This window comes from Arachis hypogaea, chromosome 4, assembly GCF_003086295.3.
Source record: "Arachis hypogaea cultivar Tifrunner chromosome 4, arahy.Tifrunner.gnm2.J5K5, whole genome shotgun sequence".
In the NCBI taxonomy this organism is placed as follows: Eukaryota; Viridiplantae; Streptophyta; class Magnoliopsida; order Fabales; family Fabaceae; genus Arachis; species Arachis hypogaea.
Window position 1 is genome coordinate 78,525,781 of NC_092039.1, and position 72,089 is coordinate 78,597,869.

Sequence of the window (72,089 nt, forward strand, 5' to 3'; positions counted from 1 at the left end):
TCTTCTTATGGATAAGCAAGATCTTAAGTTTGACGTTGTGATGTATGAGCATCTTTAGTTATTTTCCCTTTGAATTTCAATCCATAAGCTAATGATTCTTGTCATTGAAAGTAATTCTTTTATAGTTTAGTGCATATTACTTTGAGTTGTGTGAATTCTTATATTGCAGGAGATTTTAAAAGTAATCAAGCAAAAACAAGAAGAAAGAGAAGCAAGTATTAGAAACAAGTAGGACAAGGATAGAAGGCACTAAATAAAAGAGTTTATAGACAAAGCAGAAGACTTTCTGTTCATCACAGAGAGGTCCCAAGATGGCCAAGCTTCCCTACATCTAACGCAGGCCTTCATGTGTCTCACACAACCTCCAAACTCACCTCCAGGGGCTGCCTTCCATCCTTGCGTCTAACGCAAGCCTCCCTACATCTAACACAGGACTTTGCACATCTAATGCAGCCTCCCAATTCACCTCTAGAGGCTGCTTAACCTTTCCTGCTTCTAACACAAGCCTTGGTGCATCTAATGCACCATCACAGAGCCCAAGAATCCTCAAATTGAGCCATGCATTAGACATGGCCTCTATGCATCTAACGCACCAACAATGGCCATTCCCAGGGCTTGCAAATCATTCATTAATCTTCCTCAATCTCTCACTAATCTCCAATCCTTTAAAGCACTTGTGTTGATAATCAAAGACTGAGCACGAAAACCATGATTTGAAGTATTGATTGACAATTGTGAAGAATTATCTATAGCTTGACCTGAGATGGAAAATTATTGGATAAACATTAAGTAGATTAGATTTGATTCTATTTCATTGTTGATTTGTTATGAATTCTAAAATTAGGTTTAGGGTTGGCATATATAAAGGGTAAGAGATACTTACGTGAGAGATTTCTCCAGTCGTTTTTCAATTCATAGTTTTTGTTTCCTTTGCATCATGAGAAACTAATCTCCTTTGTTAATATCAGGAGCTCTGTTCATCTTTTTATGGATTATTAATCTAAGTGTTTTACTTTCTTTGAGGTTTATACTTTGATCTATTTTATGATTGGGTTTTCGTTCTTCATTCCTAAAGATTTAGAATTGTTGGAAAACATTCTAACTTTGTTTTGAATTCTAAATATTGTTTTGGAAAAAGTAATATTGGAATTAGCTTAAAAACTCTTTCTCATGCCTTTTTGATTTAACTAGGAATAATGTTTCAAAAAGTGTGCGACACTTACGATTTTCAATTGCTCTAATTTGAATAAGTGTCATAAAATTCGAATTAGAAAACTTTGAAAACCATTCTTTCTTGTAAGTTTCAATTATTTAGGACTAGTTTGGTTAAGTGACATAAAATTCAATCTAAGGACTATTCTTGAATCTTATTTGAAACTAAATTAGATTTTTGCTTCATCTTTTTTCTTAAATAGTTGACTAAGGAATTAGCGATTAATTAGGTTAAAGAGAAATTGAATAATCAACGAATTGGAATTTGATTATTTATGATTTGTCGTGATTGATCTCTGTATACCTCAATTAAATGAACACAAGGATTGTTTTTCTAAAGAGTGAATATCTCTGAAACCTGAACATTCTCACCATCATTGTTTTCATATTCACTGTTTGCTATTTTTATTGCTCTCTATTTACATTTTTGCTTTAATTCCTCATTCATTCCTCTGTTTCTTGAATTGTCTAATTAGAATAATAAATTAATCATAGTTGCTTAGTCCTTTAATCCTCGTGGGAATGATAACTCACTCATCATGATATTACTTGATACGATTTGGTATATTGCCGAGTTGTGGTTTTGAAAAATTCCACATCAGGCACTGATGAGCGGATAATTTATACGCTTTTTGACATTATTTTTAGGTAGTTTTTAGTAGGATCTAGCAACTTTTAGGGATGTTTTCATTAGTTTTTATGCTAAATTCACATTTTTGGACTTTAATATGAGTTTGTGTGTTTTTCTGTGATTTCAGATATTTCCTGGCTAAAATTGAGGGACCTGAGCAGAACTCTGATAGAAGGCTGACAAAGGACTGCTGATGCTGTTGGATTCTGATCTCCCTGCATTTGAAATGGAATTTCTGGAGCTACAGAACTCCAAATGGCGCGCTCTTAACGACGTTGGAAAGTAGACATCCAGAGCTTTCCAGAAATATATAATAGTCCATACTTTATTCGAGATTAGACGATGCAAACTGGCGTTCAATGCCAGTTCCATGCTGCATTTTGGAGTCAAACGCCAGAAACACGTCACAAACCAGAGTTAAACGCCAAAAATATGTTACAACTTGGCGTTTAACTCCAAAAGAAGCCTTTGCATGTGTAAAGCTCAAGCTCAGCCCAAGCACACACCAAGTCGGCCCCGGAAGTGGATTTATGCATCAATTACTTATTTCTGTAAACCCTAGTAGCTAGTTGATGTGTGGAAAACGATCCAACACAAAACTCACCGGCAAGTGTACCGGGTCGCATCAAGTAATAATAACTCACATGAGTGAGGTTGATCCCACAGGGATTGAAGGATTGAGCAATTTTAGTTCAGTGGGTGATTTAGTCAAGCGAATCAAGTTTTGGTTGAGTGATTTGTGTTTAACAGAAAGTAAATGACAGTGAATGTAAAGGGGAGAGGGAAAATTGCAGTAAATTGAAGAACAGAATGGTAAATGTGCAGAATCTTAAAGAGCAAGAAAGTAAATTACTGAAACTTAAAGTGCAAGAAACTTAAATTGCAGTAACTTAAATGGCAAGAAAGATAAATTGCAAGAAAGTAAAAGGGAATTGAGGAGTGGGATTGCAAGATCTAGACAAAGAAGAAGTAAATTGCAGTAGTTGCTTGAGCAAAATTTAAATCAGAACAATAAGCATTCAAACAGAAAGAGAATAAAATGCATCAATGGTTCACAGAAGAACCAAGAGTGAATTATGATCTCAGGATCCCGAGGGCTTAGGTAGCAGAGCCTAAAACCCAATTTCCTTCCCAGATCTGAAATTACTAAGCAATTGACAGAAAATTAAAGAAGAAGCAGTTGAAGAACAGAATTTGAATTCAATTATGCAGAAAGAAAAGTGTCAAGAGCTTGAATGGGAATTGGGACAGAATTTCCCCAATTTCACACACCCAACACTCAGAAAACAGAAGAGTAGAATTGCCTAAGAGAAGTGAGGAAGGAGATCAATCGATTCTCCTTTGATCCTCTTGGTACTTGGGCAAATCTCTCAAGGAAGCTCAAAGGCAAAATTCTAAAGCTCAAGCAGAAATTCAAATGCTTAAAGTAAAGGTAGCTAAAAGTCCTAATTACATCAAACTAAGTCCTATTTATACACTTTCTATTCTTGGATAATGGGATTTGGATGGGCTTTTGGATTGGTGAAGAAATGAATTCAAAATAATTTTTAATTTGAATTTTGGCCCAAAATCCACTCCCAGGAGGCTGCCCTGCCCTTGTGGAGGGCAGGGCAGAAAATTGATGCTTGGTGCTTGGAGTTGGTGCGGCCATGTGCGATTCTGGTGCGAGTTGGTGCGCGTCTGGCATGAGATTGGTGCGCCAGAGGCTGCCCTGCCCGCGCCAAGGGCAGGGCGGGAAGGTTGGTGCGCCAGAACGTGAAGCTTGCGTGCGCTTGGTGCTGCCAGATGAGGAGTGCGCGCGTACGCGCGATGCACGTTGGTGCGTGGGACACTGCCCTGCCCGCGCCAAGGGCAGGGCAGGAACGGGTTGATGCGCCAGGGAGCGTTGAGCGCTCGGATGGTGCTGCCAGGGGGCGTTTGGTGCGTGCAGTTGGTGCTTCTTGATGCGCACACTCACCATTCTGCCCTGCCCTTGCACATCACCATTCTGCCCTGCCCGCGCCAAGGGCAGGGCAATGATCCTTCCTTCATGGCCCGTGTTCGAAACTGGGCGGAGGCATGCACGCTAATTATTTTCTTGGTTTCTTGGCACGCTAGTGTGTCTCAAGGCTTGGCTTCCTCATGGTTCTTGGTTCGAACCTTGTGGCATGCATGGGAGCTATTTTTCCTTGGATTTCTTTCCTTGAGGTGCCCGATCCTGCTCTCCACAAGGGCAGGGCAGAGTTTGCTTCTCTTGGCTCCAAGGCACCATTTTGTGCTCTGCCCTTAGAGTGGGCAGGGCAGGGTTGCCTATGCTTGCTTGGTTACTTGATGCTGCCCTCCTGGAGAGCAGTCTGCCCTTGTGGAGGGCAAGGTTGCTTCTCCATTGTAATGCGGCACGCTTCCCCTTTCCTTTGCCACGCTTTCCTTTTCTTGCGTCACACTTCTTAGGCCACGCTTTTCATTTTCTTTCCTTTTCTTCACCTAAAATAAACCAAACAACCACTCAAAGTATCACTAAATTCAAGAGGCTTATAAATCAATTAAAATGCAATTAAAATTAGCTTAAACCTCATAATTTAACATTAATTTCATAGTGGTTGCTTGATTTAGAGAAGATGTGCATTTTCACTCCAAATCACTTACTTAGGATGCAAGAAAGTGCATAAATGCTAACAAAACAAGTGAAATTAGCTTGAAAAATGGGTATATGATGACTTGTCATCACAACACCAAACTTAAACCTTGCTTGTCCCCAAGCAAGCATCAAAACTAAGAGAAAATGGAATGAATAAGAAAGGTGTATATATCCTTATTATGCAGATAGCAGAACTTGGTCTATGGAGCATTTATGTAGACAATGACACTCATTTATTGTTGCTGCTGCATAATACACATTTTGCATCAAAAGTTTGCTAGACTTGCTGTTATAAGACTCACTTCTTACTCACTCCCTTGATAACTTTTCTTAGCTTACAAAGCTTAAACAAGCTTATTACTCTTTTATAGGTTGGGTGTCAAATGCTGCAGCATAGCCTTTGGCTTTATTTTCTTTTCTTTTGCTCAACATCCTTCCACCACAGACACTTAGCTTGCTTAATGCTCCTTAGGATCATTGATGCCCAGCATCTCTTTGGATCACTAAGTGCTTTGTATCTGAGTTGCTCTTTAATGTGGATTTTCAATTGGCCATCCCAAATCAGTTGATCTAAGTGACCGGGTTTCAAAATACCCCTTAGAATTTACTCATCCAAGCAGATCTCAGTACAAGAACACCACAGGCATTTGTCCTAAGGTTCAAACCATTGGTGTCCAACCTTTATTCTTTGTTTTTCTTGCCATTTTGGCTTTTTCTTTCCCTTTTTCTTTCTGTTTTTGTTACCAAGGGTATTTCATTATTAATAGGGATCTCTGTAACAGCAAGCTAACTTACAATTGAATGAGCATGATATTATGCAACACTTATTTCATGAGTTATGCATTTAATCAAACATATGTGCCACCACTAACTTCCCTTCATACTCATGCAACATTGGATATTTTACTTTTCAATTCAAACCAAACTCTTTTATTTAAGCAATTGGGAAACAAAGCAATATTTAAAGTCAAGTGATGGATACAAGCATTATGCAGACTTGACATTTTTCTAGCTATTTATTAACTTAACTAAAATGAAAAGCAAAGAACAGAAAATGCATAGAGTAAATAAATGATGGAGGCATATCATGTTTCAGACATGCATCTTCTTATTAGAGACATGAAAGAGGAAGTATGAAAGAACTTTGCCACCTTCTAATGGTCATGGCTGCTGCTTGATTCTCCCTTCTTCTTCTTTCTCTTCCCTGTCTTGGAGTAATCTTGGATCTCTTCTCCAGGACATCTTCTAGCCCAAACAGAATCTATGAGTCCTTTGAGCCCAAAAGTTTCCAATGTGTTGAAGGTTGACTCAGTGTATTGACGAGATTTTGCTTGTTGCTGGGCTAAGAATTCAGGGCATTGCTCAAATGGCTTGATCTCAGGATTGAGTGTTGGCAAATTGTGGGTCAAGTACTCCAACCTTGCTTGCATATTTTCATCATACTCCATTCTTTGTACATGTCTAACTTCTCCCAAGGTATGATGAACATTCTTCCATTGATAAAGGTTGTGACTGTATTCCAATGCTTTAGCTTGACTGAAATACAGCTTGTCATATGATTCCTTGAATTCTTTGTATTGCTCTTTTTGCCCTTCAAGGATCTGTGCTTGAAATTCTTGCTGCTGAGTCATCATTTGTTGTTGCCATCTCTCTTGTCTTTCCTCCATTTGATGCTGCCAAGCTTCTCGTGCTTCTTTTTCTTTCAAGAACTGCTCCATGAATTCAGGATGGGGCTCTAGATATTTCACTTGGCCCTCTTGATTCTGGCCTAGTTCGGCCTGCATAAGTTGGTTTTGACCTTGTTGAGCCTGCATGAGCTGCTGAGATAATTCATCAATTGATCTTTGCAATTGGCTCATATCAATGGCTTCATAAGCTTGATTTCGTCCTTCCTCTCTTTGTGCTCTTCTTTGTCTAGGAGCTACTACCCCCTCTTGATCTTCTTCTTCATTAATTCCCTCCATGCTCTTCTTGGTAATCCATTTTCCTACCTTCACCTTTGTCGTGTCCTCATCTTCAAAAACGACATGAGCTCTGTTACATAGCCTTAGGATGGTGCTTGGGTGTCCAAGGCCTTTTGACTTGCTTGTGCTATCTGCCATATCTTGAATGCTGTCAGCTATGAGTTGTGCAACATTGATCTCACCCCCATGCAATATGCAGTGTGTCAAGAGAGCTCTTTTGATTGTGACCCAAGAGGCATTTCCAGTAGGGAGAATAGACCTCCTCACTATTTCAAACCATCCTTTAGCCACTGGGGTAAGATTTACCCTCCTTATATGACTTGGAATCCCCTTTGAATCTCTCTCCCAATCTGTATTTTCCATGCATATCCCTTGCAGGATCTCATCAGGATTGTTTTCCCGTTGCAATCTAGCCTCATAGCTAAGCTCTGGATAGGTGATGGTTCTCAACTTGAGAGCTCTTGTGATAGCAGCAGGGCTAAAACTCACTTCAACCCCTCTGACATAGCTTGTGTAAGGAGCACTATTTTTATTTTCTTTGGCAGCATTTGCATAGAACTCCTTGATCATTACTGCACTGATGTCAGTCAAAGGAGCACACAAGAGTTCCCACCTTCTTTCTCTAGTAATTTGCTTCATGATAGGGTAGTCTCCTTCCCTCAAATCAAAGCCTTTCTCATAGATGACATTCTTTGCCACCATGAACCTATGATATCTCCCTTCATGAAATTGGGATCGAAATTTAGTTGCATCAAAGGTTGGGGGTTCGGTTATCATAGGCTCTTTTCCTGGCCTTCTTTGTGAGCTTGAGGAGGCCATTAGAATTAGAGTGAAAAGAAGGAAGAAGTGAGAGTAGAAGAAGAAATATGTGTTGTGTTTGGGGTGAACTTTGGTTCGGTTTAGATATGTGAGGAAAGGAAATTAATTGGTTTTGGAAGTGGAAAAGAATATGGTTTTACTGTGAAAATGGCTTGAATAAAGGAGAGTGTATGCCGTGTTGGTGCAACGGCTATTTATAGGCCATGTTTCCAAACTTTTCAACAAAACCACAATGAATGAGTGAGGAAAGGACCGTGAGTTTTCATGAAGGGCTGAGATTGGTTTGCTCATTCAAAGAATGCATGAAATGAACGGCTTGCATGCATGGTTGAGGCTTGACGAGGATCCTCCTCCCATTGGTTGCATGCACTTCGGTGTCCAATGTTGCATGCATGCAGATTTTGTTCCCCATGAGCACGTTCTCCTAGGCACATGTGACCTCCCTCACATGACTCCTCCTAGCCGTGGCCCTTCCTTGAGCTTTATCTTAATTCTTTTCTCCTGCAAGGATCAAGATAGCTAGCCTTAGATCATTAATATGGCCGTTGGCACTTAATTTGCATTAAAAGAAATATTAATTGTTTATTATTATGAAAAATATTTTTGTGGTTAATTGTGTCCCTTAATTAAAGATGTCAGAGGTTGGTGAACACCAAACTTATCTTTTATTTAGGGGATGGCTTAAACCTTTCTCACAATTGATGCATTTTTAAAACAGATTGATGTATGATCCCTTGTCTATATGGTTTTGAGTTCATGATTGGAAAATGATCCTCTGATTGTGCATACACCAAACTTAGTGTTCGGTCACATGCTTCATCAAAAGACTTATGCATATGCTCTAAAAGATAATACTCTTCTTTGAATAATGAACTTGGGTGTGCCTTAAGGCACACCAAACTTAGAAGTTTGCCATGTGCTTCAAAATGACATATGCATTTACCAGGCATGAAAATTCAAAACCACATTTAGAGGAATCATAGCTTATTACATAGAAGAGAAAACAGAAATCTTAAACCATGGGTTGCCTCCCATGAAGCGCTCTTTTATTGTCATTAGCTTGACATTAACCTCCCTTTAAGGTGGTTGATGTTGGTGATGTCTCAGCTTGTCACCTCTCACTGTCAACTTTCTCTGAGTGCTTTGATGCTCAATTTCCATATGCTCAAGAGAGAGAATTTGGTTGACAGTGTAATAATCTTCTGCTCCCTGCTGTTGGTATATTAATTGCACCTTATCACCCTTAGAGAATCCTTCAGTTGGGATTTTCTTGTTCTTCCACCCTTTGTGAGCCTTTTTCTTGTTCTTCACCTTTTTCTTGCTTGTTGACCTTCCTTTCTTGGCAATCACTTGAGTTGTGATGCTTTCCTTCTTGCTGATCACCCCTGCTTCCTTGTGAATCCCTTTTTCTTCTTGTATTTGTTTGTCTATCTGTTCCACTTCCTTTTCAGTGGATTGCTCTGAAAGCAGGTCATCACTCATTCTGCTTGTTTCTTCATTCCTTTGTGATGCTGGGAAGACTTTCAGGATGATGCTCTCCTCATGCATCCTGAGGGTTAACTCTCCTTGCTCTATGTCCACAATGGCTCTAGCAGTGGCCAAAAATGGTCGACCAAGTATTATAGAGTCATTTCCATTCTCTGAAGAATCTAGGATCACAAAGTCTGCTGGATAGATGAACTTGCCAACCTTAACTAAAAGGTTCTCAATCAGCCCCTTAGGATAGATTATTGATTGATCCACCAATTCCAAAGTCATCTCTGTTGGTTTCACCTCCTCTATGCCAAGCTTTTTCACTAGAGAATATGGGATTAGATTTATGCTTGCTCCTAGATCGCACATCCCTTTGTTAATGAGCAGGTTCCCAATAGTGCATGGTAAGAAGAAACCTCCAGGGTCCTCAAGCTTGGGAGGGAGTCCCTTTTTTATGAGTGCACTACATTCCTCATTGAGCATCACTGTTTCCTTCTCATTCCAATCCCTTTTCTTGTTGATGAGCTCTTTTAGGAACTTAGCATACAGGGGCATTTGCTCCAAAGCCTCTGCCAAAGGTATGTTAATCTCTAGCTTCTTGAAAGTCTCAAGAAATTTGTGGAAGTGCTGGTCCTTTGTTTCCTTGTGAAATCTTTGTGGATAAGGTAGTGGTGGTGTTGAGCTCTTCACCACTTGATGTTGTTTTGGAGTTGGTTCCTCCATGATGTGCTTGCCTTTCTTTAAATTCTGTGACTTGTTGTCTTCCTCTGTGAGCTTTTCTGAAGCACTCTTGCTTATCTTGTCTTTGTTGATGGTTTCATCCTTCTTTGTTGGCTCAGTGTCATTCTCCATAAGCTTCTTTGTTACTCCTTGGTTATCATCTGTCAACACCCTTCCGCTTCTTAGTTGCACAACCTTGCATTCTTCCTTTGGGTTGGGAATGGTATCACTAGGTAGTGAACTTGATGGCTTCTCAACAGAGATCTTCTTAGAGATTTGTCCAATCTGCCTCTCTAGGTTCTTCATGGAGGCTTCTTGATTTTTGTTTGTCAATTCTTGGCTTTTCATTAGTTTCTCCATGAGTAATTCTAGATTGGTGATTCTCTGTGAATCTTGTGTGATGGGTTGGTTTTGGGTTGTTGATGGATGAAGATAGGTGTTTTGGTTAGCAGGGTGGTTATTGGTTGGATATTGGTTAGAATTTGGGTAGTTGTTTTGTGGTTTTCTGTAGGAGTTTTGGTTAGTGTTTGGCTGAGGGTTATGGTTTGTGTTTTTCCAATTGTTTTGGCCTGTGTTTCTTTGCCATAGTTGTTGGTTTTGGTTATGGTTGTCTCCCCATCTAAGGTTGGGATGGTTCTTCCAAGATGGATTGTAGGTATCCCCATAGACTTCATTTGTTCCAGGATTTTGGTTGTGCATGTATTGGACTTGCTCTTGCTGTTGCTCTTCTTGAGTTTCTTCACTTTGCACCCAAGTGGTTGGAGGTTGGCTTGTGGTCACTGCTGCCACTTGCAAACCATCAATTCTCTTAGCCATTTGTTCAAATTGTTGTTGAATCTGCTGCTGCATCATCTTGTTTTGAGCTAAGATTGAATCAACTCCTTCCAACTCCATGACTCCTCTTCTCTGTGATGGTTGGCGTTGTCTTTGATGAGCAAAGAAATATTGGTTGTTGGCCACCATCTCAATAAGGTTTTGAGCTTCCTCTGTGGTCTTCATGAGTTGTAAAGAACCTCCGGCAGAGTGATCAAGAGCTTCTTGAGCTTTAAGAGTGAGTCCCTCATAGAAGTTTTGCAACTTATCCCACTCAGTGAACATCTCTGGTGGACACTTCCTCAATAGAGCCTTATATCTCTCCCATGCTTCATATATGTTCTCGGCCTCCATTTGAGTGAATGTTTGAACCTCTGTTTTCAACCTTAGGACTCTTTGAGGGGGGTAGAATTTGGCAAGAAACTTGCTCACTAAGTCATCCCAAGTATTGATGCTTTCTTTTGGAAAAGTCTCTAGCCATTGAGTTGCTTTATCCCTGAGAGAGAATGTGAAGAGTAGCAACTTATAGCTGTCAGGAGGTACACCATTTGTCTTCACTGTGTCACATATTCTCAAGAACGTGGACAAATGTTGGTTTGGATCTTCCAAAGGCCCTCCTCCAAAAGAACAATTGTTTTGCACTAGAGTGATGAGCTGTGGCTTGAGTTCAAAGTTGTTTGCATTGACATTGGGAGGAAGAATGCTACTCCCACAATGCTTGGCATTTGCAAATGTGTATGAAGCCAAGACTCTTCTCTGTTGGTTATTGTTAGCTCCTCCTCCTGGTTGACTAGTATCTCCTTCCATATCTTGGAATTCTTCCTCAGATTCTTCTTCTTCCCCAACAATGAACTTCCCTCTTTCAGCTCTTCTTATTCTCCGAAGAGTCCTTGGATCAATTTCAGAGATGATAGGAGAGGATCTCCCTGTACCTGACATACAAACACACAACAATAAACACACAAACCCAGAAAACCAATGAGACTTCAATCTATTGCTAGAATGAGGTTTCGGTTAGTTTAAGCAAAAATTCAAACAGTTAGTGTGTTAGCAAGAGTTAAAATAACAGAAAAGAAAAATGCTTAATCTAGATCTCCACTTCACTTAATCATTGTCAATCTATTTCAATCCCCGGCAACGGCGCCAAAAACTTGATGTGTGGAAAACGATCCAACACAAAACTCACCGGCAAGTGTACCGGGTCGCATCAAGTAATAATAACTCACATGAGTGAGGTCGATCCCACAGGGATTGAAGGATTGAGCAATTTTAGTTCAGTGGGTGATTTAGTCAAGCGAATCAAGTTTTGGTCGAGTGATTTGTGTTTAACAGAAAGTAAATGACAGTGAATGTAAAGGGGAGAGGGAAAATTGCAGTAAATTGAAGAACAGAATGGTAAATGTGCAGAATCTTAAAGAGCAAGAAAGTAAATTACTGAAACTTAAAGTGCAAGAAACTTAAATTGCAGTAACTTAAATGGCAAGAAAGATAAATTGCAAGAAAGTAAAAGGGAATTGAGGAGTGGGATTGCAAGATCTAGACAAAGAAGAAGTAAATTGCAGTAGTTGCTTGAGCAAAATTTAAATCAGAACAATAAGCATTCAAACAGAAAGAGAATAAAATGCATCAATGGTTCACAGAAGAACCAAGAGTGAATTATGATCTCAGGATCCCGAGGGCTTAGGTAGCAGAGCCTAAAACCCAATTTCCTTCCCAGATCTGAAATTACTAAGCAATTGACAGAAAATTAAAGAAAAAGCAGTTGAAGAACAGAATTTGAATTCAATTATGCAGAAAGAAAAGTGTCAAGAGCTTGAATGGGAATTGGGACAGAATTTCCCCAATTTCACACACCCAACACTCAGAAAACAGAAGAGTAGAATTGCCTAAGAGAAGTGAGGAAGGAGATCAATCGATTCTCCTTTGATCCTCTTGGTACTTGGGCAAATCTCTCAAGGAAGCTCAAAGGCAAAATTCTAAAGCTCAAGCAGAAATTCAAATGCTTAAAGTAAAGGTAGCTAAAAGTCCTAATTACATCAAACTAAGTCCTATTTATACACTTTCTATTCTTGGATAATGGGATTTGGATGGGCTTTTGGATTGGTGAAGAAATGAATTCAAAATAATTTTTAATTTGAATTTTGGCCCAAAATCCACTCCCAGGAGGCTGCCCTGCCCTTGTGGAGGGCAGGGCAGAAAATTGATGCTTGGTGCTTGGAGTTGGTGCGGCCATGTGCGATTCTGGTGCGAGTTGGTGCGCGTCTGGCATGAGATTGGTGCGCCAGAGGCTGCCCTGCCCGCGCCAAGGGCAGGGCGGGAAGGTTGGTGCGCCAGAACGTGAAGCTTGCGTGCGCTTGGTGCTGCCAGATGAGGAGTGCGCGCGTACGCGCGATGCACGTTGGTGCGTGGGACACTGCCCTGCCCGCGCCAAGGGCAGGGCAGGAACGGCTTGATGCGCCAGGGAGCGTTGAGCGCTCGGATGGTGCTGCCAGGGGGCGTTTGGTGCGTGCGGTTGGTGCTTCTTGATGCGCACACTCACCATTCTGCCCTGCCCGCGCCAAGGGCAGGGCAATGATCCTTCCTTCATGGCCCGTGTTCGAAACTGGGCGGAGGCATGCACGCTAATTATTTTCTTGGTTTCTTGGCACGCTAGTGTGTCTCAAGGCTTGGCTTCCTCATGGTTCTTGGTTCGAACCTTGTGGCATGCATGGGAGCTATTTTTCCTTGGATTTCTTTCCTTGAGGTGCCCGATCCTGCTCTCCACAAGGGCAGGGCAGAGTTTGCTTCTCTTGGCTCCAAGGCACCATTTTGTGCTCTGCCCTTAGAGTGGGCAGGGCAGGGTTGCCTATGCTTGCTTGGTTACTTGATGCTGCCCTCCTGGAGAGCAGTCTGCCCTTGTGGAGGGCAAGGTTGCTTCTCCATTGTAATGCGGCACGCTTCCCCTTTCCTTTGCCACGCTTTCCTTTTCTTGCGTCACACTTCTTAGGCCACGCTTTTCATTTTCTTTCCTTTTCTTCACCTAAAATAAACCAAACAACCACTCAAAGTATCACTAAATTCAAGAGGCTTATAAATCAATTAAAATGCAATTAAAATTAGCTTAAACCTCATAATTTAACATTAATTTCATAGTGGTTGCTTGATTTAGAGAAGATGTGCATTTTCACTCCAAATCACTTACTTAGGATGCAAGAAAGTGCATAAATGCTAACAAAACAAGTGAAATTAGCTTGAAAAATGGGTATATGATGACTTGTCATCACTAGTCTAGTATAAATAGGACATTTTACTATTGTATTAGACATCTTGGTTCCATCTTGGATCCATCTTGGTTTCGTCTTTTATCTTAGCATCCATCTTTGGAAGTTTAGTTCTTAGACTTTGGGGGCAGCCCATTCGGCTACGCCTGGACCTTGATTACTTATGTATTTTCAACGGTGGAGTTTCTGCACACCATAGATTAAGGGTGTGGAGTTCTGTTGTACCTAGAGTTTTAATGCAAAGTACTACTATTTTCTATTCAATTCAGCTTATTCTTATTCTAAGATATTCATTGCACTTCAACCTGATGAATATGATGATCCGTGACACTCATCATCATTCTCACCTATGAACGCGTGATTGACAACCACTTCCGTTCTACCATAGACCGAGCGCATATCTCTTGGATTCCTTCATCAGAATCTTTGTGGTATAAGCTAGAATTGTTAGCGGTATTCTTGAGAATCCGGAAAGTCTAAACCTTGTCTGTGGTATTCCGAGTAGGATTCAGGGGTTGAATGACTGTGATGAGCTTCAAACTCGTGATTGTTGGGCGTGATGACAAACGCAAAAGAATCAATTGATTCTATTCCGACATGATCGAGAACCGACAGATGATTAGCCGTGCTATGACAGAGCATTTGGACCATTTTCACTGAGAGGATGGGATGTAGCCATTGACAACAGTGATGCCCTACATACAGGTTGCCATGGAAAAGAGTATGAAGAATTGGATGAAAGCAGTAGGAAAGCAAAGATTCAATAGGAACTAGCATCTCCATGTACTTATCTAAAATTCCCACCATTGAATGACATATGTATCTCTATTTTATTTTATGCTTTATTTATTATTATTTTCGAAAACTCCATAACCATTTATTATCCGCCTAACTGAGATTTACAAGATGACCATAGCTTGCTTCATACCAACAATCTCCGTGGGATCGACCCTTACTCACGTAAGGTTTATTACTTAGACGACCCAGTGCACTTGCTGGTTAGTTGTGCAAAGTTGTGACAAAGTGTGATTCATGTTTGAGAGTGCTACCAAGTTTTTGGTGCCATTGTTGATGATCACAATTTCGTGCACCAAGTTTTTGGCGCCGGTGCCGGAGATTGTTCGAGTTTGGACAACTGACGGTTCATCTTGTTGCTCAGATTAGGTAATTTTCTTTTCAAGAAGTTTTCAAAAATCTTTCAAAAAAAAATTTCTTCTTTTTCGTTTTTCTAAAAATAATTTTCAAAAAATCCAAAAATACAAAAAAAATTTAATAAAATCATAAAAATCAAAAATAATTTTTTGTTTCTTGTTTGAGTCTAGTGTCAATTTCTAAGTTTGGTGTCAATTGCATGTTTTTAAAATCTATGCATTTTTCAAAAATTCATGCATGTGTTCTTGATGATCTTCAAGTTGTTCTTGATAAGTGTTCTTGTTTGATCTTGATATTTTCTTGTTTGGAGTTTTTTGTTGTTTCTCATATGCATTTTTGCATTCATAGTGTCTAAGCATTGAAAATTTCTAAGCTTGGTGTCTTGCATGTTTTTCTTTCCTTGAAAATTTTTTAAAAATAAGTCTTGATGTTCATCTTGATCTTCAAAGTGTTCTTGGTGTTCATCTTGACATTCATATTGTTCTTGCATGCATTAAGTGTTTTGATCCAAAATTTTCATGTTTTGGGTCATATTTGTGTTTTTCTCTCTCCTCATTAAAAAATTCAAAAATAAAAAATATCATTTCCTTATTTTACTCAAAAAAATTCGAAATCTTTGAGTTGACTTAGTCAAAAAATTTTAAAATTAGTTGTTTCTTGTTAGTCAAGTCAAGATTTCAATTTTAAAAATCTCATCTTCTCAAAAATCTTTTTCAAAAATCAAATCTTTTTCATTTTTCTTCTTATTTTTCGAAAATTTTAAAATTGATTTTCAAAATCTTTTTCTTATCTTTATTTCAAAAATTGAAAACTTTACTAACAATTAATGTGATTGATTCAAAAAATTTGAAGTTTGTTACTTTCTTGTTAAGAAAGGTTCAATCTTTAAATTCTAGAGTTATATCTTTTAGTTTCTTGTTAGTCAAGTAATCAATTTTAATTTTAAAAATTTAAATCTTTTTCAAAATGTCTTTTTCAATCATATCTTTTCAAAAATATCTTTTTAAATCATATCTTTTTCAAAATTCATTTCAAAAATCTTTTCTAACTTCTTATCTTTTCAAAATTGATTTTCAAATCTTTTTCAACTAACTAATTAACTTTTTGTTTGTTTCTTATCTTTTTCAAAATCACCTAACTACTTTTTTATCTCTAATTTTCGAAAATACCCCCTTCTTTTTCAAAATTCTTTTTAATTAACTAACTGTTTCAAAATTTTAATTTTAATTTTATTTCTTATCTTAATTTTCGAAAATCACTAACCCTTTTTCAAAATTTATTTTCGAAATTCACTCCCTCTCATTTCCTTCTATTTATTTATTCATCTACTAACACTTCTCCTCTACTCAAGAATTCGAACCTATCCTCCCCCTTGTGTTTGGATTCTTACCTTTTCCTTCTTCTATTCCTTCCTTCTTCTACTAACATAAAGGAATCTCTATACTGTGACATAGAGGATCCCTCTTCCTTTTCTGTTCTCTTCTTTCTCATATGAGCAGGAACAAGGAAAAAGGCATTCTTGTTGAAGTTGATCCTAAACCTGAAAGGACTCTGAAGAGAAAACTAAGAGAAACTAAATTACAACAAGCCAGAGACAACCTTACTGAAATTTTTGAACAAGAAAAGGACATGGCAGGCGAACCCAACAACAATAATGCAAGGAGGATGCTTGGTGATTATACTACACCTACTTCCAAGTTTGATGGAAGAAGAATCTCAATCCCTGCCATTGGAGCAAACAATTTTGAGCTAAAACCTCAACTAGTTGCTCTAATGCAACAGAACTGCAAATTCTATGGACTTCCATCAGAAGATCCCTATCAGTTTTTAACTGAATTTTTGAAGATCTGTGAGACTGTTAAGACTAATGGAGTAGATCCTGAAGTCTACAGGTTCATGCTTTTCCCTTTTGCTGTAAGAGACAGGGCTAGAACATAGTTAGACTCTCAACCTAAAGATAGCTTGGACTCTTGGGATAAGCTGGTCACGGCCTTCTTGGCTAAGTTCTTTCCTCCTCAAAAGCTGAGCAAGCTTAGAGTGGATGTTCACACCTTCAAACAAAAAGATGGTGAATCCCTCTATGAAGCTTGGGAAAGATACAAGCAGATGACTGGTAGCGCGAAATTGTGATCAATACTTTTCACAAATCAAATAATCCCCGGTAATGAATCCAAAAACTTGGTGTTCAATACCATGGCATAAACATAACTTCGCACAACTAACCAGCAAGTGTACTGGGTCGTCCAAGTAATAAACCTTACGCGAGTAAGGGTCGATCCCACAGAGATTGTTGGTATGAAGCAAGCTATGGTCACCTTGTGAATCTTAGTCAGGCAAACTCAAATGGGTATGGTGATAAACGCATATAACATAAAGATAAAGATAGAGATACTTATGTAATTCATTAGTAGGAATTTCAGATAAGCGTATGAAGATGCCTTCCCTTCCGTCTCTCTGCTTTCCTACTGTCTTCATCCAATCCTTCTTACTCCTTTCCATGGCAAGCTCAAGCAAGGGTTTCACCGTTGTCAGTGGCTACCTCCCATCCTCTCAGTGGAAATGTTCAACGCACCCTGTCACGGCACGACTATCCATCTGTCGGTTCTCGATCAGGCCGGAATAGAATCCAGTGATTCTTTTGCGTCTGTCACTAACTCCCCGCCCTCAGGAGTTTGAAGCACGTCACAGTCATTCAATCATTGAATCCTACTCAGAATACCACAGACAAGGTTAGACCTTCCGGATTCTCTTGAATGCCGCCATCAGTTCTAGCCTATACCACAAAGATTCCGGTTAAAGAATCCAAGAGATATTCACCCAGTCGAAGGTAGAACGGAGGTGGTTGTCAGTCACACGTTCATAGGTGAGAATGATGATGAGTGTCACGGATCAAGTTGAAGAACAAGTTGAAGAACAAGTGATATCTTAGAACAAGAACAAGCGGAATTGAATAGAAGAACAATAGTAATTGCATTAATACTCGAGGTACAGCAGAGCTCCACACCTTAATCTATGGTGTGTAGAAACTCGACCGTTGAAAATACATAAGAACAAGGTCTAGGCATGGCCGAATGGCCAGCCTCCCAATGATCAAAAGATCTCAAGATCAAAAGATTCCAAAGATCCGAAGATTTCAAAGATCAGAAGATTTAAATACAATAGTAAAAGGTCCTACTTATAGAAAACTAGTAGCCACTTCCGGGCCCACTTGGTGTGTGCTTGGGCTGAGCATTGAAGCATTTTCGTGTAGAGACTCTTCTTGGAGTTAAACGCCAGCTTTTGTGCCAGTTTGGGCGTTTAACTCCCATTTTGGTGCCAGTTCCGGCGTTTAACGCTGGGATTTCTGAGGGTGACTTTGTACGCCGGTTTGGGCCATAAAATCTTGGGCAAAGTATGGACTATCATATATTGCTGGAAAGCCCAGGATGTCTACTTTCCAACGCAGTTGAGAGCGCGCCAATGGGGCTTCTACAGCTCCAGAAAATCAGCTTCGACTGCAGGGATGTCAGAATCCAACAGCATCTGCAATCCTTTTTAGTCTCTGAATCAGATTTTTGCTCAGGTCCCTCAATTTCAGCCAGAAAATACCTGAAATCACAGAAAAACACAAACTCATAGTAAAGTCCAGAAAAGTGAATTTTAACTAAAAACTAATAAAAATATACTAAAAACTAACTAGATCATACTAAAAACATACTAAAAACAATGCCAAAAAGCGTACAAATTATCCGCTCATCACAACACCAAATTTAAATTGTTGCTTGTACTCAAGGAACTGAAAATCAAATAAGATAAAAAGAAGAGAATATGCAATGAATTCCAAAAACATCTATGAAGATCAGTATCAATTAGATGAGCGAGGCTTTTAGCTTTTTGCCTCTGAACAGTTTTGGCATCTCACTCTATCCTTTGAAATTCAGAATGGTTAGCTTCTTTAGGAACTCAGAATCCAGATAGTGTTATTGATTCTCCAAGTTAAGTATGATGATTCTTGAACATAGCTACTTATTGAGTCTTGGCCGTGGCCCAAAGCACTCTGTCTTCCAGTATTACCACCGGATACATACATGCCACAGACACATAATTGGGTGAACCTTTTCAGATTGTGACTCAGCTTTGCTGGAGTCCCCAATTAGAGGTGTCCAGGGTTCTTAAGCACACTCTTTTTGCCTTGGATCACAACTTTATTTTCTTTCTTTTTCTTTCTTTTCTTTTCTTCCCTCTTTTTTTTTCGTTTTTCTCTCTTTTTTTTATATTCACTGCTTTTTCTTGCTTCAAGAATCATTTTTATGATTTTTCAGATCCTCAGTAACATGTCTCCTTTTTCATCATTCTTTCAAGAGCCAACATTCATGAACCACAAATGCAAAAGACATATGCACTGTTTAAGCATACATTCAGAAAACAAAAGTATTGCCACCACATCAAAATAATCAAACTGTTATAAAATTCAAAATTCATGCAATTCTTTTCTTTTTCAATTAAGAACATTTTTCATTCAAGAAAGGTGATGGATTCATAGGACATTCATAACTTTAAGGCATAGACACTAAGACACTAATGATCACAAGACACAAACATAGATAAACATAAGCACTAAAATTTGAAAAACAGGAAAATAAAGAACAAGGAAATTAAAGAACGGGTCCACCTTAGTGATGGCGGCTCTTTCTTCCTCTTGAAGATCCTATGGAGTGCTTGAGCTCCTCAATGTCTCTTCCTTGTCTTTGTTGCTCCTCTCTCATGATTCTTTGATCTTCTCTAATTTCATGGAGGATGATGGAGTGTTCTTGATGCTCCACCCTTAGTTGTCCGATGTTGGAACTCAATTCTCCTAGGGAGGTGTTTAGTTGCTCCCAATAGTTTTGTGGAGGAAAGTGCATCCCTTGAGGTATCTCAGGGATCTCATGATGAGTGGGGTCTCTTGTGTGCTCCATCCTCTTCTTAGTGATTGGCTTGTCCTCATCAATAGGGATGTCTCCCTCTATGTCAACTCCAACCGAATAACAGAGGTGACAAATGAGATGAGGAAAGGCTAACCTTGCCAAGGTAGAAGACTTGTCCGCCACCTTATAAAGTTCTTGAGATATAACCTCATGAACTTCTATTTCTTCTCCAATCATGATGCTATGAATCATGATAGCCCGGTCTATAGTAACTTCGGACCGGTTGCTAGTGGGAATGATTGAGTGTTGAATAAACTCTAACCATCCTCTAGCCACGGGTTTGAGGTCATGCCTTCTCAATTGAACCGGCTTCCCTCTTGAATCTCTCTTCCATTGGGTGCCCTCTTCACATATGACTGTGAGGACTTGGTCCAACCTTTGATCAAAGTTGACCCTTCTAGTGTAAGGATGTTCATCTCCTTGCATCATGGGCAAGTTGAATGCCAACCTTACCCTTTCCGGACTAAAATCCAAGTATTTCCCCCGAACCATAGTAAGATAATTCTTTGGATCCGGGTTCACACTTTGATCATGGTTCTTGGTGATCCATGCATTGGCATAGAACTCTTGAACCATTAAGATTCCGACTTGTTGAATGGGGTTGGTAAGAACTTCCCAACCTCTTCTTCGGATCTCATGTCGGATCTCCGGATATTCACTCTTTTTGAGTGAAAAAGGGACCTCGGGGATCACCTTCTTCAAGGCCACAACTTCATAGAAGTGGTCTTGATACACCCTTGAGATGAATCTTTCCATCTCCCATGACTCGGAGGTGGAAGCTTTTGCCTTCCCTTTCCTCTTTCTAGAGGTTTCTCCGGCCTTGGATGCCATAAATGGTTATGGAAAAACAAAAAGCAATGCTTTTACCACACCAAACTTAAAAGGTTTGCTCGTCCTCGAGCAAAAGAAGAAAGATGAGAGTAGAAGAAGAAGAAATGAGGAAGAAGGGAATGGCTTTGTGTTTCGGCAAAAGGGAGAGAAAGAGTGTTTAGGTTGTGTGAAAATGAAGGAGTGAAGATGGGTTTATATAGGAGTGGGGGTGGTGATGGTTCGGCTCTGTGAGGGTGGGTTTGGGAGGGAAAGTGTTTTGAATTTGAAGGGTGAGGTAGGTGGGGTTTTATGAAGGATGGATGTGAGTGGTGAAGAGAAAGATGGGATTTGATAGGTGAAGGGTTTTTGGGGAAGAGGTGTTGAGGTGATTGGTGAATGGGTGAAGAAGAGAGAGAGTGTGGTAGGGTAGGTGGGGATCCTGTGGGGTCCACAGATCCTGAGGTGTCAAGGAAAAGTCATCCCTGCACCAAATGGCATGCAAAAATGTGTTTTTAGCCATTTCTGGCGTTAAACGCCGGGCTGGTGCCCATTTCTGGCGTTTAACGCCAGCGTCTTGCCCTTTTCTGGCGTTTAACGCCAGTCTGGGGCCCCTTTCTGGCGTTAAACGCCCAGAATGGTGCCAGACTGGGCGTTAAACGCCCATCTGCTAGCCTTACTGGCGTTTAAACGCCAGTAGGTTCTTCCTCCAGGGTGTGTTGTTTTTCTTTCTGCTTTTCATTCTGTTTTTGCTTTTTTCATTGATTTTGTGACTTCTCATGATCATCAACCTACAAAAAATATAAAATAACAAAAGAAAATAGTCAAAACATAACATTGGGTTGCCTCCCAACAAGCGCTTCTTTAATGTCAGTAGCTTGACAGAGGACTCTCATGGAGCCTCAGAAATGCTCAGAGCCATGTTGGAACCTCCCAACACCAAACTTAGAGTTTGAATGTGGGGGTTCAACACCAAACTTAGAGTTTAGTTGTGTCCTCCCAACACCAAACTTAGAGTTTGACTGTGGGGGATCTCTTTGGCTCTGTTTTGAGAGAAGCTCTTCATGCTTCCTCTCCATGATGATAGAGGGATATCCTTGAGCCTTAAACACAAGGGATTCTTCATTCACTTGAATGATCAACTCTCCTCTATCAACATTAATCACAGCCTTTGCTGTGGCTAGGAAGGGTCTGCCAAGGATGATGGATTCATCCATGCACTTCCCAGTCTCTAGGACTATGAAATTAGTAGGGATGTAATGGTCTTCAACTTTTACCAGAACATCCTCTACAAGTCCATAGGGGTGTTTTCTTGAATTGTCTGCCATCTCTAGTGAGATATTTGCAGCTTGCACCTCAAAGATCCCTAACTTCTCCATCACAGAGAGAGGCATGAGGTTTACACTTGACCCTAAGTCACACAAGGCCTTCTTGAAGGTCATGGTGCCTATGGTACAAGGTATTGAAAACTTCCCAAGATCCTGTCTCTTTTGAGGCAGTTTCTGCCTAGACAAGTTATCCAGTTCTTTGGTGAGCAAAGGGGCTTCATCCTCCCAAGTCTTATTTCCAAATAACTTGTCATTTAACTCCATGATTGCTCCAAGGTATTTAGCAACTTGCTCTTTAGTGACATACTCATCCTCTTCAGAGGAAGAATACTCATCAGAGCTCATGAATGGCAGAAGTAAGTCCAATGGAATCTCTATGGTCTCATTTTGAGCCTCAGATTCCCATGGTTCCTCATTGGGGAACTCATTGGAGGCCAGTGGACGTCCATTGAGGTCTTCCTCAGTGGCGTTCACTGCCTCTTCCTCCTCTCCAAATTCGGCCATGTTGATGGCTTTGCACTCTCCTTTTGGATTTTCTTCTGTATTGCTTGGAAGAGTACTAGGAGGGAGTTCAGTAATTTCTTACTCAGCTGACCCACTTGTGCCTCCAAATTTCTAATGGAGGACCTTGTTTCAGTTATGAAACTTTGAGTAGTTTTGATTAGATCAGAGACCATGGTTGCTAAGTCAGAGGTATTCTGCTTAGAACTCTCTGTCTGTTGCTGAGAAGATGATGGAAAAGGCTTGCTATTGCTAAACCTGTTTCTTCCACCATTATTATTGTTGAAACCTTGTTGAGGTCTCTGTTGATCCTTCCATGAGAAATTTGGATGATTTCTCCATGAAGGATTATAGGTGTTTCCATAGGATTCTCCCATGTAGTTCACCTCTTCCATTGAAGGGTTCTCAGGATCATAGGCTTCTTCCTCAGATGAAGCCTCCTTAGTACTGCTTGGTGCATTTTGCATTCCAGACAGACTTTGAGAAATCATATTGACTTGTTGAGTCAATATTTTGTTCTGAGCCAATATGGCATTCAGAGTGTCAATCTCAAGAACTCCTTTCTTCTGACTAGTCCCATTGTTCACAGGATTTCTTTCAGAAGTGTACATGAATTGGTTATTTGCAACCATTTCAATCAGCTCTTGAGCTTCTGTAGGCGTCTTCTTCAGATGAAGAGAGCCTCCAGCAGAGCTATCCAAAGACATTTTGGATAGTTCAGAGAGACCATCATAGAAAATACCTATGATGCTCCATTCAGAAAGCATATCAGAAGGACACTTTCTGATTAATTGTTTGTATCTTTCCCAAGCTTCATAGAGGGATTCTCCTTCCTTCTGTCTGAAGGTTTGGACTTCCACTCTAAGCTTACTCAATTTTTGAGGTGGAAAGAACTTTGCCAAGAAGGCATTGACTAGCTTTTCCCAAGAGTCCAGGCTTTCTTTAGGTTGAGAGTCCAACCATGTCCTAGCTCTGTCTCTCACAGCAAAAGGGAATAGCATAAGTCTGTAGACCTCAGGGTCAACCCCATTAGTCTTGACAGTGTCACAGATTTGCAAGAATTCAGCTAAAAACTGATGAGGATCTTCCAATGGAAGTCCATGGAACTTGCAATTCTGTTGCGTTAGAGAAACTAATTGAGGCTTAAGCTCAAAGTTGTTTGCTCCAATGGCAGGGATAGAGATGCTTCTCCCATAGAAGTCGGGAGTAGGTGCAGTAAAGTCACCCAGCACCTTCCTTGCATTGTTGGCATTGTTGTTGTTTTCGGCTGCCATAGGTTCTTCTTCTTTGAAGAATTCTGTTAGGTTCTCTACAGAGAGTTGTGCTTTGGCTTCTCTTAGCTTTCTCTTCAAGGTCCTTTCAGGTTCAGGATCAGCCTCAACAAGAATGCTTTTATTCTTGCTCCTGCTCATAAGAAAGAGAAGGGAACAAGAAAATATGGAATCCTCTATGTCACAGTATAGAGATTCCTTTAGGTGTCAGAGGAAAAGAACAGTAGAAGACAGAAGTAGAAAATTCGAACTTATCAAAGAAGATGGAGTTCGAATTTTGCATTAAGGAATAGTGTTAGTCCATGAATAGAAGGATGTGAGAAGAAGGGAAGTAATTTTCGAAAATTAAGTAAAAGATTTTGAAAACATTTTTGAAAAACACTAATTGATTTTCGAAAATGAAGGTGGAAAAGAAATCAAGTGATTTTTGAAAAAGATTTTGAAATTAGAAATCAAAAAGATTTGATTGAAAATTATTTTAAAAAAGATGTGGTTAAGAAGATATGATTAGTTTTAAAAAGATGTGATTGAGAAAATATGATTTGAAAAACATTTTAAAAAGATTTGATTTTGAAAATTAAAAACTTGGCTAACAAGAAAAGATATGATTCAAACATTAAACCTTTCTCAACAGAAAAGGCAACATACTTGAAATGTTGAATCAAATCATTAATTGATAGCAAGTATTTTTAAAAATAGAAAGAAATTGATTTTGAAAAAGATTTGATTGAAAAAAATTTGATTTGAAAAAGATTTGATTTTGAAAAACTTTGAAAACTTGGAAAAAAATTGATTTGAAAACAAAATCTTCCCTCTTGTGCCATCCAGGCGTTAAACGCCCAGAATGGTGCACATTCTGGCGTTTAACGCCCAAAACTATACCCTTTTGGGCGTTAAACGCCCAACCAGGTACCCTGGCTGGCGTTTAAACGCCAGTCTGTCCTTCTTTATTGGGCGTTTTGAACGCCCATCTTTTTCTATGTAATTCCTCTGCTGTATGTTCTGAATCTTCAATTCTCTGTATTATTGACTTGAGAAGACACAAATTAAAAGTATTTTTGGATTTTTAATAATAAGGAAAAATCAAAATGCAACAAGAATCAAATATCAATGCATGCAGGACACCAAACTTAGCAGTTTGTATACTACTGACACTAATGAGAATGCATATGAGACACACAAAACACTCAAGTCAAGAGAATTTAAAGATTAGAGTAAGAAATCATCAAGAACATCTTGAAGATCACTAAGACACATGAATGAATGCAAGCAATTGACACCAAACTTAACATGAGACTAGTGTCTCAACAAGAAACATAGAATATTTTTTTGTTTTTATGATTTTGTAAATTTTTTTGTGCTTTTTCGAAAATTAAGTGGAAAAAGATATCAAAGTTCTTAATGAGAATTCCAAGAATCAGTGCAATGCTAAGCAATGCTAGTCTAAGACTCCGGTCCAGGAATTAGACATGGCTTCATAGCCAGCCAAGCTTTCAAGGAAAGCTTCGGTCCAAAACACTAGACATGGCCAATGGCCAGCCAAGCCTTAGCAGATCACTGCTCCAAAAGCAAGATTGATAGAAATCAACAAGCTCTTGTGATGATAAGTTGAAACCTCGGTCCAATGGAATTAGACATGGCTTCACAGCCAGCCAGATTTCAACAAATCATCATGAAACTCTAGAATTCATGTTTAAGAACTCCGAAAAAAAATACCTAATCTAAGCAACAAGATGAACCGTCAGTTGTCCAAACTCAACAATCCCCGGCAACGGCGCCAAAAACTTGGTATTCAATACCATGGCATAAACACAACTTCGCACAACTAACCAGCAAGTGTACTGGGTCGTCCAAGTAATAAACCTTACATGAGTAAGGGTCGATCCCACAGAGATTGTTGGTATGAAGCAAGCTATGGTCACCTTGTAAATCTTAGTGATGAGTGGATAATTTGTACGCTTTTTGGCATTGTTTTTAGTATGTTTTTAGTATGATCTAGTTAGTTTTTAGTATTATTTTTATTAGTTTTTAGTTAAAATTCACTTTTCTAGACATTACTATGAGTTTGTGTGTTTTTCTGTGATTTCAGGTATTTTCTGGCTGAAATTGAGGGACCTGAGCAAAAATCTGATTCAGAGACTAAAAAGGACTGCAGATGCTGTTGGATTCTGACCTCCCTGCACTCGAAGCTGATTTTCTGGAGCAACAGAAGCCCAATTGGCGCGCTCTCAACGGCGTTGGAAAGTAGACATCCTGGGCTTTCCAGCAATATATGATAGTCTATAATTTGCCCAAGATTTGATGGCCCAAACCGGCGTACAAAGTCACCCTCAGAAATCCCAGCGTTAAACGCCGGAACTGGCACCAAAATGGGAGTTAAACGCCCAAAATGGCACAAAAGCTGGCGTTTAACTCCAAGAAGAGTCTCTACACGAAAATGCTTCAATGCTCAGCCCAAGCACACACCAAGTGGGCTCGGAAGTGGATTTTTATGTCATTTACTCATCTCTGTAAACCTTAGGCTACTAGTTTTCTATAAGTAGGACCTTTTACTATTGTATTTGAAATCTTCTGATCTTTGGAATCTTTTGATCTTTAGATCTTTTGATCATTGGGAAGCTGGCCATTCGGCCATGCCTAGACCTTGTTCTTATGTATTTTCAACGTTGGAGTTTCTACACACCATAGATTAAGGTGTGGAGCTCTGCTGTACCTCGAGTATTAATGCAATTACTATTGTTCTTCTATTCAATTCCGCTTGTTCTTGTTCTAAGATATCACTTGTTCTTCAACTTGATGAATGTGATGATCCGTGACACTCATCATCATTCTCACCTATGAACGTGTGACTGACAACCACCTCCGTTCTACCTTCGACTGGGTGAATATCTCTTGGATTCTTTAACCGGAATCTTCGTGGTATAGGCTAGAACTGATGGTGGCATTCAAGAGAATCCGGAAGGTCTAAACCTTGTCTGTGGTATTCTGAGTAGGATTCGATGATTGAATGATTGTGACGAGCTTCAAACTCCTGAGGGCGGGGCGTTAGTGACAGACGCAAAAGAATCACTGGATTCTATTCCGGCCTGATCGAGAACCGGCAGATGGATAGCCGTGCCGTGACAGGGTGCGTTGAACATTTCCACTGACAACGGTGAAACCCTTACTTGAGCTTGCCATGGAAAGGAGTAAGAAGGATTGGATGAAGACAGTAGGAAAGCAGAGAGACGGAAGGGAAGGCATCTTCATACGCTTATCTAAAATTCCTACTAATGAATTACATAAGTATCTCTATCTTTATCTTTATGTTATATGCGTTTATCACCATACCCATTTGAGTTTGCCTGACTAAGATTTACAAGGTGACCATAGCTTACTTCATACCAACAATCTCTGTGGGATCGACCCTTACTCGCGTAAGGTTTATTACTTGGACGACCCAGTACACTTGCTGGTTAGTTGTGCGAAGTTGTGTTTATGCCATGGTATTGAACACCAAGTTTTTGGATTCATTACTGGGGATTATTTGATTTGTGAAAAGTATTGATCACAATTTCGCGCTACCACATGGTATTGAACACCAAGTTTTTGGATTCATTACCGGGGATTATTTGATTTGTGAAAAGTATTGATCACAATTTTGCGCTACCAAGTTTTTGGCGCCATTGCCGGGGATTGTTGAGTTTGGACAACTGACGGTTCATCTTGTTGCTTAGATTAGGTATTTTTTTTTCGGAGTTCTTAAACATGAATTCTAGAGTTTCATGATGATTTGTTGAAATCTGGCTGGCTGTGAAGCCATGTCTAATTCCATTGGACCGAGGTTTCAACTTATCATCACAAGAGCTTGTTGATTTCTATCAATCTTGCTTTTGGAGCAGTGATCTGCTAAGGCTTGGCTGGTCATTGGCCATGTCTAGTGTTTTGGACCGAAGCTTTCCTTGAAAACTTGGCTGGCTGTGAAGCCATGTCTAATTCCTGGACCGGAGTCTTAGACTAGCATTGCACTGATTCCTGGAATTCTCATTAAGAACTTTGATATATTTTTCCACTTAATTTTCGAAAAAGCACAAAAAAATTTTCATAAAAACAAAAAAATATTCTATGTTTCTTGTTGAGACACTAGTCTCATGTTAAGTTTGGTGTCAATTGCATGCATTCATTCATGTGTCTTAGTGATCTTCAAGATGTTCTTGATGATTTCTTACTCTAATCTTTAAATTATCTTGACTTGAGTGTTTTGTGTGTCTCATATGCATTCTCATTAGTGTCAGTAGTATACAAACTGCTAAGTTTGGTGTCTTGCATGCATTGTTATTTGATTCTTGTTGCATTTTGATATTTTCTTATTATTAAAAATCCAAAAATATTTTTAATTTGTGTCTTCTCAAGTCAATAATACAGAGAATTGAAGATTCAGAACATACAGCAGAGGAATTACACAGAAAAAGCTGGGCGTTCAAAACGCCCAGTAAAGAAGGACAGACTGGCGTTTAAACGCCAGCCAGGGCACCTGGTTGGGTGTTTAACGCCCAAAAGGGTATAGTTTTGGGCGTTAAACGCCAGAATGTGCACCATTCTGGGCGTTTAACGGCAGGATGGCACAAGAGGGAAGATTTTGTTTTCAAATCAATTTTTTTCTAAGTTTTCAAAGTTTTTCAAAATCAAATCTTTTTAAAATGTTTTTCAAATCATATCTTCTCAATCACATCTTTTTAAAACTAATCATATCTTCTTAACCACATCTTTTTCAAAATAGTTTTCAATCAAATCTTTTTTATTTCTAATTTCAAAATCTTTTTCAAAAATCACTTGATTTCTTTTCCACCTTCATTTTCGAAAATCAATTAGTGTTTTTCAAAAATGTTTTCAAAATCTTTTACTTAATTTTCGAAAATTACTTCCCTTCTTCTCACATCCTTCTATTCATGGACTAACACTATTCCTTAATGCAAAATTCGAACTCCATCTTCTTTGATATGTTCGAATTTTCTACTTCTGTCTTCTACTTTTCTTTTCCTCTGACACCTAAAGGAATCTCTATACTGTGACATAGAGGATTCCACATTTTCTTGTTCCCTTCTCTTTCTTATGAGCAGGAGCAAGGACAAAAGCATTCTTGTTGAGGCTGATCCTGAACCTGAAAGGACCTTGAAGAGAAAGCTAAGAGAAGCCAAAGCACAACTCTCTGTAGAGGACCTAACAGAATTCTTCAAAGAAGAAGAACACATGGCAGCCGAAAACAACAGCAATGCCAACAATGCAAGGAAGGTGCTGGGTGACTTTACTGCACCTACTCCCGACCTCTATAGGAGAAGCATCTCTATCCCTGCCATTGGAGCAAACAACTTTGAGCTTAAGCCTCAATTAGTTTCTCTAATGCAACAGAATTGCAAGTTCCATGGACTTCCATTGGAAGATCTTCATCAGTTCTTAGCTGAGTTCTTGCAAATCTGTGACACTGTCAAGACTAATGGGGTTGACCCTGAGGTCTACAGACTTATGCTATTCCCTTTTGCTGTGAGAGACAGAGCTAGGACATGGTTGGACTCTCAACCTAAAGAAAGCCTGGACTCTTGGGAAAAGCTAGTCAATGCCTTCTTGGCAAAGTTCTTTCCACCTCAAAAATTGAGTAAGCTTAGAGTGGAAGTCCAAACCTTCAGACAGAAGGAAGGAGAATCCCTCTATGAAGCTTGGGAAAGATACAAACAATTAATCAGAAAGTGTCCTTCTGATATGCTTTCTGAATGGAGCATCATAGGTATTTTCTATGATGGTCTCTCTGAACTATCCAAAATGTCTTTGGATAGCTCTGCTGGAGGCTCTCTTCATCTAAAGAAGACGCCTACAAAAGCTCAAGAGCTGATTGAAATGGTTGCAAATAACCAATTCATGTACACTTCTGAAAGAAATCCTGTGAACAATGGGACTAGTCAGAAGAAAGGAGTTCTTGAGATTGACACTCTGAATGTCATATTGGCTCAGAACAAAATATTGACTCAACAAGTCAATATGATTTCTCAAAGTCTGTCTGGAATGCAAAATGCACCAAGCAGTACTAAGGAGGCTTCATCTGAGGAAGAAGCCTATGATCCTGAGAACCCTTCAATGGAAGAGGTGAATTACATGGGAGAATCCTATGGAAACACCTATAATCCTTCATGGAGAAATCATCCAAATTTCTCATGGAAGGATCAACAGAGACCTCAACAAGGTTTCAACAATAATAATGGTGGAAGAAACAGGTTTAGCAATAGCAAGCCTTTTCCATCATCTTCTCAGCAACAGACAGAGAGTTCTAAGCAGAATACCTCTGACTTAGCAACCATGGTCTCTGATCTAATCAAAACCACTCAAAGTTTCATAACTGAAACAAGGTCCTCCATTAGAAATTTGGAGGCACAAGTGGGTCAGCTGAGCAAGAAAATTACTGAACTCCCTCTTAGTACTCTTCCAAGCAATACAGAAGAAAATCCAAAAGGAGAGTGCAAAGCCATCAACATGGCCGAATTTGGAGAGGAGGAAGAGGCAGTGAACGCCACTGAGGAAGACCTCAATAGACGTCCACTGGCCTCCAATGAGTTCCCCAATGAGGAACCATGGGAATCTGAGGCTCAAAATGAGACCATATAGATTCCATTGGACTTACTTCTGCCATTCATGAGCTCTGATGAGTATTCTTCCTCTGAAGAGGATGAGTATGTCACTGAAGAGCAAGTTGTTAAATACCTTGGAGCAATCATGAAGTTAAATGACAAGTTATTTGGAAATGAGACTTGGGAGGATGAAGCCCCTTTGCTCACCAAAGAACTGGATAACTTGTCTAGGCAGAAACTACCTCAAAAGAGACAGGATCCTGGGAAGTTTTCAATACCTTGTACCATAGGCACCATGACCTTCAAGAAGGCCTTGTGTGATTTAGGGTCAAGTGTAAACCTCATGCCTCTCTCTGTGATGGAGAAGTTAGGGATCTTTGAGGTGCAAGCTGCAAATATCTCACTAGAGATGGCAGACCATTCAAGAAAACACCCCTATGGACTTGTAGAGGACGTTCTGGTAAAAGTTGAAGACCATTACATCCCTACTGATTTCATAGTCCTAGAGACTGGGAAGTGCATGGATGAATCCATCATCCTTGGCAGACCCTTCCTAGCCACAGCAAAGGCTGTGATTGATGTTGATAGAGGAGAGTTGATCATTCAAGTGAATGAAGAATCCCTTGTGTTTAAGGCTCAAGGATATCCCTCTGTCATCATGGAGAGGAAGCATGAAGAGCTTCTCTCAAAACAGAGCCAAACAGAGCCCCCACAGTCAAACTCTAAGTTTGGTGTTGGGAGGCCACAACTAAACTCTAAGTTTGGTGTTGAACCCCCACATTCAAACTCTAAGTTTGATGTTGGGAGGTTCCAACATGGCTCTGAGCATTTCTGAGGCTCCATGAGAGTCCTCTGTCAAGCTACTGACATTAAAGAAGCGCTTGTTGGGAGGCAACCCAATGTTATGTTTTGACTATTTTCTTTTGTTATTTTATATTTTTTGTAGGTTGATGATCATGAGAAGTCACAAAATCAATCAAAAAACCAAAAACAGAATGAAAAGCAGAAAGAAAAACAGCACACCCTGGAGGAAGAACCTACTGGCATTTAAACGCCAGTAAGGCTAGCAGATGGGTGTTTAACGCCCAGTCTGGCACCATTCTGGGCGTTTAACGCCAGAAAAGGGCAAGAAGCTGGCGTTAAATGCCAGAAATGCGCACCAGCCCGGCGTTTAACGCCAGAAATGGCTAAAAACGCATTTTTGCATGCCATTTGGTGTAGGGATGACTTTTCCTTGACACCTCAGGATCTGTGGACCCCACAGGATCCCCACCTACCCTACCACACTCTCTCTTCTTCACCCATTCACCAATCACCTCAACACCTCTTCCCCAAAAACCCTTCACCTATCAAATCCCATCTTTCTCTTCACCACTCACATCCATCCTTCATAAAACCCCACCTACCTCACCCTTCAAATTCAAAACACCTTCCCTCCCAAACCCACCCTCACATAGCCGAACCATCACCACCCCCCACTCCTATATAAACCCATCTTCACTCCTTCATTTTCACACAACCTAAACACTCTTTCTCTCCCTTTGGCCGAAACACAAAGCCATTCCCTTCTTCCTCATTTCTTCTTCTTCTACTCTCTTCTTTCTTCTTTTGCTCGAGGACGAGCAAACCTTTTAAGTTTAGTGTGGTAAAAGCATTCTTTTTGTTTTTCCATAACCATTTATGGCATCCAAGGCCGGAGAAACCTCTAGAAAGAGGAAAGGGAAGGCAAAAGCTTCCACTTTCGAGTCATGGGAGATGGAAAGATTCATCTCAAGGGTGCATCAAGACCACTTCTATGAAGTTGTGGCCTTGAAGAAGGTGATCCCCGAGGTCCCTTTTTCACTCAAAAAGAGTGAATATCCAGAGATCCGACATGAGATCCAAATAAGAGGTTGGGAAGTTCTTACCAACCCCATTCATCAAGTCGGAATCTTAATGGTTCAAGAGTTCTATGCCAATGCATGGATCACCAAGAACCATGATCAAAGTGTGAACCCGGATCCAAAGAATTATCTTACTATGGTTCGGGGGAAATACTTGGATTTTAGTCCGGAAAGGGTAAGGTTGGCATTCAACTTGCCCATGATGCAAGGAGATGAATATCCTTACACTAGAAGGGTCAACTTTGATCAAAGGTTGGACCATGTCCTCACAGTCATATGTGAAGAGGGCGCCCAATGGAAGAGAGATTCAAGAGGAAAGCCGGTTCAATTGAGAAGGCATGACCTCAAACCCGTGGCTAGAGGATGGTTAGAGTTTATTCAACGCTCAATCATTCCCACTAGCAACCGGTCCGAAGTTACTATAGACCGGGCTATCATGATTCATAGCATCATGATTGGAGAAGAAATAGAAGTTCATGAGGTTATATCTCAAGAACTTTATAAGGTGACGGACAAGTCTTCTACCTTGGTAAGGTTAGCCTTCCCTCATCTCATTTGTCACCTCTGTTATTCGGTTGGAGTTGACATAGAGGGAGACATCCCTATTGATGAGGACAAGCCCATCACTAAGAAGAGGATGGAGCACACAAGAGACCCCACTCATCATGAGATCCCTGAGATACCTCAAGGGATGCACTTTCCTCCACAAAACTATTGGGAGCAACTAAACACCTCCCTAGGAGAATTGAGTTCCAACATGGGACAACTAAGGGTGGAGCATCAAGAACACTCCATCATCCTCCATGAAATTAGAGAAGATCAAAGAATCATGAGAGAGGAGCAACAAAGACAAGGAAGAGACATTGAGGAGCTCAAGCACTCCATAGGATCTTCAAGAGGAAGAAAGAGCCGCCATCACTAAGGTGGACCCGTTCTTTAATTTCCTTGTTCTTTATTTTCCTGTTTTTCAAATTTTAGTGCTTATGTTTATCTATGTTTGTGTCTTGTGATCATTAGTGTCTTAGTGTCTATGCCTTAAAGTTATGAATGTCCTATGAATCCATCACCTTTCTTGAATGAAAAATGTTCTTAATTGAAAAAGAAAAGAATTGCATGAATTTTGAATTTTATAACAGTTTGATTATTTTGATGTGGTGGCAATACTTTTGTTTTCTGAATGTATGCTTAAACAGTGCATATGTCTTTTGAATTTGTGGTTCATGAAATAAAAATCCACTTCCGAGCCCACTTGGTGTGTGCTTGGGCTGAGCATTGAAGCATTTCGTGTAGAGACTCTTCTTGGAGTTAAACGCCAGCTTTTGTGCCAATTTGGGCGTTTAACTCCCATTTTGGTGCCAGTTCCGGCGTTTAACGCTGGGATTTCTGAGGGTGACTTTGTACGCCGGTTTGGGCCATCAAATCTTGGGCAAAGTATGGACTATCATATATTGTTGGAAAGCCCAGGATGTCTACTTTCCAACGCCGTTGAGAGCGCGCCAATTGGGCTTCTGTAGCTCCAGAAAATCAGCCTCGAGTGCAGGGAGGTCAGAATCCAACAGCATCTGCAGTCCTTTTTAGTCTCTGAATCAGATTTTTGCTCAGGTCCCTCAATTTCAGCCAGAAAATACCTGAAATCACAGAAAAACACACAAACTCGTAGTAAAGTCTAGAAAAGTGAATTTTAACTAAAAACTAATAAAAATATACTAAAAACTAACTAGATCATACTAAAAACATACTAAAAACAATGCCAAAAAGCGTACAAATTATCCGCTCATCAATGACCAAAAGGTGTCCTTCTGACATGCTTTCAGAGTGGACCATTTTGGATATATTCTATTATGGTCTATCTGAGTTCTCTAAGATGTCACTGGACCATTCTGCAGGTGGATCTATTCACCTAAAGAAAATGCCTGCAGAAGCTCAAGAGCTTATTGACATGGTTGCAAATAATCAATTCATGTACACTTCTGAGAGGAATTTTGTGAATAATAGGACGCCTCAGAGGAAGAGAGTTCTTGAGATTAATGCTCTGAATGCCATATTGGCTCAGACAAAATGTTGACTCAGCAAGTTAACATGATTTCTCAGAGTCTGAATGGATGGCAAAATGCATCCAACAGTACTAAAGAGGCATCTTCTGAAGAAGAAGCTTATGATCCTGAGAACCCTGCAATGGCAGAGGTAAATTACATGGGTGAACCTTATGGAAACACCTATAATTTTTCATGGAGAAATCATCCAAATTTCTCATGGAAGGATCAACAAAAGCCTCAACAAGGCTTTAATAATGGTGGAAGAAACAGGCTCAGCAATAGCAAGCCTTTTCCATCATCTTCTCAACAACAGACAGAGAATCCTGAGCAGAGCACCTCTAACTTAGCAAACATAGTCTCTGATCTGTCTAAGGCCACTTTAAGTTTCATGAGTGAAACAATGTCCTCCATAAAAAATTTGGAGGCACAAGTGGGCCAGCTGAGTAAGAAAGCCACTGAAACCCCTCCTAGTACTCTCCCAAGCAACACAGAAGAGAATCCAAAAAGAGAGTGCAAAGCCATTGATATTGTCAATATGGCCGAATTCAAGGAGGAAGGGGAGGACGTGAATCCCAGTGAGGAAAACCACATGGGATGTCTCTCAAGCAAGAAAGAGTTCCCTACTGAGGACCTAAAGGAATCTAAGGCTCATACAGAGACCATAGAGATCCCATTAAATCTCCTTCTGCCATTCATGAGCTTTGAGAGCTATTCTTCCTTTGAAGAGGATGAAGATGTGACTAGAGAGCAAGTTGCTCAATATCTAGGAGCTATCATGAAGCTGAATGCCAAGTTGTTTGGTAATGAGACTTGGGAAGGTGAACCTCCCTTGCTCATTAGTGAACTAGATGCATGGGTTCAGCAAACTTTACCTCAAAAGAAACAAGATCCCAGTAAATTCTTAATACCCTGTACCATGGGCACCATGACCTTTGAGAAGGCTCTGTGTGACCTGGGGTCAGGTATAAATCTTATGCCACTCTCTGTAATGGAGAAGCTGGGGATCTTTGAGGTACAGTATGCCACATTCTCATTACAGATGGCAGACAAGTCAGTAAGACAAGCTTATGGATTGGTAGAGGATGTGTTAGTAAAGGTTAAAGGCCTTTACATCCCTACTAATTTCATAATCTTAGACACTAGGAAGGAAGAGGATGAATGCATCATCCTTGGAAGACCTTTCCTAGCCACAGCAGGAGCTGTGATTGATGTTGACAGAGGAGAGCTAGTTCTTCAATTGAATGGGGACTACTTGGTGTTTAAAGCTCAAGGATCTTCCTCTGCAACCATGGAGAGGAAGCATGAAAAGCTTCTCTCAGTACAGAGTCAAACAAAGCCCCCACAATCAAACTTTAAGTTTGGTGTTGGGAGGCCATAACCAAACTCTAAGTTTGGTGTTGAGAAACCCCCACATCCAAACTCTAAGTTTAGTGTTGGGAGTCTACAACATTTACCTGATCACCTGTGAGGCTCCATGAGAGCCCATTGTCAAGCTATTGACATTAAAGAAGCGCCTATTGGGAGGCAACCCAATTTTATTTATCTAATTTTATTTTTCTTTTATTGTTCTTTTATGTTTTATTAGGTTCATGATCATGTGGAGTCACCAAATAAATACTAAAATTAAAAACAGAATCAAAAATAGCAGAAGAAAAAGCACACCCTGGAGGAAGGCCTTACTGGCGTTTAAACGCCAGTAAGGAGCATCTGGCTAGCGTTCAACACCAGAACAGAGCATGGATCTGGTGTTGAACACCAGAAACAAGCAGCATCCTGGCATTTAAATGCTAGGAAGACACCCTGAGGAGAGCTGGCGCTGAACGCCAGAAACAAGTATGGAACTGGCGTTCAACGCCAGAAACATGCTGCAAATGGGTGTTGAACGCCCAAAACAAGCATGAAGCTAGCGGTCAACGCCAGAAACAAGCATCAATCTGGCGTTGAACGCCAGGATTGCAGGCAGAGGGCGTTTTACACACGTCATTGGTGCAGGGATGATAATCCTTGACACCTCAGGATCTGTGGACCCCACAGAATCATCTCAGGATCTGTGGATCCCACAGGATCCCTACCTACCTCAACTCACCCTCTCTCTCTCTTTTCACACAATCCAATGAACACTCTTCCCCAAAACCCTTCACCCTTCACCAATCACCTCAATCTCTCTTCCCCATCACCTCTTCACCACTCACATCCATCCACTCTTCCCCATACACCCCACCAACCTTCAAATTTCAAAAAATCACTTTCCCACCCAAACCCACCCAATATGGCCGAACCTTAACCCCTCTCCCTCTACTATATAAACCCCCCCATTCTTCTTCATTTTCATACAACACAACCCTCTCTCCCTTTCCTCCAAATCTTCTTCTTCTTTATCTATTCTTTCTTCTCTTGCTCGAGGGCAAGCAATATTCTAAGTTTGGTGTGGTAAAAGCATAGCTTTTTTATTTTTCCATAACCACCTATGGCACCTAAGGCCGGAGAAACCTCTAGAAAAGGAAAAGGGAAGACAAAAGCTTCTACCTCCAAGTCATGGGAGATGGAGAGATTCATCTCTAAAGCCCATCAAGACCACTTCTATGATGTTGTGGCCAAGAAGAAGGTGATCAATACTTTTCACAAATTGTGATCAATACTTTTCACAAATCAAATAATCCCCGGTAATGAATCCAAAAACTTGGTGTTCAATACCATGGCATAAACACAACTTCGCACAACTAACCAGCAAGTGTACTGGGTCGTCCAAGTAATAAACCTTACGCGAGTAAGGGTCGATCCCACAGAGATTGGTGGTATGAAGCAAGGTATGGTCACCTTGTAAATCTTAGTCAGGCAAACTCAAATGGGTATGGTGATAAACGCATATAACATAAAGATAAAGATAGAGATACTTATGTAATTCATTAGAAGGAATTTCAGATAAGCGTATGAAGATGCCTTCCCTTCCGTCTCTCTGCTTTCCTACTGTCTTCATCCAATCCTTCTTACTCCTTTCCATGGCAAGCTTAAGCAAGGGTTTCACCGTTGTCAGTGGCTACCTCCCATCCTCTCAGTGGAAATGTTCAACGCACCCTGTCACGGCACGGCTATCCATCTGTCGGTTCTCGATCAGGCCGGAATAGAATCCAGTGATTCTTTTGCGTCTGTCACTAACGCCCCGCCCTCAGGAGTTTGAAGCACGTCACAGTCATTCAATCATTGAATCCTACTCAGAATACCACAGACAAGGTTAGACCTTCCGGATTCTCTTGAATGCCACCATCAGTTCTAGCCTATACCACGAAGACTCTGATCTCACGGAATGGTTGGCTCGGTTGTCAGGCGAGCACTCGGTTGTCAGGCGATCAACCATGCATCGTGTATCAGGAATCCAAGAGATATTCACCCAATCTAAGGTAGAACGGAGGTGGTTGTCAGGCACACGTTCATAGGTGAGAATGATGATGAGTGTCACGGATCATCACATTCATCAAGTTGAAGAACAAGTGATATCTTGGAACAAGAACAAGCGGAATTGAATAGAAGAACAATAGTAATTGCATTAATACTCGAGGTACAGCAGAGCTCCACACCTTAATCTATGGTGTGTAGAAACTCCACCGTTGAAAATACATAAGAACAAGGTCTAGGCATGGCCGAATGGCCAGCCTCCTAAAGATCAAAAGATCTAAAGATCAAAAGATTCCAAAGATCCGAAGATGAAAATACAATAGTAAAAGGTCCTATATATAGAGAACTAGTAGCCTAGGGTGTACAGAGATGAGTAAATGACATAAAAATCTACTTCCGGGCCCACTTGGTGTGTGCTTGGGCTGAGCATTGAAGCATTTTCGTGTAGAGACTCTTCTTGGAGTTAAACGCCAGCTTTTATGCCAGTTTGGGCGTTTAACTCCCATTTTGGTGCCAGTTCCGGCGTTTAACGCTGGGATTTCTGAGGGTGACTTTGTACGCCGGTTTGGGCCATCAAATCTTGGGAAAAGTATGGACTATCATATATTGCTGGAAAGCCCAGGATGTCTACTTTTTAACGCCGTTGAGAGCGCGCCAATTGAGTTTCTGTAACTCCAGAAAATCCACTTCGAGTGCAGGGAGGTCAGAATCCAACAGCATCTGCAGTCCTTTTTAGTCTCTGAATCAGATTTTTGCTCAGGTCCCTCAATTTCAGCCAGAAAATACCTGAAATCACAGAAAAACACACAAACTCATAGTAAAGTCCAGAAAAGTGAATTTTAACTAAAAACTAATAAAAATATACTAAAAACTAACTAGATCATACTAAAAACATACTAAAAACAATGCCAAAAAGCGTACAAATTATCCGCTCATCACAACACCAAACTTAAATTGTTGCTTGTCCTCAAGCAACTGAAAATCAAATAAGATAAAAAGAAGAGAATATGCAATGAATTCCAAAAACATCTATGAAGATCAGTATCAATTAGATGAGCGGGGCTTTTAGCTTTTTGCCTCTAAACAGTTTTGGCATCTCACTCTATCCTTTGAAATTCAGAATGGTTGGCTTCTTTAGGAACTCAGAATCTAGATAGTGTTATTGATTCTCCTAGTTAAGTGTGATGATTCTTGAACATAGCTACTTATTGAGTCTTGGCTGTGGCCCAAAGCACTCTGTCTTCCAGTATTACCACCGGATACATACATGCCACAGACACATAATTGGGTGAACCTTTTTAGATTGTGACTCAGCTTTACTAAAGTCCCCAATTAGAGGTGTCCAGGGTTCTTAAGCACACTCTTATTGCCTTGGATCACAACTTTATTTCTCTTTTTCTCTTTTCTTTTTTTTTTCGTTTTCTTTTTCTCCCTTTTTTTTTCGAAATTTTTTTTTTTGTATTCACTGCTTCTTCTTGCTTCAAGAATCATTTTTATGATTTTTCAGATCCTCAGTAACATGTCTCCTTTTTCATCATTCTTTCAAGAGCCAACATTCATGAACCACAAATTCAAAAGACATATGCACTGTTTAAGCATACATTCAGAAAACAAAAGTATTGCCACCACATCAAAATAATCAAACTGTTATAAAATTCAAAATTCATGCAATTCTTTTCTTTTTCAATTAAGAACATTTTTCATTCAAGAAAGGTGATGGATTCATAGGACATTCATAACTTTAAGGCATAGACACTAAGACACTAATGATCACAAGACACAAACATAGACAAACATAAGCACTAAAAATTCGAAAAATAGGAAAATAAAGAACAAGGAAATTATAGAACAGGTCCACCTTAGTGATGGCGGCTCTTTCTTCCTCTTGAAGATCCTATGGAGTGCTTGAGCTCCTCAATGTCTCTTCCTTGTCTTTGTTGCTCCTCTCTCATGATTCTTTGATCTTCTCTGATTTCATGGAGGATGATGGAGTGCTCTTGATGCTCCACCCTTAGTTATCCCATGTTGGACTCAATTCTCCTAGGGAGGTGTTGATTTGCTCCCAATAGTTTTGTGGAGGAAAGTGCATCCCTTGAGGCATCTCAGAGATTTTATGAGGAGGAATTTCCTCATGCTTGATCCATCCTTTTCTTAGTGATGGGCTTGAGGTCATGCCTTCTCAGTTGAACCGGCTTCCCTCTTGAGTTTCTCTTCCATTGAGCGCCCTCTTCACAAATGTTTATGAGGACTTGGTCCAACCTTTGATCAAAGTTGACCCCTTTTTTTTTGAGTTTGAAAGGGATCTCGGGGATCACCTTCTTCAAGGCCACAACTTCATAGAAGTGGTCTTGATGCACCCTTGAGATGAATCTCTCCATCTCTCATGACTCGGGGGTGAAAGCTTTTGCCTTCCCTTTCCTCTTTCTAGAGGTTTCTCCGGCCTTGGATGCCATAAATGGTTATGGAAAAACAAAAAGCAATGCTTTTACCACACCAAACTTAAAAGGTTTGCTCGTCCTCGAGCAAAAGAAGAAAGAAGAGAGTAGAAGAAGAAGAAATGAGGAAGAAGGGAATGGCTTTGTGTTCGGCCAAAAGGGGTAGAAGTGGGGTGTATGTTGTGTGAAAATGAAGGAGTGAAGATGGGTTTATATAGGAGTGGGGGGTGGTTTTGGGTGGGAAAGTGGTTTGAATTTGAATGGTGAGGTAGGTGGGGTTTTATGAAGGATGGATGTGAGTGGTGAAGAGAAAGATGGGATTTGATAGGTGAAGGGTTTTTGGGTAAGAGGTGTTGAGGTGATTGGTGAATGGGTGAAGAAGAGAGAGAGTGTGGTAGGGTAGGTGGGGATCCTGTGGGGTCCACAGATCCTGAGGTGTCAAGGAAAAGTCATCCCTGCACCAAATGGCAAGCAAAATTGCGTTTTGTTCCAATTCTGGCGTTAAACGCCGGGCTGGTGCCCATTTCTGGCGTTTAACGCCAGCTTCTTGCCCTTTTCTGGCGTTTAACGCCAGTCTGGTGCCCCTTTCTGGCGTTAAACGCCCAGAATGGTGCCAGACTGGGCGTTAAACGCCCAACAGCTAGCCTTACTAGCGTTTAAATGCCAGCACGCTCTCCTCCAGGGTGTGCTGTTTTTCTTTCTGTTTTTCATTCTGTTTTTGCTTTTTTCATTGATTTTGTGACTTCTCATGATCATCAACCTACACAAAATATAAAATAACAAAGGAAAATAGATAAAATATAACATTGGGTTGCCTCCCAACAAGCGCTTCTTTAATGTCAGTAGCTTGACCGAGGGCTCTCATGGAGCCTCAGAAATACTCAGAGCAATGTTGGAACCTCCCAACACTAAACTTAGAGTTTGAATGTGGGGGTTCAACACCAAACTTAGAAGTTGGTTGTGGCCTCCCAACACCAAACTTAGAGTTTGACTGTGGGGGCTCTGTTTGGCTCTGTTTTGAGAGAAGCTCTTCATGCTTACTCTCCATGGTGACAGAGGGATATCCTTGAGCCTCAAACACAAAGGATTCTTCATTCACTTGAATGATCAACTCTCCTCTATCAACATCAATCACAGCCTTTGCTGTGGCTAGGAAGGGTCTGCCAAGGATGATGGATTCATCCATGCACTTCCCAGTCTCTAGGACTATAAAATCAGTAGGGATGTAATGGTCTTCAACTTTTACCAGAACATCCTCTACAAGTCCATAGGCTTGTTTTCTTGAATTGTCTGCCATCTCTAGTGAGATATTTGCAGCTTGCACCTCAAAGATCCTTAACTTCTCCACTACAGAGAGAGGCATGAGGTTTACACTTGACCCTAAGTCACACAAGGCCTTCTTGAAGGTCATGGTGCCTATGGTACAAGGTATTGAAAACTTCCCAGGATCCTGTCTCTTTTGAGGCAGTTTCTGCCTAGACAAGTTATCCAGTTCTTTGGTGAGCAAGGGTGCTTCATCCTCCCAAGTCTTATTTCCAAATAACTTGTCATTTAACTTCATGATTGCTCCAAGGTATTTAGCAACTTGCTCTTCAGTGACATACTCATCCTCTTCAGAGGAAGAATACTCATCAGAGCTCATGAATGGCAGAAGTAAGTCCAATGGAATCTCTATGGTCTCATTTTGAGCCTCAGATTCCCATGGTTCCTCATTGGGGAACTCATTGGAGGCCAGTGGACGTCCATTGAGGTCTTCCTCAGTGGCGTTCACTGCCTCTTCCTCCTCTCCAAATTCGGCCATGTTGATGGCTTTGCACTCTCCTTTTGGATTTTCTTCTGTATTGCTTGGAAGAGTACTAGGAGGGAGTTCAGTAATTTTCTTGCTCAGCTGACCCACTTGTGCCTCCAAATTTCTAATGGAGGACCTTGTTTCAGTTATGAAACTTTGAGTGGTTTTGATTAGATCAGAGACCATGGTTGCTAAGTCAGAGGTATTCTGCTTAGAACTCTCTGTCTGTTGCTGAGAAGATGATGGAAAAGGCTTGCTATTGCTAAACCTGTTTCTTCCACCATTATTGTTGTTGAAACCTTGTTGAGGTCTCTGTTGATCCTTCCATGAGAGATTTGGATGATTTCTCCATGAAGGATTATAGGTGTTTCCATAGGATTCTCCCATGTAATTCACCTCTTCTATTGAAGGGTTCTCAGGATCATAGGCTTCTTCCTCAGATGAAGCCTCCTTAGTACTGCTTGGTGCATTTTGCATTCCAGACAGACTTTGAGAAATCATATTGACTTGTTGAGTCAATATTTTGTTCTGAGCCAATATGGCATTCAGAGTGTCAATCTCAAGAACTCCTTTCTTCTGATTGGTCCCATTGTTCACAGGATTCCTTTCAGAAGTGTACATGAATTGGTTATTTGCAACCATTTCAATCAGCTCTTGAGCTTCTGTAGGCGTCTTCTTCAGATGAAGAGATCCTCCAGCAGAGCTATCCAAAGACATCTTGGATAGTTCAGAGAGACCATCATAGAAAATACCTATGATGCTCCATTCAGAAAGCATGTCAGAAGGGCACTTTCTGATTAATTGTTTGTATCTTTCCCAAGCTTCATAGAGGGATTCTCCTTCCTTCTGTCTGAAGGTTTGGACTTCCACTCTAAGCTTACTCAATTTTTGAGGTGGAAAGAACTTTGCCAAGAAGGCATTAACTAGCTTTTCCCAAGAGTCCAGGCTTTCTTTAGGTTGAGAGTCCAACCATGTCCTAGCTCTGTCTCTTAAGCAAAAGGGAATAGCATAAGTCTGTAGACCTCAGGGTCAACCCCATTAGTCTTGACAGTGTCACAGATTTGCAAGAATTCAGCTAAAAACTGATGAGGATCTTCCAATGGAAGTCCATGGAACTTGCAATTCTGTTGCATTAGAGAAACTAATTGAGACTTAAGCTCAAAGTTGTTTGCTCCAATGGCAGGGATAGAGATGCTTCTCCCATAGAAGTCGGGAGTAGGTGCAGTAAAGTCACCCAGCACCTTCCTTGCATTGTTGGCATTGTTGTTGTTTTCGGCTGCCATGTGTTCTTCTTCTTTGAAGAATTCTGTTAGGTCCTCTACAGAGAGTTGTGCTTTGGCTTCTCTTAGCTTTCTCTTCAAGGTCCTTTCAGGTTCAGGATCAGCCTCAACAAGAATGTTTTTGTCCTTGCTCCTGCTCATAAGAAAGAGAAGGGAACAAGAAAATGTGGAATCCTCTATGTCACAGTATAGAGATTCCTTTAGGTGTCAAAGGAAAAGAAAAGTAGAAGACAGAAGTAGAAAATTCGAACATATTAAAGAAGATGGAGTTCGAATTTTGCATTAAGGAATAGAAGGATGTGAGAAGAAGGGAAGTAATTTTCGAAAATTAAGTAAAAGATTTTGAAAACATTTTTGAAAAACACTAATTGATTTTCGAAAATGAAAGTGGAAAAGAAATCAAGTGATTTTTGAAAAAGAATTTGAAATCAAAAAGATTTGATTGAAAGTTATTTTGAAAAAAAGATGTGGTTAAGGAGATATGATTGGTTTTAAAAAGATGTGATTGAAAAGATATGATTTGAAAAACATTTTAAAAAAAATTGATTTCGAAAATTAATGACTTGGCTATCAAGAAAAGATATGATTCAAACATTAAACCTTTCTCAACAGAAAAGGCAACATACTTGAAATGTTGAATCAAATCATTAATTGATAGCAAGTATCTTTGAAAATAGAAAGAAATTGAATTTGAAAAAGATTTGATTGAAAAGATATGATTTGAAAAAGATTTGATTTTGAAAAGATTTTGAAAACTTGAAAAAAAATTTGCATTGAAAACAAAATCTTCCCCCTTGTGCCATCCTGGCGTTAAACGCCCAGAATGGTGCACATTCTGGCGTTTAACGCCCAAAATGCTACCCTTTTGGGCGTTAAACGCCCAACCAGGTACCCTGGCTGGCGTTTAAACGCCAGTCTGTCCTTCTTCACTGGGCGTTTTGAACGCCCAGCTTTTTCTGTGCAATTCCTCTGCTGTATGTTATGAATCTTCAATTCTCTGTATTATTGACTTGAAAAGACACAAATTAAAAAATATTTTTGGATTTTTAATAATAAGGAATAATCAAAATGCAACTAAAATCAAATAACAATGCATGCAAGATACCAAACTTAGCAGTTTGTATACTACTGACACTATATGAGACACATAAACACTCAAGTCAAGAGAATTCAAAGATCAAAGCAATGAAATCATCAAGAACAACTTGAAGATGAATGAAGACACATGCATGAATGCAAGAAGAACAGAAACATGCAATTGACACCAAACTTAATATGAGACACTAGACTCAAACAAGAAATTTTTGGATTTTATGATTTTGTAATTTTTTTGTGCTTTTTTCAAAAATTAAGTGGAAAAAGAAAATAAAGGTATCAAAATTCTTAATGAGCATTCCAGGAATCATGCAATGTTAGTCTAAAGCTTCAGTCTAAAGAAATTAGACATGGCTGAACAAGCTTCAGCAGGACATTGCATTCAAGAGCTAAATTGATGAAAATCAATCAGCTTTGGTGATGATAAGAACATCACCTTGAAACACTAGAATTCATTCTTAAGAACTCTGAAGAAAAATACCTAATCTAAGCAACAAGATGAACCATCAGTTGTCCAAACTCAACAATCCCCGGCAACGGCGACAAAAACTTGGTAGCGCGAAATTGTGATCAATACTTTTCACAAATCAAATAATCCCCGGTAATGAATCCAAAAACTTGGTGTTCAATACCATGGCATAAACACAACTTCGCACAACTAACCAGCAAGTGTACTGGGTCGTCCAAGTAATAAACCTTACGCGAGTAAGGGTCGATCCCACAGAGATTGTTGGTATGAAGCAAGGTATGGTCACCTTGTAAATCTTAGTCAGGCAAACTCAAATGGGTATGGTGATAAACGCATATAACATAAAGATAAAGATAGAGATACTTACGTAATTTATTAGTAGGAATTTCAGATAAGCGTATGAAGATGCCTTCCCTTCCGTCTCTCTGCTTTCCTACTGTCTTCATCCAATCCTTCTTACTCCTTTCCATGGCAAGCTTAAGCAAGGGTTTCACCGTTGTCAGTGGCTACCTCCCATCCTCTCAGTGGAAATGTTCCACGCACCCTGTCACGGCACGGCTATCCATCTGTCGGTTCTCGATCAGGCCGGAATAGAATCCAGTGATTCTTTTGCGTCTGTCACTAACGCCCCGCCCTCAGGAGTTTGAAGCACGTCACAGTCATTCAATCATTGAATCCTACTCAGAATACCACAGACAAGGTTAGACCTTCCGGATTCTCTTGAATGCCACCATCAGTTCTAGCCTATACCACGAAGACTCTGATCTCACGGAATGGCTGGCTCGGTTGTCAGGCGAGCACTCGGTTGTCAGGCGATCAACCATGCATCGTGTATCAGGAATCCAAGAGATATTCACCCAATCTAAGGTAGAACGGAGGTGGTTGTCAGGCACACGTTCATAGGTGAGAATGATGATGAGTGTCACGGATCATCACATTCATCAAGTTGAAGAACAAGTGATATCTTGGAACAAGAACAAGCGGAATTGAATAGAAGAACAATAGTAATTGCATTAATACTCGAGGTACAGCAGAGCTCCACACCTTAATCTATGGTGTGTAGAAACTCCACCGTTGAAAATACATAAGAACAAGGTCTAGGCATGGCCGAATGGCCAGCCTCCCAAAGATCAAAAGATCTAAAGATCAAAAGATTCCAAAGATCCGAAGATGAAAATACAATAGTAAAAGGTCCTATATATAGAGAACTAGTAGCCTAGGGTGTACAGAGATGAGTAAATGACATAAAAATCTACTTCCGGGCCCACTTGGTGTGTGCTTGGGCTGAGCATTGAAGCATTTTCGTGTAGAGACTCTTCTTGGAGTTAAACGCCAGCTTTTATGCCAGTTTGGATGTTTAACTCCCATTTTGGTGCCAGTTCCGGCGTTTAACGCTGGGATTTCTGAGGGTGACTTTGTACGCCGGTTTGGGCCATCAAATCTTGGGCAAAGTATGGACTATCATATATTGCTGGAAAGCCCAGGATGTCTACTTTCCAACGCCGTTGAGAGCGCGCCAATTGGGCTTCTGTAGCTCCAGAAAATCCACTTCGAGTGCAGGGAGGTCAGAATCCAACAGCATCTGCAGTCCTTTTTAGTCTCTGAATCAGATTTTTGCTCAGGTCCCTCAATTTCAGCCAGAAAATACCTGAAATCACAGAAAAACACACAAACTCATAGTAAAGTCCAGAAAAGTGAATTTTAACTAAAAACTAATAAAAATATACTAAAAACTAACTAGATCATACTAAAAACATACTAAAAACAATGCCAAAAAGCGTACAAATTATCCGCTCATCAGTGTTTAACTTGCCCAAGATGCAAGGAGATGCACGCCCCTACACTAGAAGGGTCAACTTTGATCAAAGGTTGGACCAAGTCCTTATGGACATATGTGTTGAAGGAGCTCAATGGAAAAGAGATTCCAAAGGCAAGCCAGTTCAATTAAGAAGACTGGACCTCAAGCCTGTGGCTAGAGGATGGTTGGAGTTCATCCAACGCTCCATCATCCCCACTAGCAACCGATCTGAAGTTACCGTAGATCGGGCCATCTTGATCCATAGCATCATGATTGGAGAGAAAGTAGAAGTTCATGAAGTCATCTCCCTTGAATTCTACAAAATAGCCGAAAGGCCCTCTACCTTGGCAAGGCTAGCTTTTCCTCATCTTATTGCGATCTATGCTACTCAGCTGGAGTTATCATGGAAGGAGACATCCTCATTGAAGAGGACAAGCCCATCACTAAGAAGAGGATGGAGCAAACAAGAGAGACCACTCATGGATCCCAAGAGACGCATGAGGAAGCTCATCACCAAGGAATCCCTAAGATGCCTCAATGGATGCACTTTCCTCCCAACAACTATTGGAAACAACTCAACACTTCTCTAGAAGACTTGATTTACAACATGGATCAATTAAGGGTGGAACATCAAGAGCACTCCATCATTCTTCATGAGATTAGAGAAGATCAAAGAGCAATGAGGGAGGAGCAACAAAGGCAAGGAAGAGACATAGAAGAGCTCAAGGACATCATTGGTTCTTCAAGAAGAAAGCGCCACCATCACTGAGGTGGACTGATTCCTTGTTCTTATTTTTTCTGTTTTTCGGTTCTTAAGCTTCATGTTTTTCTATGTTTGTGTCTTTATTACATGATCATTAGTGTCTAGTAACTATGTCTTAAGGCTATGAATAATTCTATAAATCCTTCACCCCTCTTAAATGAAAAATGTTTCTAAATTCAAAAGAACAAGAAGTACATGAATTTCGAAATTGTCCTTGAAATTAGTTCAATTATATTGATGTGGTGACAATACTTTTTATTTTCTGAATGAATGCTTGAACAGTGCATATTTTTTATCTTGTTGTTTATGAATGTTAAAATTGTTGACTCTTGAAAGAATGATGAACAAAGAGAAATGTTATTGATGATTTGAAAAATTATAAAATTGATTCTTGAAGCAAGAAAAAGTAGTGAAGAACAAAGCTTGCAAAAAAAAAGCAAGCAGAAAAAGCCAATAGCCCTTAAAACCAAAAGGCAAGGGTAAAAAGGATCAAAGGCTTTGAGCATCAATGGATAGGAGGGCCCAAGGAAATAAATCCAGGCCTAAGTGGCTAAATCAAGCTGTCCCTAACCATGTGCTTGTGGCATGCAGGTCCAAGTGAAAAACTTGAGACTAAGTAGTTAAAGTCGTGATCCAAAGCAAAAGAGTGTGCTTAAGAGCTCTGGACACCTCTAACTGGGGACTTTAGCAAAGCTGAGTCACAATCTGAAAAGGTTCACCCAGTCATGTGTCTGTGGCATTTATGTATCCGGTGGTAATACTGGAAAACAAAGTGCTTAGGGCCACGGCCAAGACTCATAAAAGTAGCTGTGTTCAAGAATCAACATACTTAACTAAGAGAATCAATAACACTATCTGAAATTCTAAGTTCCTATAGATGCCAATCATTCTAAACTTCAAAAGAAAAAGTGAGATGCCAAAACTGTTCAGAAGCAAAAAGCTACAAGTTCTGCTCATCTAATTAGAACTAATTTTCAATGATATTTTGAGACCTATAGTATATTCTCTTCATTTTTATCCTATTTGATTTTCAGTTGCTTAGGGACAAGCAACAATTTAAGTTTGGTATTGTAATGAGCAGATAATTTATACGCTTTTTGGCATTGTTTTTAGGAAGTTTTTAGTAGGATCTGGCTACTTTTAGGGATGTTTTCATTAATTTTTATGCTAAATTCACATTTCTAGAATTTATTATGAGCTTGTGTGTTTTTCTGTGATTTCAGGTATTTCCTGGCTGAAATTGAGGGACCTAAGCAAAACTCTGATAGAAGGCTGACAAAGGACTGCTGATGTTGTTGGATTCTGACCTCCCTGCACTCGAAATGGATTTTCTGGAGTTACAGAACTCCAAATGGCGCGCTCTCAGCTTGAGGTTTTGCGAGACCCCACTGCACGCTTGCCCGACCCAACTGGACAGTCTTCCAAGCAGTCCAATTTCTTCAATATATAAGTACCAAAAACCACAGAATGCATCCTCTTCAACACCTTCTAGTAGTTCAATTGCGTCGTATAGCTCAAGCATCTTGGCTGTCACATGCTTCCAGCCTCGCCAACGAGGGTCAGATTCTGAGGGCCGATTCCCATCATCTCCAAGTGATATATGCCACTCAGCTTATTTGAGAAAAGCTGCACTTCTAAGATCGGTGTAGATGAGAACACAACCTCCCGGATCTACATCCATGGAGTTACCGTTTGGTTCTGGCCATGAGCCTATACCTAATGTAGATACCGAGGAACGGTCATGCTCGTACATGAAACCACTGGATGACGAGAGGGAGTATCAGATTGAGGAGTGTTCGTCAATCAGTATTCGTGAACCGGAGTTTAACCCTGATGACAATAAGTCAGGTAGGGTCTTAGGCGTGAATGCAAAATCAACTTATTCCTGAGTAGAGTTGCAGTATTCAAGTGTTGCTTTTGTCTTTGTCTTTGTCTTCAACATGAAGCGGGTGCTTGGGTGTTGGTTGAGTTCTGACCATAGAAGGAAAAGTGTTTTATATCTTCAGGAGTTTTCCTTCCCCTTGACCCAATTTTTAGTTGCTTGTTGCACTTGGGGAAACTAACACACGACTAAATTCATACCAGGAAAAATGTTATTCAATCATGTAACAGTTGTCTTCTAAGTTTATGATCGCGAAATTAAATCAAATTAACTAGCACATGAAGTCTCATTTTGTTAAATTTATTTTGTATAAGTCTAATATTGATAAATATCTTGGGAGTATGAATTTAAAAAGATGCTTATTTTATCTTTTGTTAAAAGAAGTTTTTGTGTTGCATTTTAATTGGTTTTTATATAATTTATTCGGTGTTCTTTGTCACATATTAAATCTTTTAAAAGATTTTTTTTTCAAAAACAATAAAAAATATTTAGATTGGATTAAAACCAAAAAGATAATAAATTAACTATTAGATTTTTTTCTAAAATTGTTTATATAAAAAATATGTCACACTCATCAATCAATAACAAGTAAAATTTATCATACAAGTTATATCGATAACAAACTCAAACCTCTTAAAATTTTACAAATAAAAAGATAACTAATTTATATTCATACGATATATAAAACAATTACTATATTATTATTATATTATAGATAGAATTTTTATAATTAGATGTAGCGTAAGAAAATATATATAATATTAATTTATTTTTAAAAAAAATTTGAAAAAATAATTTTTTTCTAATAAAGTGTTATTAGAAAATTAACATTATAAAAGCTAATTTTAAATCAATACGATATAATAAGTTATTAAATATATTTAATATAAAACACATTGAATATAAACTTTTGTTGAGTTTAAATTTTAAATAATTTTTAATTGAATTTCAAATATTCTTACTTTAAAGAGTTAGAATATTTTAACATCATCTTTTTCGTATCTTTTTAATTGAGTCTTTGATTTTTTAAATTATAAATCCTATTTATAATTAAGGGTAATGTTTCAACACCATCAATTAGCCACACATACAAAAATACTGGAACAATTCTATAGTCATAATTATAATCTAACTTTATAAATAATACAATGAAACTATATATAAGTAATATAACTAAATTTTATCTATATCTATAGTCACATTTCATAAATAATATAATCAAATTATATTTATGTTTATAATTAAAATATGAATAAAAATACAAAAAATTATCGTGATGGTTACTTTTTTCGTTCATAATTTTTTTATTATTTTTGTTGTGAAAAGTTTAATTATTTTAATAGTTAATTATTTTCTAAAAAAGATAATTGAATAACATAAATTTTTTTATTAAGAATAATTTATTTAGATATAATTAAAAAATAATTAAATAATTATATAAGGTAAAATATTAATATTATTAAAAGATAAAATTAAAATTTATTTTAAAATTAAAAATAAAGTTTATATAAAAATAAAATTAAAAATCATGCTTTTTTTTCTAAAATTTATCTACGAGTAAATTCTATAAGTATTTTATGATGAATAAAAACATTAAACTTGTATTGAAATTTATTTTAGTAAAATTCATTTTTATTCTGTTAAATGTTAAATAAACTATCAAAAGGAATTTTGTTCTCTCCAATAGAGGAAAATGATAAACTTTCATACTTCCATTATGTTATGGTAATAATTTGGTCCTGTTATTTTTAAAGTCATGATTGCACTTCATGGTTTTTCCACTTTTATCTATGAATTTTTGAATGTGCAAAATAATAATAATAATAATAATAATAATAATAATAATAATAATAATAATAATAATAATAATAAAAATATGTCACATTAAAAAAAGAAACACATCACCAAATAATTTATCATCATGATTATATATGAATCAAATCGATAATAAGAGGGCTAATACCAAAAAAATCGATAACAGAACTAGAGACTTACAAAACCTTTCTTAAGTTTACAAAAAAATGTTTATATTTGTGTAACATATAAAATAATTACCATATTATTATCATTACATTCTATATATACATGTGGGCAAAAAGAGTCCAACTGATTTAAAGTAAAATTTTTTTAATATTTGATTAAATTATTGTAGTATTTAATACTTTTTTTTCGAGACTTCCTCTTAATTAAAAGTATAATCATTATAATTTTTTTAATTATTATTGTTGAGGGTGTTCGCAAATCAGATATGGCTAAAATTTTGATACAATCCGCACTAAACTCATTAGATCGAATTCGATATCCGCACCTTTTATGTTTGGATCGGATATCAAATATATTTGTAAAATAAAAATATTAAAAAAATTTATTTTTAAACATATTTACTTTTATGAACACTTTTTATGTTTACTTTTTTTTGAATTTTTTAGAATTTTTTCAGAATTTTTTTAGAATTTTTTTAAAATTAATTAATATTATATATATTTTATTACACTACATTTATTTATAAAAATTTTATTTATTTCTAATACTTATATTAAAAATAAAAATAACTTTAAATTAGTAAATTTTAATCTATAATGTAATAATAATATAGTAATTATTTTATATATCACATGAATATAAATTAATTATTTTTTATTTATAAAAAATTTAAGAGATTTGAGCTTCTTATATATATATTGATGAGTATGACATATTTTTATATAAATAATTTTAGAAAAAAAATTTAATAGTTAATTTATTACTTTTTTGGTTTTAGTCTAATTTATATATTTTTTATTGTTTTTAAAAAGAAAATCTTTTAAAAAATTTAATAACATGCGATGAAGAATATCGAATAAATTATATAAAAATTAATTAAAATATAACACAAAAATATCTTTAATAAAGGATGAAATAAGATCTTTATTTTAGTGATCTCCTTCTCGCAAAAGTCTTGACTTTTTTTTTTTTTATCTTTTTGTTAATGAGCGTCCTCATCTTAGTCCAATGATTAAAAAATAAAAACAATTACAATCAGTTACCAACTCGAGTATAGTAAACAACAACTAACTATAAATTGGACCGTAAATAAACCAAAAACAATCTAAAATTAATTATATTATTTCAAAATAAAAAACATCAAAAACAAAAAAAAATACATCCAAAATTAAAAAAAAAATAAAAAACTAAAGAAAAAATATTTAAAATTATTGTAAAAGGAATATATAAAACCTAACAAAAAAAATTTAAAATATAACAAAAAAAATATTTAAAATCATACTAAAATCTTCCAAAACCTAACCAAAAAAGTTCTAAAATTTGAACACAATAAAAGTCTTTTAATTATGATAAAAAAAAAGAACGCGTTACTTTTACATGTTTCTTATATCTAGATTTCAGATATTTAAATTTTAAAGGTTTCGAATTTTTTTTAGGAATGTACGACTAAAAATAAATGAAAGCATACTATTAAAAAAAGGGCATAATTTTGGATGTTTTTAATTTCTGGATTTCAGATATTTAAATCTTAGATGTTTCAAGTATTTTTTTAAAAATGTACAATTAAAAATAAATGAAAGCTAGTTATTAAAAAGAAAGGCATCATCTCGAATATTTTTTATACCTAGATTTTTTACGTTTAAATTTTAGAGATTTCATATATTTTTTTTTATAGGAATGTATATTAGAAAGTAAATGAAAACAAATAATACTTTTAAATTTCGGATGTTTAAATTTTAGAGATTTCAGATATTTTTTCGATGATTTTGGATGTTCTTTCTAATGGTTTTGATTTCTTCTGTTAGATTTTGGATTTTTTTTCAATAATTTTAGATATTTTTCTGTTAAATTTTGGATATTATTTTTTAAAACATAAAAAAATTCTAAAACTAAGAAATAGAATAATCTAAAATCTAAAAAAAAAATAAACATCCAACATTATTAAAAAGAATCATTTAAAATTGAATGAGAGAGATGACAAAAAAAAAATGGAAAGACTTGTGTTTTTTTAGTGTAAAATTAATTAACTGCATATATAGTTAGTTTCCTAGATTTTTTCAAAAGCTTTTTAATAAAATTCATGCATTTATAGTTATTATAAATTTCAATTTATTTTTCTAAGTCTTGTTATACTCGTTATTATGCTATGCTATATACGGAGAGAGCTCTCTACACTAATAGGCGTAAGAGATAGTGAAAAAGAAAAAAAAAAAGAAAATAGAAGAACTAGAATTATTTGCGAGTAAAAAAGATCAGAGTTGATAATTTTTTTTTTAAAAAACAACTTAAATTGGTTTATGACTATTTATCAAAGTTGTGAGAACCGAACCGTTTAAAAAATCGATAATATTATTGATTTAATAGTTTATTGGTTTGATCGGAGTTCAATCAATTTAATTAAATATTATATAAAATTATTAAAAAATTTATATATAATTTTAAATATATAAATTCAATAATTTCTAACTTAATAAAATTTAAAATTTTACAATTTCACATAATAAATTATTTATAATTTAATATTACAAGTGCATAATTTCACAATTTTAAATATTGTTCTTTAAAGAATATATTATTATGATTATGACCATTGAAGAATAATACATATTACTATAAAAAGTCCATTAGTATATTAAAAATTTAAGATATAATAAAATTGAAAACGAGAAGTTCATTGATAGTATTCAGACTAAGTTAAATTGAAAATCAAATGGCTTAATTTTTACTAAATTTATTGATGATTTTAAAACAACTAACCGAGGTAGAGAATTTCCACTCAAACTGCTAAAAATTAAAGATCTTACAGGCAATATTGTCAAGTCAAGACTAATTATTCAACGTCAATTCTCTTATACAATTCAATTATTTATTTTTGGGCTGCTAATATACAACTCAATTGAATAACACATTGATGAAATCTCTTATTGGGGAAGAAAGCATAACTGGAAGAAAATCTACTGCACGAAAGAAGCTGTGCATGGGTCAGCAGGATATGGAAGACCATTTCGTGCTCCTAAATCTCGACACTCCTGAAATTGCCATTAGAATGCAACAAGCCTCTTATAACTAACCAAAACCCTAACTAGGTTCAACAAATTCAATGCTTTTCAACAACAAAAACTCAAAATACAGACAACTCAACCTCCAAATCTAGAAAATTCAGAAACAGAAAAACTAAGTGAAACAATCCAAAATTCTAAACTAAACTCAGAATCATATTAAGCAACAACCCAACTCAGAACACAATCACAACTCAGAATCTAGTACAAAAAATCAACTCAGAAGCCAGAATCTTAGAAATTGAAAGTGAAGAAGCAGCGGCTTACTGGAGACACAGCGAGGGAGGAACGGCAGTGACAGTGAGATCAGAAGAGGATTAGCTTGCAACAGCGAGGCACTGAGCAGAGATTCCATGTCGAAGCTCTGGACAGAGATTCACAAAGGAGAGGACGCGCTTGAAGAGGATTGAGCAACCGTTTGCGTGACATAGAGGAGAAGAGGATCGAGGACGACAACGACGACGGCACCCTCTGTCACTGTCGACGACGACGATCACAGAGACAGGCTTCACAACGAGCACAGAAATGGTGAGGAGGGGAAGAGTGGTGGCGGCTGAAGGTGACGATGGCTGGTGGGACTTCGCGACAAGCACAGAGACAGTGAGGAAGAGAAGGGTTGCTGCGGCTGGGGGCTGACGGTGGCGGCAGTGTTGGCTCTGATAGGGTTGGTTGGGTGAAATTAGGGATTCATTTTAGTGAATGTGAGAGTGAGAGAGAAGAGAGAGGGTAGGGACGTAAGGTGTAATCCTGTTTGAGGCTAAAGGAGAAGAACCAGGCCTTTTAAAAACCCGACCGATTTTTAACCGATTTTTTGCCAAATAGTTTTGGAGGTCAACCGGACCGACAAAATGATCGATTTTTGGTTAATCCGATCGATCCGGACAGTCCGGTCCGATTTTCAGAACCATGCTCTTTATACTTTCTCTTAATATAATTAGGGCTTGTTTAAAAAAAAATCTTTTTTGAGTTATCTTTTTTTAAAAGATCTTATGAAAAAGTAAAAGTAATTTTATATTTGAATATCTCATACAAAAAGATCTTTTTATTTATCAATTATGTTTAGGTATAACAATATAAAAGTACTTTTTTGTTTATTTATTACATGAAAAATATCTTTTTTTAAGGAAAAAAGATTTTTTAGAAAAAAGATGTAAATTGTAACTTCTCAAAAAAAATGTTTTTTTTTCTGGTGTTTTTACTTTTACTACTAGAAATTTGTCAAACACGCTAAAAAAATAAAGAATTTTTTCATTAAAAAAAGTTTTTTTATTAAGATAATGACACCTAAACAAACACTTTAACTTATTTAAGTAAACAAAAAAACCTGATATTTTGACCTGTTCTTTGCAAACTCTTTCAGAATATATATGAATGTTTTTGGATTGGCGGAAAGCGAAAATTCTGTCATGAGAAATTGAAGGTAAAGGTCCTTATTAAAACATACTTTATTTAGTTCTCTCTTATATCACGAGAATCGTTTCTTAGAATCATTTTCATGTTTTCTAAAAATGCTCTATAACACCATTTATCTGGGACATGATTCAATTAATCATTACCGAAAATAAATGAAAGCCAACAAGATTGCTTTCACTATGTGGACTGGAGAGCTCGATGGATTAGTGAAAGACGAAATAAAGGCAAGAATTACTAAGACCGAAAAAAAGACTAATTATCCCATAAAAAAAATTAAAACTAAAACTTTAAGGTAGTATTTGTTTTGAAGTATTAAGATGGAGATTAAGAAATTGAGATTCAGTATCATATTTGTTGGTTTGAATATAGAGGGTTGTGTTGTATGAAAATGAAAAAGAATGGTGGGGTTTATATAGTGGAGGGAGAGGGGTTAAGGTTCGGCCATATTGGGTGGGTTTGGGTGGGAAAGTGATTTTTTGAATTTTGAAGGTTGGTGGGGTGTATGGGGAAGAGTGGATGGATGTGAGTGGTGAAGAGGTGATGGGGAAGAGAGATTGAGGGGATTGGTGAAGGGTTTTGGGGAAGAGTGTTCATTGAATTGTGTGAAAAGAGAGAGAGAGGGTGAGTTGAGGTAGGTAGGGATCCTGTGGGGTCCACAGATCCTGAGGTGTCAAGGATTATCATCCCTGCACCAATGAGGCATGTAAAACACCCTCTGCCTGTAATCCTGGCGTTCAATGCCAGATTGATGCTTGTTTCTGGCGTTGAACGCCAGCTTCATGCTTGTTTTGGGCGTTCAACGCCCATTTGCAGCATGTTTCTGGCGTTGAACGCCAGTTCCATGCTTGTTTCTGGCGTTCAGTGCCAGCTCTCCGCAGGGTGTATTCCTGGCGTTTAAACGCCAGGATGCTGCTTGTTTCTGGCGTTCAACGCCAGATCCATGCTCTGTTCTGGCGTTGAACGCCAGCTAGATGCTCCTTACTTGCGTTTAAACGCCAGTAAGGCCTTCCTCCAGGGTGTGCTTTTTCTTTTGCTATTTTTGATTCTGTTTTTAATTTTAGTATTTACTTGGTGACTCCACATGATCATGAACCTAATAAAACATAAAAGAACAATAAAAGAAAAATAAAATTAGATAAATAAAAATTGGGTTGCCTCCCAATAAGCACTTCTTTAATGTCAATAGCTTGACAGTGGGCTCTCATGGAGCCTCACAGGTGATCAGGTCAATGTTGTAGACTCCCAACACCAAACTTAGAATTTGGATGTGGGGGTTTCTCAATGATGAGCGGATAATTTATAGGCTTTTTGGCACTGTTTTTAGTATGCTTTTAGTATGTTTTAATTAGTTTTTATTATATTTTTATTAGTTTTTATTTAAAATTCACTTTTCTGGGCTTTACTATGAGTTTGTGTGTTTTTCTGTGATTTCAGATATTTTCTGGCTGAAATTGAGGGACCTGAGCAAAAATCTGATTCAGAGGCTGAAAAAGGACTGCAGATACTGTTGGATTCTGACCTCCCTGCACTCAAAGTGGTTTTTCTGGAGCTACAGAAGCCTAATGAGTGCATTCTCAATTGCTTTGGAAAGTAGACATCCTGAGCTTTCTAGCAATGTTTAATAGTCCATACTTTACCCGAGATTTGATGGCCCAAACCGGCGTTGCAATTCAGCTTCAGAATTCCTGGCGTTTAACGCCGGAACTGGCACAAAAATTGGAGTTAAACGCCCAAACTGGCATAAAAGCTGGGGTTTAACTCCAGGAAAAGTCTCTACACATGAAAGCTTCAATGCTCAGCCCAAGCACACACTCAGTGGACCCCGGAAGTGGATTTTTATGTCATTTACTCATTTCTGTATATCCTAGGTTACTAGTTCACTATAAATAGGATATTTTTACATTGTATCTTTACCTCATGACACATTACACATTTCTTATTGTATCTTCTACGGCATGAGTCTCTAAACCCCATGGTTGGGGGTGAGGAGTTCTGCTGTGTCTTGATGGATTAATGCAATTACTACTGTTTTTCAATCAATCATTCTTGCTTCTATTCTAAGATATCACTTATTCTTCAACTTGATGAATGTGATGATCCGTGACACTCGTCATCATCCTCACCCATGAACGTGTGCCTGAAAACCACCTCCGTTCTACTTTAGATTGAGTGAATATCTCTTGGATTCCTTAATCAGAATCTTCGTGGTATAAGCTAGAATTGATGGCGGCATTTAAGAGAATCTGGAAGGTCTAAACCTTGTCTGTGGTATTCTGAGTAGGATTCAAGGATTGAATGACTGTGATGAGCTTCAAACTCCTAAGGGCTGGGCGTTAGTGACAGACGCAAAAGAATCACTGGATTCTATTCCAACCTGATTGAGAACCGACAGATGATTAGCCGTGCTGTGACAGAGCGCGTTGAACATTTTCACTGAGAGGATGGGAGGTAGCCATTGACAACGGTGAAACCCTACATACAGCTTGCCATGGAAGGAGCCTTGCGTGCATGAAGAAGAAGACAGTAGGAAAGCAGAGATTCAGAAGATAGAGCATCTCCAAAACCTCAACCTGTTCTCCATTACTGCAAAACAAGTATTTATTTCATGTTCTTTTACTTTTCAAAATTAAACCTGAGAATTATTGATATCCTGACTAAGAGTTACAAGATAACCATAGCTTGCTTCAAGCCAACAATCTCCGTGGGATCGACCCTTACTCACGTAAGGTATTACTTGGACGACCCAGTGCACTTGCTGGTTAGTTGTGCGAAATTGCAAAAGTGTGATTGCAATTTCGTGCACCAAGTTTTTTGCGCCGTTGCCGGGGATTATTCGAGTTTGGACAACTGATGGTCTATCTTGTTGCTTAGATTAGGTATATTTATTTTTGTTGGTTTAGAGTCTTTTATTTGAATTTAGTTTCATATTTTAAGTTTGGTGTTAATTGCATGCTTTTATTTTCTTTTAATTTTTCGAATTTGCATGTTCCCTTTGTTTTGATCTAAAATTTCTAAGTTTAGTGTCATTTTGTTGTTTTTCTCTTTTCTCACTAAAATTCAAAAATAAAAAAAATATCCTTTCCTTATTTTACTCATAATTTTCAAAATTTTGCATTAAATTAGTCAAAGATTTTCAAAATCATATCTTTTTTTTAGTCAAGTCAAAATTCTAATTTCAAAAATTGATCTTTTCAAATCCTTTTCAAAAATCAAATCTTTTTAATTTCTTCAATTATATCTTTTCAATCATTTTTTTTGCAATCATATCTTTTCAATCATATCTTTTTAATTGCTAATTCCAAAATCTTTTTAATTAATTAATTAATTTAGTTTTCAATTTGCTTTGATTTTATTTTCTTTTAGTTTTCGAAATTTTATTTTATTTTCTATTTTTTTTATTTTATTATTTTTGGTCACTTTTAATTAAATAAAATAAAAAATAAATATAATAATATCCACATCATCTCCCTTTCTCCATCATGGACCTAAGTGGAATTGAGCAGTCCAGAAGGACTCTGGGGTCATATGCTAACCCCATTACATCTGCATATGGGAGTAGTATCTGTATACCTCCCATTAAAGCAAGCAGCTTTGAGCTAAATCCTCAACTCATTATCATGGTGCAGCAAAATTTCCAGTATTCCGGTCTTCCACAGGAAGAACCCACTGAGTTTCTGGCACAGTTCTTACAAATTGCTGACATAGTACGTGATAAAGAGGTGGATCAGGATGTCTACAGATTGTTACTATTTCCATTTGCTGTAAAAGATCAAGCTAAGAGGTGGTTGAATAACCAACCCACAGCAAGCATAAAAACATGGAGACAGTTACCAGACAAATTCCTGAATCAATTTTACCCTCCAAAAAGGATGACACAGCTAAGGCTGGACATCCAGGGCTTTAAATAAGAGGATAATGAATTCCTTTATAATGCTTGGGAGAGGTACAGAGGTATGCTAAGAAAATGCCCCTCTGAAATGTTTTTAGACATCTTCTATTATGGGCTCACAGAAAAAGCTCAGATGTCTTTAGACCACTCAGCTGGTGGATCTATACACATGCGAAAGACGATTGAAGAGGCTCAAGAGCTCATAGATACATTTGCTAGAAATCAACATTTATACTCAAGCAGTGAGTCCTCTATAAAAGAAGAAGCTATGGCAGTAACTACTGATCCTAACCCTCAAGAACAGATGGTTGAGCTTAATCAGCAATTACTCATGATGACAAAACAGTTAGCAGAATTTAAAGAGATGCTCCAAGAAACTAAAATTTCTAACAAGAATATGGAAGCACAATTAAATCAGACAAGACAGCAACTATCTAAACAGATAACAGAAGAATGCCAAAGCTGTTAAAGTAAGGAGTGGGAAAACATTGAATGTATTAACTCAAAGCAGTAGAAAGCTAAGAAAGGAACAACTGACAGAGAATGACCCACCAACTACACAAAATCCCTCTGAGGATAGTAAGAGCCCAGAGAGGAATGATTCTGGCGTTCAAACGCCAGAAAAGGGTAAGAAAGTGGCGTTAAACGCCCAATGGGTAGCCAATTCTGGCGTTCAAACGCCAGAAAAGGGTTGCAATCTGGCGTTAAACGCCCAAAAAGCACCCAATCCTGGTGTTCAAATGCCACAAAGGGGTCAGACACTTGCAAGTGCTGATAACAACCCCCTTAAGCAGGCTTCTCCAACTACTTCTGTAGGAAATAAACCTGCAGCAACTAAGGTTGAAGAATATAAAGCCAAGATGCCTTATCCTCAGAAACTCCGCCAAGCGGAACAGGATAAACAATTTGCTCGCTTTGCAGACTATCTCAGGACTCTTGAAATAAAGATTCCGTTTGCAGAGGCACTTGAGCAAATACCTTCTTATGCTAAGTTCATGAAAGAGATCTTAAGTCACAAGAAGGATTGGAGAGAAACTGAAAAAGTTTTTCTCACTGAAGAATGCAGTGCAGTCATTTTAAAGAGCTTACCAGAGAAGCTTAAAGATCCTGGAAGCTTTATGATACTGATGAGCGGATAATTTATACGCTTTTTGGCATTGTTTTTAGGTAGTTTTTAGTAAGTTCAAGCTGCTTTTAGGGATGTTTTCATTAGTTTTTATGTTAAATTCACATTTCTGGACTTTACTATGAGTTTGTGTATATTTTTGTGATTTCAGGTAATTTCTGGCTGAAATGAGGGACTTGAGCAAAACTCTGAAAAAAGGCTGACAAAAGGACTGCTGATGCTGTTGGAATCTGACCTCCCTGCACTCTAAATGAATTTTCTGGAGCTACAGAAATCCAAATGGCGCGCTCTCAACGGCGTTGGAAAGTAGACATCCAGAGCTTTCCAGCAATATATAATAGTTCATACTTTATTCGGAAATTGACGACGTAAATTGGCGTTGAACGCCAAGTACATGCTGCTGTCTGGAGTTAAACGCCAGAAACACGTCATGATCCGGAGTTGAACGCCCAAAACACGTTATAACTTGAAGTTCAACTCCAAGAAAAGCCTCAGCTCGTGGATAGATCAAGCTCAGCCCAAACATACACCAAGTGGGCCCCGGAAGTGGATTTATGCATCAATTACTTACTCATGTAAACCCTAGTAGCTAGTCTAGTATAAATAGGATAAGTTACTATTGTATTAGATATCTTTTGATCACTTTAGATCTGAGGAACATCTGGGGGCGCATAGTCCTTAGACCATGGGGGCTGGCCATTCGGCCATGCCTGAACCTTTCACTTATGTATTTTCAACGGTGGAGTTTCTGCACACCATAGATTAAGGGTGTGGAACTCTGCTGTACCTCAAGTTTCAATACAATTATTATTACTTTCTATTCAATTCTCTTTTATTCTTATTCCAAGATATACGTTGCACAACACTTTGATGAATGTGATGATCCGTGACACTCATCATCATTCTCACCTATGAACGCGCGTGATTGACAACCACTTTCGTTCTACTCTAGGCCGGGTGCTTCTCTTAGATTCTCCAATAGAATCTTCGTGGTATAAGCTAGATAGATGGCGGCATTCATGGGGATCCGGAAAGTCTAACCTTGTCTGTGGTATTCCGAGTAGGATCCTGGGAATCCAGAAAGTCTAACCTTGTCTGTGGTATTCCGAGTAGGATTCCGGTATTGAATGACTGTGACGAGCTTCAAACTCCTGAAGGCTGGGCGTGATGACAAACGCAAAAGAATCAATGCATTCTACTCCAACCTGATTGAGAACTGACAGATGATTAGCCGTGCTGTGACAGAGCATTTGGACCATTTTCACTGAGAGGATGGGATGTAGCTATCAACAAGGGTGATGCCTCCAGACGATTAGCCGTGCAGTGACAGCGCATAGGACCATTTTCCCGAGAGGATTAAAAGTAGCCATTGATGATGGTGATGCCCTACATACAGCTTACCATGGAAAGGAGTAAGAAGGATTGGATGAAAGCAATAAGAAAGTAGATATTCGAAAGGATTCTAGCATCTCCACACACCTATCTGAAATTCCCACTATTGATTTACATAAGTATTTCTATCCCTTTTTATTTTCTATTTATTATTAATTTTCGAAACCCATAACCATTTAATCTTCCTAACTGAGATTTACAAGGTGACCATAGCTTGCTTCATACCAACAATCTCTGTGGGATCGACCCTTACTCACGTAAGGTATTACTTGGATGACCCAGTACACTTGCTGGTTAAGTTGAACGGAGTTGTGAGCTTCTCTAACAGTGCCTGGAACTCTTTTATCACAATTTCGTCCACCAGATACCATGCACATTAGAGGGTACTTGTACCAAGAAAGCTCTATGTGATCTTGGGGCAAGTATCAACCTAATACCTGCATCCACTATCAGAAAGCTTGGCTTGACTGAAGAAGTCAAACCAACCCGACTATGCCTCCAACTTGCTGATGGCTCCATTAAATATCCATCAGGCATAATTGAGGACATGATTGTCAAGGTTGGGCCATTTGCCTTTCCCACTGACTTTGTAGTGCTGGAAATGGAGGAGTACAAGAGTGAAACTCTCATTCTAGGAAGACCTTTCTTAGCAACTGGACGAACCCTCATTGACGTCCAAAAAGGGGAATTAACCCTGAGAGTCAATGAGGATGAGTTCAAGTTGAATGTTGTCAAAGCTATGCAGCATCCAGACACATCAAATGACTGCATGAGCACTGATATTATTGACTCTTTGGTGGAGGAGGTCAATATGACTGAAAGTCTCGAATCAGAGCTAGAGGACATCTTTAAAGATGTTCAGCCTAATCTGGAGGAACTAAAGGAAATAAAAGAAATTTTGAAAATTCCTCAGGAAGAGAATAAGCCTCCTAAACCCGAGCTCAAGCCACTACCACCATCCCTGAAATATGCATTTCTGGGAGAAGGTGACACTTTTCCAGTGATCATAAGCTTTGCTTTAAATCCACAGGAAGAGGAAGCACTAATTCAAGTGCTAAGGACACACAAGACAACTCTTGGGTGGTCCATAAGTGATCTTAAGGGCATTAGCCCAGCAAGATGCATGCACAAGATCCTATTGGAGGATGATGCTAAGCCAGTGGTTCAACCACAGAGGCGGCTAAATCCAGCCATGAAGGAGGTGGTGCAGAAAGAGGTCACTAAGTTACTAGAGGCTGGGATTATTTATCCTATTTCTGATAGCCCTTGGGTGAGCCCTGTCCACATTGTCCCCAAAAAGGGAGGCATGACAGTGGTTCATAATGAAAAGAATGAACTGGTTCCTACAAGAACAGTTACAGGGTGGCGTATGTGTATTGACTACAGAAGGCTCAATACAGCCACAAGGAAGGATCATTTTCCTTTACCATTCATAGACCAGATGTTAGAGAGACTAGCAGGTCATGAATATTATTGCTTTTTGGATGTCTATTCAGCTTACAACCAAATTGCAGTAGATCCTCAGGACCAAGAGAAAATAGCATTCACATGTCCTTCTGGAGTGTTTGCCTACAGAAGGATGCCTTTTGGTCTGTGTAATGCACCTGCAACCTTTCAGAGGTGCATGCTCTCTATCTTCTCAGATATGGTAGAGAAATTTTTGGAAGTCTTCATGGATGACTTTTCAGTATTTGGAGACTCATTCAGCTCCTGCCTTAACCATCTAGCACTTGTTCTGAAAGATGCCAAGAGACCAACCTAGTTTTAAACTGGGAAAAATGCCACTTTATGGTGACTGAAGAGATTGTCCTTGGGCATAAAATTTCAAACAAGGGAATAGAGGTGGATCAAGCTAAAGTTGAAGTAATTGAAAAATTACCACCACCTACCAATGTTAAGGCAATCAGAAGCTTTCTGGGGCATGCAGGATTCTACAGAAGGTTTATACAGGATTTTTCAAAAATTGCCAAACCTCTGAGTAATCTGCTAGCTGCTGACACGCCATTTATCTTTGATAAGAAGTGTCTAAAGGCATTTGAGACTCTGAAAGCTAAGCTCGTCACAGCACCAGTCATCTCTGCACCAGACTGGACATTACCATTCGAACTAATGTGTGATGCCAGTGACCATACCATAGGTGTAGTGTTGGGACAGAGGCATAACAAGCTTCTGCACGTCATTTATTATGCTAGCCGTGTTTTAAATGATGCACAGAAGAATTACACAACCACAGAAAAAGAGTTACTTGCAGTGGTTTATGCCATTGACAAGTTTAGATCCTATCTAGTAGGATCAAAAGTAATTGTGTACACTGACCATGCTGCTCTTAAATATCTACTCACAAAGCAGGATTCAAAACCCAGGCTCATAAGATGGGTGTTGCTTCTGCAAGAGTTTGATATATAAATAAAAGACAGAAAAGGGACAGAGAATCAAGTAGTTGATCACCTGTCCCGGATAGAACCAGTAGCGGGAGCGCCCCACCCTCCTACTGAGATCTCTGAAACCTTTCTGGATGAGCAACTCTTCACCATTCAGGAAGTACCATGGCTTGCAGACAGGAAAGGGAAGAAGCATGAAAAGCTTCTCTCAAAATAGAGTCAAACAGAGCCCCCATAGTCAAACTCTAAGTTTGGTGTTGGGAGGCCACAACCAAATTCTAAGTTTGGTGTTGAACCCCCACAGTCAAACTCTAAGTTTGGTGTTGGGAGGTTCCAACATTGCTTTGAGTATTTGTGAGGCTCCATGAGAGCCCACTGTCAAGCTAATGACATTAAAGAAGTGCTTGTTAGGAGGCAACCCAATGTCATATTTATCTATTTTCTATTGTTATTTTATGTTTTCTATAGGTTGATGATCATGCAAAGTCACAAAAATAATTGAAAAAGCAAAAACAGAATGAAAAACAGAAAGAAAAATAGCACACCCTGGAGGAAAAGCTTGCTGGCGTTTAAACGCCAGTAAGGGCAGCAAATGGGCGTTTAACGCCCAGTCTGGCACCATTCTGGGCGTTTAACGCCAGAAAGGGACACCAGACTGGCGTTTAACGCCAGAAAAGGGCAGCAGCCCGGCGTTTAACGCCAGGATTGGCAGAAGGGGCGTTTTGATACGCCACTTGGTGCAGGGATGAGAAATCCTTGACACCTCATGATCTGTGGACCCCACAGGATCCCACCTACCTCACTTCTTCTTCTCTCCTCTTCACACCCTTCCATAACACTCTTCCCCAAAATAACCTCCACCAATCACCTCCATTAATCCTCCAAAACCATCATACAACCCACCTACACCCACCCACTCAAATTCAAACCATCGCTCCTTCCTTCTCCCACATCATAACCACCTAACACTCCCCTTGGCTGAACCACTCACACCTCTCCATCTCATATATTTTCTTCTTCTTCTACTCCCTTTTCTCTTCTTTTGCTCGAGGACGAGCAAACCTTCTAAGTTTGGTGTGGTAAAAGCGTTGCTTTTTGTTTTTCCATAACCATGTATGACACTTAAGGCCAGAGAAACCTCTAGAAAGAGGAAAGGGAAGGCAAAAGCTTCCACCTCTAAGTCTGGGAGATGGAGAGATTCATCTCAAAAGCTCATCACTAAGAAAAGGATGGAGCAAACAAGAGCATGAGGAAATTCCTCATCATGAAATCCTTGAGATGCCTCAAGGGATGCACTTTTCTCCACAAAATTATTGGGAGCAAATCAACACCTCCCTAGGAGAATTGAGTTCCAACATGGGACAACTAAGGGTGGAGCACCAAGAACATTCCATCCTCCTCCATGAAATTAGAGAAGATTAAAGAATCATGAGAGAAGAGCAACAAAGACAAGAAAGAGACATAGAGGAGCTCAAAAGCACTCTATAAGATTTTCAAGAGGAAGAACAAGCGCCATCACTAAGGTGGACCCGTTCTTTAATTTCCTTGTTCTTTATTTTCTGTTTTTCGAATTTTTATGCTTTATGTTTATCTATGTCTGTGTCTTTATTTCATGATCATTAGTGTCTTAGTGTCTATGCCTTAAAGTTATAAATGTCCTATGAATCCATCACCTCTCTTAAAATGAAAAATGCTTTAATCACAAAAGAACAAGAAGTACAGGATTTCAAATTCATCTTTGAAACTAGTTGAATTAGTTTGATGTGGTGACAATACTTTTTGTTTTCTAAATGAATGCTTGAACAGTGCATATATCTTTTGAATTTTTTGTTTTAAGAATGTTAAAATTGTTGGCTCTTGAAAGAATGATGGAAAAAGGAGAACTGTTATTGAGGATCTGAAAAATCATCAAATTGATTCTTGAAGCAAGAAAAAGCAGTGAAAACAAAAAAAAAGTAAGCAGGAAAAGCCAATAGCCCTGTAAACCAAAAGGCAAGGGTAAAAATAAAAAGGATCCAAGGCTTTGAGTATCAATGGATAGGAGGGCCTACGGGAATAACATCCTGGCCTAAGCGGCTAAACCAAGCTATCCCTAACCATGTGCTTGTGGCGTGAAGGTGTCAAGTGAAAACTTGAGACTGAGCGATTAAAGTCATGATCCAAGGCAAAAAGAGTGTGCTTAAGAACCCTGGACACCTCTAATTGGGGACTCTAGCAAAGCTGAGTCACAATCTGAAAAGTTCACCCATTTATGTGTCTGTGGCATATATGTATCCGGTGAAAATACTGGAAAACAGAGTGCTTTGGGCCACGGCCAAGACTCATGAAGTAGCTGTGTTCAAGAATCAACATACTTAACTAGGAGAATCAATAACACTATCTGGATTCTGAGTTCCTATAGAAGCCAATCATTCTGAACTCCAAAGGATAAAGTGAGATGCCAAAACTGTTCAGAGGCAAAAAGCTACTAGTCCCGCTCATCTAATTAGAGCTAAGTTTCATTGATATTTTGGAGTCTATAGTATATTCTCTTCTTTTTATCCTATTTGATTTTCAGTTGCTTGGGGACAAGCAACAATTTAAGATTGGTGTTGTGATGAGCGGATAATTTATACGCTTTTTGGCACTGTTTTTAGTATGTTTTTAGTATGTTTTAATTAGTTTTTATTATATTTTTATTATTTTTTATTTAAAATTCACTTTTCTGGGCTTTACTATGAGTTTGTGTGTTTTTCTGTGATTTCAGGTATTTTCTGGCTGAAATTGAGGGACCTGAGCAAAAATCTGATTCAGAGGCTGAAAAAGGACTGCAGATGCTGTTGGATTCTGACCTCCCTGCACTTGAAGTAAATTTTTTGGAGCTAAAGAAGCCTAATGAGCGCGCTCTAAATTGCGTTGGAAAGTAGACATACTGGGCTTTCCAGCAATGTATAATAGTCCATACTTTACCCGAGATTTGATGGCCCAAACCGGCGTTGCAAATCAGCTTCAGAATTCCCGGCGTTTAACGCCGGAACTGGCACAAAAATTGGAGTTAAACGCCCAAACTGGAATAAAAGCTAGCGTTTAACTCCAGGAAAAGTCTCTACACATGAAAGCTTCAATGCTCAGCCCAAGCACACACTCAGTGGACCCCAGAAGTGGATTTTTTACGTCATTTACTCATTTCTGTATATCCTAGGTTACTAGTTCACTATAAATAAGATATTTTGACATTGTATCTTTACCTCATGACACATTACACGTTTCTTATTGTATCTTCTACAGCATGAGTCTCTAAACCCCATGGTTGGGAGTGAGGAGCTCTGCTGTGTCTTGATGGATTAATGCAATTATTACTGTTTTTCATTCAATCACGCTTGCTTCTATTCTAAGATATCACCTGTTCTTCAATTTGATGAATGTGATGATCTGTGACACTCATCATCATTCTCACCCATGAACGTGTGCCTGACAACCACCTCCGTTCTACTTTTGATTGAGTGAATATCTCTTGGATTCCTTAATCAGAATCTTCGTGGTATAAGCTAGAATTGATGGCGGCATTCAAGAGAATCTGGAAGGTCTAAACCTTGTCTGTGGTATTCTGAGTAGGATTCAAGGATTGAATGACTGTGACGAGCTTCAAACTCCTGAGGGCTGGGCATTAGTGACAGACGCAAAAGAATCACTGGATTCTATTCCAACCTGATTGAGAACCGACAGATGATTAGCCGTGCTGTGACAGAGCGCGTTGAACATTTTTACTGAGAGGATGGGAGGTAGCCATTGACAACAGTGAAATCCTACATACAGCTTGCCATGGAAGGAGCCTTGCGTGCATAAAGAAGAAGACAGTAGGAAAGCAGAGATTCAGAAGATAGAGCATCTCCAAAACCTCAACCTGTTCTCCATTACTGCAAAACAAGTATTTATTTCATGTTCTTTTACTTTTCACAATTAAACCTGAGAATTATTGATATCCTGACTAAGAGTTACAAGATAACCATATCTTGCTTCAAGCCAACAATCTCCGTGGGATCGACCCTTACTCACGTAAGGTATTACTTGGACGACCTAGTGCACTTGCTGGTTAGTTGTGCGGAATTGCAAAAGTGTGATTGCAATTTCGTGCACCACTCAACACCAAACTTAGAGTTTGGTTGTGGCCTCCCAACACCAAACTTAGAGTTTGATTGTGGGGGCTTTGTTTGACTCTGTACTAAGATAAGCTTTTCATGCTTCCCCTCCATGGTTGCAGAGGAAGATCCTTGAGCTTTAAACACCAAGTAGTCCCCATTCAATTGAAGGACTAGCTCTTCTCTGTCAACATCAATCACAGCTCCTGCTTTGGCTAGGAAGGGTCTTCCAAGGATGATGCATTCATCCTCTTATTTCCTAGTGTCTAAGATTATGAAATTAGCAGGGATGTAAAGGCCTTTAACCTTTATAACACGTCCTCTACCAATCCATAAGCTTGTCTTACTGACTTGTCTACCATCTATAATGAGAATGTGGCATACTGTACCTCAAAGATCCCCAGATTCTCCATTACAGAGAGTGGCATAAGATTTATACCTGACCCCAGGTCACACAGAGCCTTCTCAAAGGTCATGGTGCCCATGGTACAGGGTATTAAGAATTTACCAGGATCTTGTTTCTTTTGAGGTAAAGTTTGCTGAACCCATGAATCTAGTTTACTAATGAGCAAGGGAGGTTCACCTTCCCAAGTCTCATTACCAAACAACTTGGTATTCAGCTTCATGATAGCTCTTAGATATTGAGCAACTTGCTCTCCAGTCACATCTTCATCCTCTTCAGAGGAAGAATAGTTCTCAGAGCTTATGAATGGCAGAAGGAGGTTTAATGGGATCTCTATGGTCTCTATATGAGCCTCAGATTCCTTTAGGTCCTCAATAGGGAACTCTTTCTTGCTTGAGAGACGTCCCATGTGGTTTTTCTCACTGGGATTCACGTCCTCCCCTTCCTCCTTGAATTCGGCCATATTGACAATATCAATGGCTTTGTACTCTCTTTTTGGATTCTCTTCTATGTTGCTTGGGAGAGTACTAGGAGGGGTTTCAGTGACTTTCTTACTCAGTTGGCCCACTTGTGCCTCCAAATTTCTGATGGAGTACCTTGTTTCACTTATGAAACTTAAAGTAGCCTTAGACAGATCAGAGACTATGTTTGCTAAGTTAGAGGTGCTCTACTCAGGATTCTCTGTCTGTTGCTGAGAAGATGATGGAAAAGGCTTGCTATTGCTGAGCCTGTTTTTTCTACCATTATTAAAGTCTTGTTGAGGCTTTTGTTGATCCTTCCATGTGAAATTTGGATAATTTCTCCATGAAAAATTATAGGTGTTTTCATAAGGTTTACCCATGTAATTTACCTCTGCCATTGCAGGGTTCTCAGGATCATAAGCTTCTTCTTCAGAAGATGCCTCTTTAGTACTGTTGGATGCATTTTGCCATCCATTCAGACTTTGAGAAATCATGTTAACTTGCTGAGTCAACATTTTGTTCTGAGCCAATATGGCATTTAGAGCATCAATCTCAAGAACTCCCTTCCTCTGAGGCATCCCATTATTCACAGAATTCCTCTCAGAAGTGTACATGAATTGATTATTTGTAGCCATGTCAATAAGTTCTTGAGCTTCTGCAGGCGTTTTCTTTAGGTGAATAGATCCACCTGCAAAATGCTCCAGTGACATCTTAGAGAACTCAGATAGACCATAATAGAATATATCCAGAATAGTCCACTCTGAAAGCATGTCAGAAGGACACCTTTTGGTCATCTGATTGTATCTTTTCCAAGCTTCATAGAGGGATTCACCATCTTTTTGTTTGAAGGTCTGAACATTCACTCTAAGCTTGCTCAGCTTTTGAGGAGGAAAGAACTTAGCCAAGAAGGTCGTGACCAGCTTATCCCAAGAGTCCAGGCTATCTTTAGGTTGAGAGTCCAACCATGTTCTAGCCCTGTCTCTTACAGCAAAAGGAAAAAGCATGAGCCTTTAGACTTCAGGATCTACTCCATTAGTCTTAACAGTCTCACAGATATGCAAAAATTTAGTTAAAAACTGATAGGGATCTTCTGATAGAAGTCCATAAAACTTGCAGTTCTGTTGCATTAGAGCAACTAGTTGAGGTTTCAGCTCAAAATTGTTTGCTCCAATGGAAGGGATCGAGATGCTCCTTCCATCAAATTTGGAAGTAGGTGTAGTATAATCACCAAGCATCCTCCTTGCATTCTTGTTGTTGGGTTCAGCTGTCATATCCTTTTGTTGTTCGAAAATTTCAATAAGGTAGTCTCTGGATTGTTGTATTTTAGCTTCTCTTAATTTCCTCTTCAGAGTCCTTTCAGGTTCAGGATCAACTTCAACAAGAATGCCTTTTTCCTTGTTCCTGCTCATATGAAAGAGAAGAAAACAAAGAAAATCTGGAATCCTCTATGTCACAGTATGGAGATTCCTTTATGTGAGTAGAAGAATAAAAGAATAAAAGAAGGATGAGAAAAATTCGAACACAGATAGAGGAGAGGGTTCGAATTTTTAGATGAAGAGAAGTGTTAGTAAATGAATAAATAAATAGAAAAGAGATGAGAGAGAGAATTTTCGAAAATTAACTAAAATAAAAAAATATTTTTGTTTTTATTTTAATTATTAGTTAAAATTCAAAAATTTAGAGAAGAGGTAAGATAAAATTAAAATTTAAAACAATTAGTTAATTAAAAAGAATTTTGAAAAAGAGAGAGGTTGACTTTCGAAAATTAGAAAGAGAAAAATAGTTAGGTGGTTTTGAAAAAGATAAGAAACAAACAAAAATTCAATTAGTTAGTTGAAAAAGATTTGAAAATCAATTTTGAAAAGATAAGAAGTTAGAAAAGATTTTTGAAATTGATTTTGAAAAAGATATGATTGAAAAGATATGATTGAAAATATATTTTGAAAAAGATTTTATTTTTAAAATTAAAATTGATTACTTGACTAACAAGAAACTAAAAGATATGACTCTAGAATTTAAAGATTGAACCTTTCTTAACAAGAAAGTAACAAACTTCAAATTTTTGAATCAATCACATTAATTGTTAGTGAAGTTTAAATTTTGAAATAAAGATAAGAAAAAGATTTTGAAAATAAATTGAAAATTTTCGAAAATAAATAAAAGACAAAAAATATTTGATTTTTGAAAAAGATTTTGAAAAGATAGGATTTTTAAAATTGAAAATTTGACTTGGCTTATAAGAAATAGCCAAGTTTTAAAAATTTTTGACTAAGTCAACTCAAATTTTCGAAAATTATGAGCAAAATAAGAAAATATATTTTTTTATTTTTTGAATTTTTAATGAGGAGAGAGAAAAACACAAAAATGGCCCAAAACATGAAAATTTTGGATCAAAACACTTAATGCATGCAAGAACACTATGAATGTCAAGATGAACACCAAGAACACTTTGAAGATCAAGATGAACATCAAGACTTATTTTTGAAAAATTTTAAAGAAAAGAAAAACATGCAAGACACCAAACTTAGAAATTTTCAATGCTTAGACACTATGAATGCAGAAATGCATATGAAAAACAACAAAAAACACCAAAAAAGAAAATATCAAGATCAAACAAGAAGACTTATCAAGAACAACTTGAAGATCATGAAGAACACATGCATGAATTTTCGAAAAATGCATAGATTTTAAAAACATGCAATTGACACCAAACTTAGAAATTGACACTAGACTCAAACAAGAAACACAAAATTATTTTTGATTTTTATGATTTTATTAAATTTTTTTTGTATTTTTGGATTTTTCAAAAATTATCTTTAGAAAAACGAAAAAGAAGAAAAATTTTTTCTGAAAGATTTTTGAAAACTTTTTGAAAAGAAAATTACCTAATCTGAGCAACAAGATGAACCGTCAGTTGTCCAAAAACTTGGT

General features: G+C 38.3%; 3 non-coding genes and 1 pseudogene across 3 annotated transcripts; 3 read left to right on the forward strand and 1 right to left on the reverse strand.

The window, feature by feature from the left end:
* The first annotated feature begins 23,004 nt into the window (after positions 1-23,004).
* On the forward strand, positions 23,005-23,112 carry LOC112799336 (small nucleolar RNA R71). Its single transcript, XR_003200910.1, has one exon. It is a non-coding gene; the product is annotated as a small nucleolar RNA R71 (small nucleolar RNA).
* Positions 23,113-29,148: 6,036 nt separating this feature from the next.
* Positions 29,149-29,256, reverse strand: LOC112799337 (small nucleolar RNA R71). The gene has a single exon (XR_003200911.1). It is a non-coding gene; the product is annotated as a small nucleolar RNA R71 (small nucleolar RNA).
* Positions 29,257-42,417: 13,161 nt separating this feature from the next.
* Positions 42,418-42,525, forward strand: LOC112798538 (small nucleolar RNA R71). The gene has a single exon (XR_003200147.1). It is a non-coding gene; the product is annotated as a small nucleolar RNA R71 (small nucleolar RNA).
* A 5,848-nt stretch (positions 42,526-48,373) lies between these two features.
* On the forward strand, positions 48,374-48,940 carry LOC112794951 (uncharacterized; annotated as a pseudogene).
* Positions 48,941-72,089: the final 23,149 nt, after the last annotated feature.